This window comes from Cervus elaphus, chromosome 1 (assembly GCF_910594005.1).
Source record: "Cervus elaphus chromosome 1, mCerEla1.1, whole genome shotgun sequence".
NCBI classification, from domain to species: Eukaryota; Metazoa; Chordata; class Mammalia; order Artiodactyla; family Cervidae; genus Cervus; species Cervus elaphus.
Genome location: NC_057815.1, coordinates 62112671 through 62184759, shown reverse-complemented (window position 1 = coordinate 62184759; position 72089 = coordinate 62112671). Strand labels below are relative to the sequence as shown.

The following is a 72089-nucleotide window of genomic DNA, read 5'->3' as shown; positions in this document are numbered from 1 at the left end:
TAATAAACACACAGGCATTAATTTCAGTATATAATTAATAGATAAAACTAGAGTCGATTGTTTCATTATTTTTTATATTATGATCACCAACATGATTGTCTTTTTTTAAAAAGTAATTTATTTATTTTAATTGGAGGATAATTAATTTACAATATTGTGGTGGTTTGCCATACAATGACATGAATCAGCCATGGTACAAAATGAGTCCCTGCATCCTGAACCCCACTCCCACCTCCCTCCCCACCCCATCCCTCTAGGTTGTCCCAGTGCACTGGCTTTGAGCGCCCTGCTTCATGCATCAAACTTGCACTGGTCATCTATTTTACATATGGCAATATATGCACAACATTATTACCTTAACACTTGCCCATCGAAATATTCCTAACATAAACCCGATCCATTGATGAAGTTTTATAATGCTATAATGTTCATCATCATCCTCACTTGAATAAATAAATGAATAAAAGAACACAGGAATGTGTGTATGATTAAAACCATCTGAACATCCTTACAAGGAAATAAACAGAATACTTTAATAAACATTAATATGTCTAATATTTATTAAAATAGGCTTGTGTTCATTCTCACTCCCCTATATATATTGCTCACATGCAAGCACACAGATTAGATTCATGAAGATAAATTTTTTCTTCACGAAGTATCTTTAAGCCATGAGAATGGAAGCTTCCACTCTTCCTTTACCAAGAGGGGTTAGCTTAATTCCCATACCAGTACATATATCTTGAGTGTTTTGCAATATTCCCCTGGAATATATTTCACATTTTTAAAAATATTCAGTTCAATTGTACAAATATCAAGGGATTTAGTAGTTGAGGACTTTGAATGTATATATATTGTAGAGTCATGATTTTTCTTTTGACCAATATCCTAAACACCTGGACCAGATTGCATCAAGCTCACTGTTTTGCTATCCAGAAATTAAGGTATAAAGGAAATACAAAAGAGGGAGTCGCGGCAGGATACATTTTTATTCCATAGGCAGCAAAAATGTGGAGAGTTTTTGGATGTATACTAACTCATTCTTATATTTAAACAACTTTGTATTCCATTATATATACCCAGTTGAAGGCAGAAATGTTACAGAAGTTGGTTTTCATGGAAAAATAGTTATTTCTCCAATTCTCAGATTGCAATACAGCATAACTTTCCATATTTACTTTGAATACCTAGCTATTTTTCTAAGCAAATAGTTATCTTTAAATCTGTTGTACTAAATATCAAGAAAGAATCCCCTCCCCATGGGGTGAAGAAAGTGGAAATAGCAAGAGAATAACTCTTGACCATGGTATTGAGTTGCTTGAGCTGCTTGTATATTTTAGAAATTAATCTTTTGTCTATTTTTTCACTTGCTATTATTTTCTCCCATTCTAATGTGTTTTCTTGGCAGTTCTCCTTATACTTCAAAAACAATATTTAAAATACAGTTCAATGATTCTTAAAATCTTACAAAATTTGATTTATTTATTAACTTGTTCATCCACTTAAAAATATTGTTTAATATCAAATACATGCATGCCAGCTTGCTAGACAATGCAAATATAAACATAAATACATTGTGATCAAATTGCCAATATCCATTGTATCATTGAAAAAGTGAGAGTTCCAGAAAAACATCTATTTCTGCTTTATTGACTATGCCAAAGCCTTTGACTGTGTGAATCACAATAAACTGTGGAAAATTCTTAGAGTTGGGAATACCAAACCACCTGATCTGCCTCCTAAGAAATCTGTATGTAGGTCAAGAAGCAACAATTAGAACTGGACATGGAACAACAGACAGGTCCTGAATTGGGAAAGAAGTATGTCAAGACTGTATATTGTCACCTGCTTATTTAACTTATATGCAGAGTATATCATGTGAAATATCATACTAGATGAAGCACAGGCTGGAATCAAGATTGCCAGGAGAAATATGAGAAATATCAATAACCTCAGATATGCAGATGACACCACCCTTACGGCAGAGAGTGAAGAACTAAACAGCCTCTTGATGAAAGTGAAAGAGGAGAGTGAAAAAGTTATCTAAAAGCTCAACATTCAGAAAACTAAGATCATGGCATCTGGTCCTATCACTTCATGGCAAATAGATGGGGAAACAATGGAAACAGTGACAGACTTTATTTCTTGGGCTCCAAAATCAGTGCAGATGGTGACTGCAGCCATGAAAGTAAAAGACACTTCTTCCTTGGAAGAAAAACTATGCCCAACCTAGAGAGCATATTAAAAAGCAGAGACATTACTTTGCCAACAAAGGCCCATGTAGTCAAAGCTATGGTTTCTCCAGTAATCATGTATTGATGTGAGAGTTGGACTATAAAAAAAAAAAAAAGAATTGATGGTTTTGAATTGTGGTATTGGAGAAGACTCTTGAGAGTCCCTTGGACAGCAAGGAGATCCAACCAATCCATCCTAAAGGAAATCAGTCCTGAATATTCATTGGAAGGACTGATGCTGAAGCTGAAACTCCATTACTTTGGCCACCTGATGCGAAGAACTGGCTCATTTGAAAACACGCTGATGCTGGGAAAGATTGAAGGTGGGAGGAAAATGGCATGACAGAGGATAACATGGTTGGATGGCATCACCCACTCAATGGACATGAGTTTGAGTGGACCCCAGGACTTGGTGATGGACAGGGAAGCCTGGCATGCTGCAGTCCATGGGGTCACAAAGAGTTGGACATGACTGAGTGACTGAACTGAACGTTGTTTCCAAATATTAAGATTTAGGTTTAATTCTGGTGAAATCAAGATATTGATAATTTTTAATACCATGATTTTAAATAGAAAGAGATATTGATCCACAGATAGATATATTTCTTACCTAGAAAGCCTATCTTTTTTGCAACTACATCATATTGAGTTGGCCAAATGTTTGTTTGGGTTTGTCTATAATATCACATAATATTATATGATATGTCATAATATTAGTTAACATAATAATATCAGTAGGAAATAGCAAACAGCACCAGAATAAAGAATAAGAAAAAAAGGAAGGACGGAAGGAAGGGAAAAAGGAAGAAAAAACTGATCTAACAAAATCCCCACCATGACTCAGTTAAGACCGTTTCTCTTTTCCTCTGAAAATTCTTGGAATCGCCTCCAAAATTTTGCTTAGTTTTATTACCCCCTACTTCTTTATGACTCTAAGAATTTGTCATGGTGCAAGGAAAGTCTTTGAAGGGCACTCTTATTAAGTAGTTCATTCTATGTTATTTTGCTACTTTCAAACAAGTTACTTTTTGCAGGATCTAAACTGTCATCTTTCATTGTGAATACCTGAAGATAAAACAGGGAAGTAGGTAGAAAAATTAATATATGACAACTTTATATCTTGATTCCTCCACTATTTTAAACAATGCTAACAACCCTCTTATGATGACTGAAAATTTATTCTCGGGGAGAAAACATTAATATGTGCTATGAATGCAAATATATCAGGTGTGATGAAGTCTGAGGATGAGACATCAAAAAAAAAAAAAAAAGAGTCCTAAAAAACTAGGAATAAAACCAGCATGTGACCCAGCAATCCCATTCTTAGGCGTATACCCTGAGGAAACCAGAACTGAAAGAGACACATGTATCCCATCGTTCATTGCAGCACTATTTACAATAGCTAGAACATGGAAGCAACCTAGATGTCCATCAACAGATGAATGGATAAAAAAGTGGTGGTACATATACACAGTGGAATATTACTCAGTCATAAAAAGGAACACATTTGAGTCCATTCTAATGAGATGGATGAACCTAGAACCTATTATATAGAGTGAAGTGAGTCAGAAAGAGGAAGATAAATACCGTATTCTAACGCACATATACGGAATCTAGAAAAATGGTACTGAAGAATATTTACTGGGCAACAGTGGAGAAACAGACATAGAGAATAGACTTACGAACATGGGGAGAGGGGAGGTGAGGGTGAGATGTATGGAGAGAGTAACATGGAAATTTGCATTGCCATATGTAAAACAGATAGCCAACAGGAATTTGCCGTATGGCTCAGGAAACTCAAACAGGGGCTCTGTATCAACCTAGAGGGGTGGGATGGGGAGGGAGGTGGGAGGGAGGTTCACAAGGGAGGGGACATATGTATACCTATGGCTGATTCATGTTGAAGTTTGATGAAAAGCTCAAAATTCTGTAAAGCGATTATCCTTCAATAAAAAATAAATAAGTTTTTAAAAAATGAGAAGCTGAATCTAATACTCATATTTAGGTGTAAGACAGACAGTGTCCTTCTGTCTGTCCTACTCAATATCAGGAACACTGAAAGCCAGTTACATATTTCTCCAGGATGCAGATGGGTAGGTATTTTTCTGAAAAAAAGTGAAAGTTCCTGAGAGAAAATAATACCTATAAATACTGATGGCTAGGCATGTCAACAGTGAAGTAGAGGACCCTATGGAAGCACACAAAGTAAATTCTACCAATTAATGAGACTCACTCATCACCTGGAGTTTCAAATCAGCTTTCTGAAGTGTGAGTTAATCGCCAATTAATAGTCAAAACAGTATGACATTTGAGAAATAGTTCCAATATTAAAGATAAAGACAATGCAGACTATACAAATAAACTATTGACATTTAGAAGCTATTAAAATAATATATATGAACTAGAAAAGGACAATTTGTATAAATATATAACTTTTTTAATCTACCATTTTTTGTTATCAATATGATGAAATGTCATCACTTGGATTAAGATGAATATATGCAGCAGGGGTATTTCCACATTGTTGTGCTATAAATACCATAATTTCAAACCATAATATTTTCAAATATTTTATATCTTGAAATGAATTCTTAAGATTTAAATTATTGAAAGGAAAAATTAATAAAGACCAAATATTTAGGAAAAAGAGATCATAAAAATTTGTTTCAGTTTTTAGATTAAATGATTAAATTAATAAATTAATGTAGATACACACTAACTTGATTTAGTCATGTAATTTTCAAAATATTTATCTCATATAAATTTTTGAAGGTCTGCTACTTCATTCTTTATTTTATGACTATTTAGAATGCTCCAAGAATCAAAACTTGTCAAGTAGGAGAAAGTTATTAAAAAACAGAATCAATTGTGTTTAAGTGAGATCCCTAAATCCCATATCTCTTACTGTTTATCAATTTTGGACAAGTCATGAGCAATGAGCAATTTTTAACATCAGCTTCCTAACTAGAACATATGTATACTAAATTAATTCACACATTTCAATTAAAATTAAATAATTCACATGATTATTTCACAAAATCTCAAGTACTCTTGAAAAGTTATTTTCAATATCATATATTCTAATCTGCTACTTAAATATCTTCATGCATAAAAATCTCTACACTCATTGCATTCATTATGTCTCTGATAATCAAACACTTCCCTGGTGGCTCAGTGGTAAAGAATCTTCCTGCAAAGTAGGAAACGTGGGTTCAATCCCCAGGTCAGAAAGATTCCCTTGGAGAAGGAAATGGCAACCCACTACATCTCAGGGAAATCCCATGGGCTGAGTATGCCATGCTACAGTATGTGGGGTCTCAAAAGAGTTGGACTTGACTTAGCAACTAAAGAGCATAATCCAACACTTTAGCAAAACCAAATTCAAGAGTCCAAGCTACGATATCAGAGGACTTTCATCTTGTCCAGTTTCCATGACTTCCAGGCTGAAGATAACAACCAAGGCCCTGATTTTCTCTAAAGTTCTATTCCTCAACCATAGAAGTTGAAAGTAATATGAACTGCCTAATGGTTTAATGTTAGGGTTTTGATTAGCTGAATTAACATATAATGAACTGTCACAGTTCTGTTTCACTGGAAATATACAATAAATGTTAGTGCTGGGATGAGAATTAGCGTGAATAGTGTTAGTTGCTCAGTCGTGTCCAACTCTTTGCAACTCCATGGACTGTAGCCTGCCAAGCTCCTCTATCCATGGAATTCTCCAGTTAAGAATATTGGAGTGGGTGGCCGTTTCCTTCTCCAGGGGATCTTCTTGACCCAGGGGTCGAAGCCAGGTCTCCTGCACTGTAAGCAGATTCTTTACCAGAATTTTAAAATTACAGTAACTTCCTGCCATCACCACCTACAATATCACAGATCTGGGTAACTCCTATTCAAACATTGTCAGAGAAATTATTAAGATTGTAATGTTGAATATTTTTCCTCTTAGTGAAGATGTTCCAGGATCTCAGAGATTCCAACAGCTCAAAGATCCAGGTCTCTGAGTTCATTCTGTTGGGATTCCCAGGCATTCACAGCTGGCAGCACTGGCTCTCCCTGCCCCTGGCTCTGCTCTACCTCTTAGCTCTCAGCACCAACATCCTTACCCTGATCATCATCAATCAGGAGGCAACACTGCACCAGCCTATGTACCATTTCCTGGGCATCCTGGCTGTGGTTGACATGGGCCTGGCTACCACCATCATGCCCAAGATTCTGGTCATCTTGTGGCTCAGTGCTAACACCATCCGTCTCCCTGAGTGCTTTGTGCAGATGTATGTCATACATTGTTTTGTGGGCATGGAATCAGGCATCTTTGTCCTCATGGCTGTAGACAGACACATAGCCATTTGTTGACCACTACACTATTCATCCATAATTGCTGACTCTTTTGTGGTCAAAGCCACTGTGTTCAGGACACTCAGAGACATCCTTCTTACCATTCCAGCACCTGTGTTGGCTGCGCAGAGACACTATTGCTCGAAGAACCAACTTGAGCACTGTCTGCGCTCTAATCTTGGCCTCACTAGTCTATCCTGTGATGGCAGGACAATCAACAGTATCTACCAGCTATTTCTTGCCTGGACATTCATGGGCAATGACTTGAGTTTGATTTTTACATCCTATGTATGCTTTAATTCTTAATTCTGTGTTAAAGTTGAATTCAGCAGAAGCTGTATACAAGGCCTGCACTTGCCACCTCTTTCTAATCAGTTTCTTCTACATAACTATCATTATCATTTCCATTACCCACAGTGCAGCAATGACATTTCCCCTCATCCCAGTTTTACTCAATGTACTCAAAAGTGTTTTTCCTCCTGCCCTCAACCCCATGGGCTGTGCACTCAAAAACAAGGAGCTCAGACAGGGTTTATATAAGGTTCTTAAGCTGGATTTAAAAGGCAACTAATTTGGAAAGGATGCTCACCTTTGTAATTTTCTGCCACACACACACACATATATATTAGATCCTCCAAGGATTGCAGATGACAGAAGAACTAAGAAACACTGACGTTTCCAGTTAGTATAAGTAATTGGTTACAATTAATGAAGCTTCTGGGAGGGATTGGGGGCAGGAGGAGAAGGGGACGGCAGAGGATGAGATGGCTGGATGGCATCACCGACTTGATGGACATGAGTTTGGGTAAATTTCGGGAGTTGGTGATGGACAGCGAGGCCTGGCGTGCTGCGACTCAAGGAGTCACAGAGTCGGACACGGCTGAGCTACTGAGCTGAACTGAATGAAACTTGAGAAAAAAAAAAAAAAAGTAAAACCGATTATTTAACCATGTTTTTCAAAGAAAATCTTCATCAAGAATAATACAATGATGACTGCCTCAAGAAATCCAAGAGAAAGATAAGCTGAATAAACACTTCATTTTCTTACCTAGTTGTCCTGGTTAAACATTGGACAGCATTTAATCGCATTCGTTAGCATAGACATCTGCTATTTTCTTCTCTTTAATGGAAATGTTTATCCATGTACTTGTCATATAATTGCTGACAGGTTAACACTCACTCCTGCCTTTTGTGTATTGATTTTATGATGTGTATTATTATCTTTTTTTATAAAGACCAAGTTCTTGAATGTACATTTCTCTAAAGAAGACATGCAAAGGTCAACAAGCACATAAAGAGATCCCCAACATCCTTAGTCATTAGATGAACACAGATCAAAACCACAATAAAATACCCTATATATTCTTCAATAGCTATATATTTTTTAAAATGATATTAACAAGTTATGGCATCTTTGTGGATATGTTGGAGCCCTTGTATATTGATGGTGGGAATAGTCACACCATAAATGAGGAAAATAGCTTGACAACTAATCAAAAAGTTGAGCACAGTTCCAAACTTATTCAGAAATTCAATTCTTAGATGTATACTTAAAATATTCAAAACAGAAGTTAAAGCAAAAATAGGTACACTAATGTTCATAGCAACATTAACTGCCAAAACAATAAGAAGAACCCAAATATCCATCACCTGCTAAATTTATGAGCAAAACCACAAGACATCATTGTCATTCCTTACAAGGACAAAGTATGGGTACATGTTGTTGCATTGATGAAAGAATTCTGCTAAGTGAAAAAAAAAAAAGGCATGGGGAAAACGCTACAAGCTGTATAACTTCATTATATCAGTGTCCAGAATAGGTATATCTATTGAATCAGAAAGTAAATTAATTGTTTCCAGGGGCTGGGGGCACTGTTTAATTTGGAGCGACTGAGGAATAGTTATGGATTTTTTTTTTTTTGAATGGATTAATCCAAGTATTTTTTAATGGTTTCAGAGTTACATTGGCAGCTGATTCTCACAGAAGAGGTGATTAGCAGCTAAATCAATTTTAAATGAGGCATTTGTCATGATTCAGCCTACTCATAAACCTAAAAATTAGCAACAACAACAACAATAAAATCCCTAAAGGTCAAAACTACAAAACTAAGAGGACTAAGATCTGCTTTATTACACAGTGCTGAAGTTTGCACGGCGCTATCAATACAGTGCTGTGCATTTTTAAATCATATAAATGGGTAGTTTGATTGTAAGTAATTTTAACTTCTATAAGAAATAGTAAAATGAAAAACAGTACAAAATTTATTTTCAACATATATATTGCATTATTTCCTGTAAGTTAAAGGAATATATAAGTCCAAGAACAGAAAAATGTTAAATATATTATGTAAAAACAAGATGCACTTTTATTTAATTATAATACTGATGAATAATCCTATTTTAACTTTGCTTATTCTATAAAGTCAATTGAAAATAACATGTTTTAATATGATATTTTTCAAGCATTATTTTCAAAATCATATATAGAAAATATATACTAAAAATGTATCAGCACGTGCCCCGCCACTGTTCATAGCAACACTATTTACAATAGCCAAGACATGGAAGCAACACAAGCATCCATCAACAGATGAATGGATAAAGATGTGGTATGTTTGCATGCATGCGCCATCATTTCCGACTCCTTCTGATCCAATGGACTGTAGCCTGTCAGGCTCCTCTGTCCATGGAATTTTCCAGGCAAGAAAAGTGGAGTTGGTTGCATTTCCTCCTTCAGGGGATCTTCCCCACCCAGGGATCGAACTCACATCTCCTGCATTGGCACGGGGATTCTTTACATTATAGAATTTAAGGTTTTGATTTATCTAACTCTGAAATCTTTTTTTATTCTTTTAATTCACAAAAATTTAAACCCACTACTTTTATTGTCTAATTAAAGAATATAAAATTAGAATCAGTTGTGCTTTATTATTGTTTTTGACATTAACACCATCATCACTATTATCTCAAACTTGGGCATCTAAATTTTCCTAACTTAATATATAAGCAGAGTAAGTCTGAAATTTTGATGAAGTTCTAAAGTGTCATAATATTTATCATTATCCTCACTTGAAAGTAAGATAGATCTACAAAGGAACACGAATGAATGTACATGTGAGTGATTGAAACTTTCAAAAACATTGTAAATGTTTTCAACTTGTGCGCTTAGAGATGTGACACAAAAAGTAAAAAAATACATATTAAAATTTCTAATGCTCATTAAAGTTAAATTGTGATCATTTTCATTTCTTTATTTATATATCTCACACAAAAGCACACAGATATAGATACATGCAGATGAAAAAATGCTCTTACTTGTGTATCACTTTATAGTAAGAATGGAAAATTTCCACACTTTTCCGTCTCTAATTAAGATTAACTTAACTCCCATACCAGTACTTGCATCTTCAGTGTTTTGCACTTATCCTCTGGGATATATAGCACTCATCCTAATCTCTAAATATTCAATTTGATAGTACAAATATCAAGGGATTTAAAAGTTGAGGACAGTAATGTACAGATATTACAGATGGTGTTGTTTTTTTTTTTTTTTTAAACTGATGTCCTGAACCCCTGGACCCTATTGCATTCAGCTATTTTGCTATCCAGAAACTAAGGTATTAAAGGACATGTGAAAGTGGGATTAAGAGTAGGGTATCTGCTGTTGTTGGTTGTGCTAGGATAAAGCGGAGAGAGATTTTGAGTGTACATGAATTCATTATCGTATCCTCAGAAACCCTGGCTTGATTCCACCCCACATTTAAAGGCAGAAATGCTGTAAAAGACTAAATTTTCTTAATGGAAAATGTGTTTATCCATTTCTCAGACTGCAATTCAGTGTGAATTCCCATAATGATTATGTAGTAATTTTTCTAAAAGCAAATAGGATCCTTTGGTTCTTTCATGGTAGATGTCAGGTATGAATCAACCCCTATAACTGGAAGAAGTGGGGGAAATACAAGAAAATAGTTCTTTATGATCACAGTTGTTGTTTTCACTTACCTTCTCATTGTTCTCAGGATAAGAATCTAATATACTTGCTTCATTTCTAGAGGCATTTACCTGTGACTGCATTTCATCCATTTTAGATAAGAAAACCTACCTGGAAAAACAAACCATCATATTAGGAAAATAAATGAGGTATAAAATTGAGAACTGGCTAGTGAGGAAGAAGCATTTTTATGGTTTAGAAATGGGAATAGGCAACATGTAGTATGATAACTGTACTTATAAATAAGTAACCACGTTCTTGTGTTAATATAAGTCTCCCACAGAATAATATGAGCCCAGTTTCCACAAAACTTAAATGCTAATGTATTGAAATCATTTAAAATTCATTTTGGAAAAAGTGTAATGTAATTATGGTCAATACTACAATATTTAGTATAAGCTTGGATCATTAACTGAGAGTTTTGCAAATGAATTGCAAATAGAGCCTAAAGTTCTCTCTAATAAAATCAGTTTTAATAATAAGCACTAGAACTATCAAAAGGAAAGATGAAGGACAAAATTAGGATTTTTATCTCATATTTAGGAGCTGAATTCTTATGAATAGAGCACAAGTAATTTAAGAGATAGGGCTTGCCTGATTCCTCAGTAGTAAAGAATCTGCCTGCCAATGCAGGAGATTTGGATTCGATCCCTTGGTTGGGATCAAAATTTGTCATTTGGATATATTGGCTCAGTGTGCTATGCAGATCTTCCAGATGTCGACATACTTAATTTTTACAGTGATAATCTCACATCATATGGACTCTAGACAATCCCTTTGCACATTAGTAAGAAAATTAAACTGAAAAAAGGCAAAAAATGCCTTAATATTTCTATGAAAATTGTTGTGACTTCACACATCTTTTCCCAAATGGTCTTGAGGTTCTCGGGGCTCCATGGACAACACCTCAGTGCATGTTGCATTAGAAACTCCTGAGGTAGAAGGGGAGAAGCAAGGTAGATGACCAATTACCAGTGAACCAAGAAAAATGAATTATTGAATTGGGATTTGCAGTGGAGAGGTTATATTCAAGATGTTTTTTACAAAACTGGTAATTGTGAGCATTACTTATGTAGTTTCCATTGGCATTATAGATAAGTCATTTTATTTAACAAAGAAAAAGCCTCAATATCAGTAAAGGAAAAATATATATGCTGAAATAACATAGCTGTTTTGAGATGTATATTGCATGTATTGTTTTTAAAAGCTAAGCTATAGATTGCACATTTATTTCTTCAGTAAATTGGTCTGCATGCTTTTTACAATATGTTTATGAAGTATCATTTTTTTAAATCAGTGACTGCCATTTTGCCTGTATATTATCAGCATAATTCATAAACTGAATTTTAACTTCAATGACTGCCTAGCCTGGAAAATGTCCTGAAAAGCCATTTAATTTCTTATCCATAAGAACGATTACATGGAGAAGGAAATGGCAACCCACTCCAGTATGCTTACCTGGGAAATCCCATGGACAGAAGAGTCTGGCAGGCTATAGTCCATGGGGTTACAAGAGAGTTGGACATGACTTAACACTTGAATAACAATGGAAGATTATAATCACAGACAAGACACTTAATTCTCAAAAGGTTAAGAAAATATCCTACATGAATACATTAAGAGGAAAGTTGTGATCAATGACTTGGTTCAAACTAGTGATAGAGGAAAAAACATGAGGAGCCACTGGAATATAAATCCAGAATTATCTATAACTTTTCCCACTATAGTTGCAAAAAACATAGATAATAGAAAAGACATGATATCACACATGAGTTTCTTCTTTGTTGTTTTTCATTCATCTTTATTCTATCTCATTTCAATTGCCCTGAGTACTTGCACCTTTCTCACCCTGGAAGAGCTTTATGACATTGTCTCGAATCTGTTTTGTCTTTACCCCGTAAACAATGGGGTTGAGAGTTGGGGGAAGAAGAAGATAAAGATTAGCCACAATGATGTGAAGAGAAGAGGGAATAGTGTGTCCTCCAAAACGGTGGGTAAAGAAAGTGAAGACTGCTGGAACATAAGTGACAATAATGGCAGATATATGGGCAGTGCAGGTGCTGAAGGCTTTCTGCCGAGCATCTGCTGAGGAGAGACTGACCACTGCCCAAAGGATCATAGTGTACGATACAGATATACAGCAGATATCAAACACTCCAATCAGGAGGGCAACCATCAGACCATAGATGACATTGACCTTGATACTGGAACAGGATAACTTCACCACTGACATATGGTCACAATATGTATGGGAGATAATATTGCTTTGGCAGAAGGGCAAACGCTTAACCAAGAATGGAAAAGGAATCATCAGCAATGCACCCCTCAGGAAGGTGACAAGTCCAGCTTTGGCAATGAGAGAGTTAGTGAGTATGGTAGCATAGCGCAATGGGTAGCAAATGGCCACATAGCGGTCCAGAGCCATGAGCATGAGCACTCCAGACTCCACACCTGTGAACCCATGGACAAAGAACATCTGGACTAAACAAGCATTGAAGTTAATTTCCTTGAGATTGAACCAGAAGATGCAGAGTGCATTGGGTAGAGTAGTGGTACAGGTAAAGAGATCAACGAGGGAGAGCATTGCCAGAAAAAAATACATTGGATGATGTAAGGACTCCTCATGATGAATGAGATACACAAGGCCAAGGTTTCCCAGAAGGGAGATGATATACATTGTGCAGAATGGGAGGGAGATCCATACATGTACTCTTTCCAGACCAGGAATTCCATTAAGAATAAAATATTTGGGGGGTACACATGAATTGTTGGAAACCAGCATAACTAATTCAATAAAGAGACTCTATTTTTTCCATCCATAAGTTTGTACCCTAGGAGAAGAAACAAACAAAAGAAAAATAGAAATTTAGTTTAGATCACCCTTGAGAATGTAGACTTCAGTTTGACATAAAATTACATTTATAACAGTACCAACAAGTTTGAATAATAGTGATTATGAAAATGCACAGCTTATTGAATAAATAAAGATTAAAGAATATTTTTTAAAGTTTTGTAAATAACATAAATGTAATTTTAGAGCCACAATTGCAAAATTATAGTTTTAGCTTTGTCAGCAAATAAAAGAAGATACTGAGGTAGAGAAAGATTGAATAATGTTGTTGCTGCTGCTGCTAAGTCGCTTCAGTCATGTCCAGCTCTGTGCGACACCATAGATGGCAGCCCACCAGGCTCCCCCGTCCCTGGGATTCTCCAGACAAGAACACTGGAGTGAGTTGCCATTTCCTTCTTCAATGCATGAAAGTGAAAAGTGAAATTGAAGTTGCTCAGTCACATCCGATTCTCAGCGACCCCATGGACTGCAGCCTACCAGGCTCCTCCATCCATGTGATTGTCCAGCAAGAGTACTGGAGTGGGTTGCCATTGTCTTCTCCAGAATAATGTTGATTATCAAGCAAAACTAGATTCATAACCTAAGGTGTAACCAACATAATTTTCAGACAAGTAATGTATAAGCAATCTATGTCACAATTCTTGAGTATCCCTTCTAAATGCATCCTAGATATTTCCATCTTAAATTTCCACAGTTTAAGTTCTTCATGTCCAAGATTAAATCATTTCAGCCTTTATCCCTTGGCAAAATAAGCTCCATTACTGAGTTCTGATTTTTAGATAATGCTGTCATCATCTAACACATGATCTACCAACATCTTTGTGACCTCCTCAGGTGTGCCTCTAGCTTAACTTGGATATATATATTTCCTTATAACTCAAAGTATCTTAGTCCTTACTTTGTCCAGGTCATCTCAGCACATATATTATCTGTATTCTATCCTTAGACAGGGAAAAAGCTGTATTTTTATTCCAGAAATAATTTTAATATCAGTCCTTCCTTCCTATTACCACTCTTAGCTGTCTTTTGAAGACTACCAGCTACATCCACTCATTTATTTGCTTAGCCTTTTGTATTTTTCAAAGAAAATATGTTCTATAGCATACTTTTGAAGACATTTTAGTACTACTTGGTAATCTTCAAAGTCTCCTTATCCATTTGAATATAGAGCTCAAATTTCTTGACATATCATTAAATAAAGTAAACTTCAGTTTTTATCTTCTCTTTCCCATGTTATTTCTTTCCATTCCTTGAGCACCCAAGAGTATCCTCATTTGGATGATGTATTATATGATCACTGTATCCCATAACTTAGCATTTCATGCTTAAACTTTGTTGACCACTTGCAAATTTCAGCTACAGCATGTACCTCTAGCCTATGTTGACTTTGTTCAATTTACTTCCCTTATTTGAAAACCTATCCACCATATAGCTTTCTTGATATATATTCTTTGAATACTGAGACACTTCCTTCAAAAAGGACCAGGCATCCCAGAGTCCAGGGTAAGTTACTGTCATTAAATTCCCTGACCCAGGGACAGGGCCAGGATGCTTAATTTGTTTGCCTCATGAGAAACGCTTGTCTGGATGAAGCACAAGCTGGAATCAAGATTGCCGGCAGAAATATCAGTAACCTCAGATATGCAGATAACACCACCCTTATGGCAGAAAGTGAAGAAGAACTAAAGGGCCTCTTGATGAAAGTGAAAGAGGAGAGTGAAAAAGTTGGTTTAAAGCTCAACATTCAGAAAACTAAGATCATGGCATCCAGTCCCATCATTTCATGGCAAATAGATGGGGAAACAGTGGCAACAGTGGCAGACTTTATTTTGGGGAGCTCCAAAATCATTGCAGATGGTGACTGCAGTCATGAAATTAAAAGATGCTTGCTCCTTGGAAGGTAAGTTATGACCAACCTTGACAGCATATTAAAAAGCAGAGACATTACTTTGCTGACAAAGGTCCATCTGGTCAAGGCTATGGTTTTTCCAGTGGTCATGTATGGATGTGAGAGTTGGACTGTGAAGAAAGCTGAGTGCTAAAGAATTGATGCTTTTGAACTGTGGTGTTGGAGAAGACTCTTGAGAGTCCCTTGGACTGCAAGGCGATCCAACCAGTCCATCCAAAAGAGGATCAGTCCTGAGTGTTCATTGGAAGTACTGATGTTGAAGCTGAATCTCCAATACTTTGGCCACCTGATGCGAAGAACTGACTCATTTGGAAAGACCCTGATGCTGGGAAAGATTGAAGGCAGGAGGAGAAGGGGACGACAGAGGATGAGATGATTGGATGGCATCACCGACTCAATGGACATGAGTTTGGGTGAACTCTGCGAGTTGGTGATGGACAGGGAGGCCTGGGGTGTTGCAGTTCATGGGGTTGCAGAGTCGGACACGACTGAGCGACTGAACTGAACTGAAAGATAGTAGTGATTAATTCAAAGTAAAATCTAGGTTTTTCTATCTCAGACTTCACATCTGTTTCACTAAACCAAATCCTTTACAAAAGCTAACAAGCTGTGGATCAATGATTTATTTCCTCATTTATTTATTTTTGTGTTTGCTTACTGGCTTCTTTTCTCTGGAGGAATATGAGCCTCCGTGTTTCAAACTAGGGATCTCTACGTCTCCTGCTTCTTAAAATTTCTCCTTGCCCAGTTTCCCAGTCATCTTCTATGCAAAGAACAAGAAGATTGTGTGGGATGATTCATACTTTCTCTTTCACAGGTGAAAGTAATTTGGCTACAAATACTATTCAGACTTACCTGGAACCTCTCCCATTTCCTTATTTTTGCCTGTGATTCTGAGGAAGTATTAAGGGGACAGAATAGAGAAAAGTATTAGAAGTACAATGACTAAATCACAGGAAGAGAGATCCACCTCAAAGTGTATTTTTGATCTTGCACTGAGCTTTTTTTTGATGAAACAGGCAAGGCAGCACACAGCACTACAAAAAGCATATCACATTGTGTTGTGCTGTACAATACCACCTCACTTTCCCTCCTTGATGATAACACATTCCATTACCTGATCCAGAAGTCTAAGCCTGCAGGACCTGATGGAAAGTACAGGGACTAATGTTATTGCTGCTTCTTCTACTGTTCCCTCATCCCGCACTCGGCAGCCACTTGTTGAAAATAGTATGCAGCACCCATTGCTGCCTCTGGCTGTTTAAAATGGAAAACAGGCATATTTAGATTATTGTTTGACCTCAGTGCCCATCCCCTCAAAATCAGAATGAATCAGGTACTGCTTAGGACCTAAGAAGGCATGCTTTTCAGTTTGAAAAAAAAAAACCTTTATCTTTATGCTGTTTCTCTAGAGATGACCCAGGACAGCAATTTTTAGGAATTTAGATTCTGAGACACAGACTAAAATTCTGTCAGGCATATGAAGAATCCTTTCCATAATCCTTTGGAGAGGAATTTCAGGAAAAAACTGGATCCAGAAAAGAAAGTTCTAAGTTCTCTGAGATAGTTTCACTTTTTGTTATTGTTATTCTAAATGTTTTTCTTGAAATATCAAATTTACTTTTTTAGTGATACACAATGTTATCATTGACACTGAATATTTCAAGTGTATGGAATCTAAATTAAATACTTCCATTTGTTACTTTTTTTAGAAATTCCATTAAGCATCCACCAAGTGCTAGGCAATGTACCCTTCAGCATTTAGCATAAGGGTCTTCTCTGCCTCCTCTGGCTATTTTAGGTTTACCTTGTGCATAAACAGCCAATTTGCATACCAACTCAAGTATTTATCTATGTCTACAGAAACAAGAAGCAGCAGTGCTATTTACCTATTTAAATATATTCAATTATTTATTATTTAAATTCATCTTTGAATTTAATTAGATTCCTTTAGTGAGTGCAATGATAGCCACTCTATCTAACCCAGATTCGATATGTTTAAAATTTTCCAAAAGATACAGAATTTCGTGCTCTCTATACTAAATGCTGATGAAATACAGCCCCTTCTTTCTTTGATTCTTTACTTGAAAGCCACCCTTCTTTCTCTCTGCTACCCTCACATTTTCCCCCTTTTCTCAAGATGATGATAACCTGCAGACCTGCACCAGAAGTTCTTTTATGTTTATCATATACCTTTACTGACCTGTGTGCTGTTTTAATGCATGGGCCAAATCTACCACCTATTTTACCCGTGAGTGTGGATAGTACCTGGATTTTAAAAAAGAAGCAAACTGGAATCAGATTGGATGACTGCAAGTTGTATGACTGAACTGAAGAAAGGTGATGGGGAAACTTGAGCTAGTGACTTCAAGGGAAAGGTATGTACCTATTTATCTTTCCTGATATAAGTCATCTTAAAGTTATTAGTGCCTAATTCTCTGTCTCTGCCATTATGCCATAGTTTATAAATGTGAATTAAAAAATAAAAAGAATTCTCTCTACTCTAAAGGTTTTGAGAGAGTCTAGTCTTTCTCCTGCCCACAAAAGAGCACACATTCTTGTTAATACTATCTCTCCTTTAAAGATGGATTATGTTCTTCCTAAATTTTCCCTGACCGAGAAATAACCTACTCTGTAGGGCAAAGCCCTCTATGCCTGTGATGACACAGTAGAATGAAACAAGACAATGTTTTGTCATAAGTGCAAAATCCGAAAGGCATTACCTTACCCACACGGTAGATCCAGACTAAAAGAAATGTGAAAGGTGCTCATGCCAGAGAGAGGGCTCAGGAATGTACATGATGGTAGCACCCTGGTTTCACCTTATAGACCACAGATCTGAAGTGCTCAGTCTAGCAGACTTACCACGGGAAACAGGTTTAATCTCACATCCTTAGGACTCCCAAGTCTCAGTGTGAAACAGGGCTTAAATCCCCAAAGGCCACAGAACCTTAAGGGAGGACATGATACAAAGCTTCAGATATTTGGGGAAAATAAACCCCAACCAGCTGGTTCCAGAATGAGAAAAGTCCAGAAAGTAGTTCCTATGGTACAAATATCCAGCGTTTAGGATTACAAGTTGGAAATTCTTACCTAAGGCAATTAAAAATAAATCAAAATATGTATGTGTGTGATTTTATAATGTGCTTAGTTGTTTTTATTCTGAATTCTAAAATATTAGACTCAATTAAAAAAGAGAAAAATGCAGCAATAAAAACATTTTTAAATAGCACATACTACCAACAGTAAGAAAATGCATGCTATTAGGATTTGTGTCTCTTTATCTTCGTGTATATGTAATTTTAAAAAAAATCAGGATCACAAGTATTTTTCACTGATTGCTTCAATTTATATATACACACAACAGAATATTTTTTCTGCCATGAGAAACAAAGAAATATGGATGAATCTTGAAGACATTATGCTAGATGAGATTAGTTAGATACAGAAAGGTAATTACTGTTTGGTATCACTTACATGTAACATTGGAAAAAGCCAGATTCATGAAAACTGATAGTAGAATGGTGGTTACCAGAGTTTGGGGTATGGGGGATTTGGGTTAATGTTGTTCAAGAGTATGAACATGGAACAAATAGATAAATAAATCCTGGAGTTTTAGTAATACATGTCATGTATTTTCCACTTATACAATGCCTTAAGCCACTTATATCTCAGAAAAATAATTTTTTAAAGGACAAGTAAATTCTCAGTGACTTACACACTAATTTAAATAAGTTAACTCAAGTCACTTTCTTCAATTATTTATATGAGATTATCCCAGTCAGTTCAGTTCAGTCTCTCAGTCATGTCCAATTCTCCATGACCCCATGGATGATGCATCATGCCAGGCTTCCCTGTCCATCACCAACTTCCCAAGCTTGCTCAAATTCATGTGCATCGAGTTGGTAACGCCATCCAACCATCTTAACCTCTATTTTCCCCTTCTCCTCCTTCTCCTATCCCAGTCAAGAAAATGGAAATGAAGATGTGGTTATGAGTTAAGATAAAAGGTGTTCAAGATAAAAGTTTTGATTTTTGTTTCTTATAATTATCTTAATTATGTTGTTTGATATAATTTGTATAAAAGTACTTATATTTGCACTAAATTTAGCATATTTTTGAAAGAAAAAAGAAGTAAGCCATAGGCAGCATAGGAGGCAAGGAAGAAAATGTTTCACAGTTTAGGGAGATGGGTGAATACAATCAAGACATGTTGTTTTAAATAAGCATTTTATTAAAGCATAATAAGCGTGCAAAAAAGAGCATACACCATAAGTATACAGCTTCATGAAAATTCACCAAGTCCTTGTAATTACCATTTATGTCAAGAGCTAAAGCCTTGACAGCACCTCAGAATCATCCTCTTATATTCTATCCAGTCATTACCTATACCCTTGTTCTCTAAGTTAAATATCACCTTGATTTCTCACACCACAAATGAGTTTTGCCTGCTGGTGAACTTTATATAAATAAAATCATAAATATGTATGAGTTTGTTTCTTTCACTTGACAGTTTATTTGAACAGACCACAATTATTTATTCATTCAGCTGGATGTTAACGGACATAGCTTCTAGGTATCGAATACGCTGCACCTTACACATTTTACAAGTTTTCTGGTGAACATACGTATGCATTTCTGGGTACACAGCTGACAAACTTAGTAAAGAAAACATCAGATAGGGACTTGGAAAATAAGAATAAACTCCAAATGGTGTTGGAAGGAGAATGCTGAGGTAAATAAAAGCACAGGCATTAATGAATGCAACTTATGTTTGCCAAGAACTTAAATTTTTTAAATGTTTAGTTCCAATTCTTGTGATCCAACACTGTAACTCAAAGTTTTGTCGATTGTCATTCAGGAGCAAAATGTCAGTCTATGAAAATTAGATAAATTGAACTTTGAAGTCTCCTGTGAATAAAAGAGGCTTTGGAGAACATGAAATTTTAGAAGAAAGGGTCTTTGCTTACATGCACATAGTGGTGGCCTTTTAAGAGAAGTTTAAATATAAAAATCACAGCAAATATTTCCTATGACCAGATATTTGCTTTCATTTGGAGGACTCCCCATTGGCTAAAAAATGTAGTCCTCATTGACCTCGGGCTGACTAAGAGAACTTCTCAGAAGACTCTAATTAAATGTTATGCAAAGGATTGTCCTTTCCTTGAAGCAAGAACCTAGTGATACATGTTCGTATCTGCTTGGTTTTTATCCCATACACAATAGGATTCATTGTAGGAGGCATGAGTAGATAGAGATTAGCCATAATAATATGTATGTGTGGAGGAATGGAGCGTCCCCCAAAACGATGTGTAAAGAAGGTGAAGAAGGCTGGGACATAGGTAATGACGATGGCAAAGATGTGTGCAGTGCAGGTGCTGAAGGCCTTCTGCCGAGCCTCTGCTGAGGACAGGCTGACCACTGCCCGGAGGATCATGGTGTAGGAGACTGTGATGCACAGGATGTCAAAGCCCCCAATCAAGACGGCAACCATCAAACCATAGACGGCATTGACCTTAACATTGCCACAGGATATCTTGGCCACAGACATGTGGTCACAGTAGGTATGTGGTATGACATTGCCCCTGCAGTACGGCAAGCGTTTGGTGAGGAAAGTGAAGGGGATAACAAGCATTACACCTCTAAGAAAAGTGAGGAGCCCAGCCTTGGCAATGACTGAACTAGTGAGAATAGTAGCATAGCGCAAGGGGTAGCAGATGGCCACAAAGCGGTCCAGGGCCATGAGCATGAGCACCCCAGACTCCATCCCTGTGAAGGTGTGCACAAAGAACATCTGGGCCAGGCAGGCCTTAAAATCAATCTCCTTGAGATTGAACCACAATATGCAGAGAGTGTTGGGAAGCGTGCTGGTGCACATGAGAACATCTGTGAAGGAAAGAAGGGCTAGGAAGATGTACATTGGTCTGTGTAAGGCTTCTTCAGAGTAGATGAGATACATAAGGCCAAAGTTGCCTGTGATTGCAATGCTATACATGGTACGCAGAGGGAAGGAGACCCACAAATGCACTTCTTCCAATCCAGGGATGCCATTTAGGATGAATGAGACTGGAGTTAGGCTAGTGCCATTCAGAAATGACATACTGGCTGTTGGAAGTTCGATACACCGGTTATAAAATTGCTCTGTAGGCAGAAAAAGTAAGATCAGAGATGAGCTGACAAGTAAGATTTTCTTTATCATAGTTGATAATTTGTCTTTCTTGTAGATCAATCACATGTACATTCTCTTATGTTCAATACGTGATGTTACACTCTCATTATGTGATGTTACACTCTGATCCTTCCTCAGTGATCAGTGCAAAGAAATAAGGAAAACAATAGAATGGAAAAGACTAGAGATCTCTTTAAGAAAATTAGAGACACCAAGGGACTAGTTCATGCAAAGATGGGCACAATAAAGGGCAGAAATTGTATGGACCTAACAGAAGCAGAAGATATTAAGAACAGGTGGCAAGAATACACAGAAGAACTATAAACAAAAAAGATCGTCATGACCCGGATAACCACGATGGTGTGATCACTCACCTAAGAGTCAGACATCCTGGAATGTGAAGTCAAGTGGGCCTTAGGAAGCATCACTATGAATAAAGCTAATGGAGGTGAAGGAAAATTCCAGCTGAGCTATTTCAAAGCCTAAAAGATGATGCTGTGAAAGTGCTGCACTCGATGTGCCCAGCAAATTTGAAATACTCAGCAGTGACCACAGGAATGGAAAAGGTCAGTTTTCATTCCAATCCCAAAGAAAGACAATGCCAAAGAATGCTCAAACTACCACACAATTGCACTCATCTCACACGCTAGTAAAGTAATGTTCAAAATTCTCCAAGCCAGGCTTCAACAGTACGTGAACCGTTAACTTCCAGATGTTCTAGCTGGATTTAGAAAAGACAGAGGCACCAGAGATGCTTTTGACAATGCCAGAGCCTTTGACTGTGTGGATCACAACAAACTATGGAAAATTCTTAAAGAGAGGGGAATACCAGACCACCTGACCTGCCTCCTGACCTCCTCTGTATGCAGGTCAAGAAGCAACAGTTAGAACTGGACATGGAACAACAGACTGTTTCCAAATCAGGAAAGGAGTACGTCAAGGCTGTATATTATCACCCTGCTTGTTTAACTTATATGCAGAGTACATCATGCAAAATGCCAGGCTGGATGAAGTACACACTGAATCAAGATTTTTGGGAGAAATATCAATAACCTCAGATATGCAGATGACACCACCCTCATGGCAGAAGATGAAGAATTGAAGAGTCTCTTGATGAAAGTGAAAGAGGAGAGTGAAAAAGTTGGCTTAAAACTCAATATTCAGAACACTAAGATCATGGCATCCTGACTGATGCTGAAGCTGAAACTCCAATACTTTGCCACGTGATGCAAAGAACTGACTCACTGTAAAAGACCCTGATGTTGGGAAAGATTGAAGGTGGGAGGAGGAGGGAATGACAGAGGATGAAATGGTTGGATGGTATCACTGACTTGATGGACATGAGTTTGAGTAAGCTCTGGGAGTTGGTAATGGACAGGGAGGCCTAGCATGCTGCAGTCCATGGGATTGGAAAGATTTGGACACGGCTTAGCAACTGAACTGAACTGAACTGGATACTCTCACTGGGTCATGCCTTAAGCATTAGACATTGACCAGATGAACTGATTGAATCTAGTTGATGTGATGGATCTGGATGTGTCTTTTTAAAAAGATCATATAGTTCATTCTCTAGGCTGAAGTTGACCTCTAACTAAACAACAGGATGATCAAGGATTGATTAAATATTTTCTATGTTACAATTGGTCATCATCTTAATCAAAGATGCCTATTCCATTCTGAAATTTTATCATTCATCAATGGCTCCTGTGGGCTCCATTTTCAAAGTCAACCAGTCTAATCAAGGGGGGCATACTGACAATGCTACTAACCTAGTTTAACTCAAATCCCCTGCTTTGTGTTCTCAGGAAATCTAAATGCAGAAAACTATAAATCATCCCCTGTGCCAAAAGCTTTCTTTAAGCAAAATTATAGAATGATCTTAAAGGTAAAAAATAATAAAAAATCCTCTTTCTAACCATCAAAGGGCCACCCATTAATTTCTTGAGTCAATATCAAAAGAAATAGATAGTGAAGAATCATTGGAAGCACAATAACTTATGGGAAATTAATATTATTTTTCTAGGATTATAATCTTTTCTAATGGACTACATAGCCTAATCTGATAAGAACTGAGGATCCATCACTGTAAACTAACACAATTGACATTTCCTTTAGACAATAGTTGGAGAAGGGATTGACTACCCACTCCAGTACTCTTGCCTGGAGAATCCCCATTGACAGAAGAGCCTGGTTGGCTGCAGCCCACAGGGTTGCGAAGAGTCAGACATGACTGAGTGACTTTCACTTTCGCTTTACAACATAGTACTGTATTTCCTATCCTGATCACTACCCCAGAGAATTATAGAATCAATATCTCTCAGTCTATGCTAGCTCCAAAATTAAATTTTCATAGTATAAAGGAGATTCTCAATACATTTTTCAAGCCATAGGGAAAAAAAGCTGTGGGAAAAATAAGGACTGACAAAATGGTTCTGAGTAGTAAGAAGGAAAATATTTGTTGTGATAGTGTAGTGTGAAGAAATAACAACACAGTCATGACCATAGAATGTACGCAAATTAAATGCACAAGTCTGAAGAAGCAGGTTAAGTTGGGCTGGAGTGTGCTGACTTAGGGGGAAAATGTACAAGTAGTTTGATAAGGGAGGAAGTCCAAAAGAGAGGACTATTGGAGAAAAAATAATTATCTCTTTGAATAACAATTATCAATACTCAGATTTATAGTATTTCCTGTGTATATAAGAGGTAACTCACCTGCCACTTCAGCGACATCTCTGTTGAAAATTTAAGGTTGGGAAAAATTGGTTCTCCTTTCCTCATATGTGTCTTTTACAAAAATTTTATATCTTTAGTTTTTAAGAGACAAAGTCTGAGTAGATGAAATCTAGGGCCTCTTCGAATTGAGAAACAATTCAAATATCATAAGTGTGATGTGAACTCGAGGCAATTCTCTAAACTGAAAAATAGATGAGAGACAGAGAACATATGAAATAAGGCCATCATTTCTCTTTTCCTTTTCCACACAATTGTGTAAATTATTTTTTTTTCACAGAAATGCTGTTTTTAGTTTTCACAGCCAGTGGGATGTATCACTTCTCTAGAAGACTCCTCACAAGGATTATTCAGTATGAACCACAAGATTTAAGTATAAAAGCATATTTTATCCAACATGAAAATGGAGCATACAAGCCAGTATGCAGAAGCAGACTTACGATATGGTCCATCATGCCCTTTTGAAACTTAAGAGAATAATCCTATTTGACAACGCTCTCCTTTTTTCTTTCCTCTCATTATCATAATCAGTACCCACACCTTTAAAAAGCAAAATGCACCCTCAATTCAGAAATCTGCTTACCCTGAAAGCTGCTGGAATTCTTCAAGAAATTGAAAATATATCTACAAATGAAGTCATATTCATGTCTACATGATGGACTGGGCTTGCAGGAGAAATCTAAGACCTGTATCAAGACCATGAGGAGGTAGATGGAGAAGGGAATATTTCTATTTTCTATTTGGTGCATGTGGTATATGTATATGATATTACCTGAAGTTGAAGAGCTGGAAAAACTTGTTACTATCTCGTTCTACTATCGTCTCAGAGGAATAGTTATTTTCCATGTACGTGTATTTAAGTTATCTATAAAAAAAGCTTAGAAATCAGATATAGCTGGGTCCTAAGGACCCTGGCTCAGCAATTGGGAATTGCTTTAGGAATTATTTTGTCTCAAATCATAGTCTAGGACTCCTGGTATAATTTTTTTTATAAGTAAAACAGAGAATATGTAGCTCTGAGACCTTTTAAACTTTTAGAATTAAATCCTTGGGGGGGACTGACCTGTTCTCCACATTTTTCAAATCTTAGCACAAAGTCATGCACAAAATCATACTGAAAAAATATTTTTGAAGAATAACTAAATAATGTTGGTATATAAGCAACTTAGTTTTATATGTGATTTTGTATATGTTAGTGTCCCTAATTAAGGTGTTTATTAAATAGTTTTGTATAGATTATTTTGGATTATCTAGATACATACCATCTCACTGTATATGAAGAATATTTTGCTTCTCCCTTTGTTTTTTTGTTTGTTTGGTTGGTTTCTGTTGCTCAGTTGTGTCTGACTCAGTGACCCGATGAACTGTGGCATGCCAGGCTCCTCTGTCTATACGTACTATACTATACTATACTATACTATACTATACATACTAGTTTGGACCTCTTAATCCCTATCCCTATCTTGCCCTTTCCCCCCACCACCTCTTTTGTCATGAGAGCCAATAGTTTGTTCTCTATATCTGTGAGTCTGTTTCTGTTATGCTGTATTTATTCTTTTGTTTTATTTCTTAGATTCCACATAAAAGTGATAACATACATGTTTCATCTTTCTTTGTCTGAGTTATTAAGTACAATATCCTCCAGATCCATCCATGTTATAGCAAAAAGCAAAAAAGCAAAGTCTCATTTTTGATGGCTGAGTATTAACCTATACACCTCACACTTTATTTATGCATTTATCTGTTGATAGACACTTGGATATTCCACATATTTAATGCATTTAATTATATATGCACACACATGTATACAAAATAAACTCTTTCAGAGAAACAATTTGCAACACTTCCAAAGTTGTTTAATGAAGCCACAGAGCCTCAATATTAAAACCTTAACAACTTATTATAAGGAAGACAATTTAGAGACTAGTGTACCTTATGAATGCAGATGTAAAAATCTCAAATGAGATACTAATATTAAAAATTGAACCTTGCAATACATGAAAAGGAAAATTATATATAGCACATTGGAGTTTATCCCAGAAATAAGAGACTTAATTAGTGTTTGAACATTAATCAATGTTGTTCTTGATATTACAGAGTAAAGTAAAAACCCATTATCTTTAGATTAATTATATCATTTAAAATTTGAAACATGATTTTGAGATATATACTATTATTATAATGATATAGAGATTAAATAGGTTTGATACCAATAGGAGTTTATAGGTGATAATGAACAACATAATTCATAGAGCCATTAAATGAAATAGAAGGATTTAAGTTCAGGAGGGCTTCCCCAGTGACTCAGAGGTAAAGAATCCACCTGTGATAAAGAAGACACAGGAGACCCAGGTTTGATCCCTGGGTCGGGAAGATCCCCTGGAAGAGGACATGGAAACACACTTCAGTATTCTTGCCTGGAGAATCCGTTGGACAGAAGATCCTGGCAGGTACAATCCATAGAGTCTCAAGGAGTCGGACACAACTGAAGCAACAAAGCATGCGCATCAGTCACCAAAGACTTATTCACACTGCATTGCACTGAATTTTACACATCAGCTTTCTGCCTGCTACTGTGGCATAACTATTTTGATCCTTACTCTTATTCCTACAAAAATCACCTTATATGTCCTTTATATCAGGGAACCTTTTCCTAACAGGATCTGAGGAGAACCTTTTGAAAATTTTTCATGTTTGTTAAGTGGTAGTTTTGACTAAGCTTAACTCAGAGAGGCTTTCGCAAAGGAAGGAACAGAATATTAACATAAATTTTTGACCTTTTCATATTCATTTAATCTCATTTACTTAATATTACATATTTTCAGTTATATGATGAGAAAAACCAAAGAATTTTCTAATTTCCTCTTATCAGTTCGACCTCTTGTCCGTTTCTTCACTTGTATGTGCTGAGCATGTCATGCTAGGACCACGTCGCTTCAGTCATGTCCAGCTCGGTGCAACCCCATGGACTGTAGACTGTAGCCTGCCGGGCTCTTCTGGCCATGGGACTCTCCAGGCAAGAATACTGGAGTGCGTTGCCATGCCCTCTATCAGGGGATCTTCCCAACCCAGGAATTGAACTTCCATCACTTAAGTTTCCTGCATTGGCAGGTGGGTTCTTTACCAGTAGCACCCCTGGGAAGCCCACTTCACTTTCATATTCACTCATAAACATAGAAGAATTATCTTTACTAGACATCTTGGCACACACTATTATACCCTGTCAACTGTTGTACAAACTATAAACCACATGCAGAAAAACAGGCTTCATTTAAACTTTCATGCCTATACATTATTTATTTCATAAGCATATAATATGTTAAAATACATGCATAATATTTATAAGTACACATACTTGCTTAATATCATTTTAACCAGAACAAGCAAAACAGACTTTAAGCAGATATGTTTTCATTCAAGATTTTCTTCCTTGAAGAATTACTTTGCAGAGCTTAGGAACTAGGGAGTATACATGCCATCTGATAGATTATTATTTATTTTATTTAAATATTACTTTACCTAATGCAATCAATACTGTAACTCAGCATATATCAACGGAAGGTTTGCTTCTAGACTTTTCATGTATCATAGCTATCTTTTCTGGAATGAAGCCATGCTTCACGAAATCTCTTATAATTGAAAACTTTCACTCTGGCCAGGAGATCTGTGGTGAGAGTTGTTTCTTTTTTTTTTTTAACGTGTTGTAAAAAGTGAATTTTTTCACTGCCAACCAAAAATCTCAATTTATGTGTGTCTGCCTCTTGTCGCTTCCTGTTCTAGAAGAAAGGTATACTGTTGTGCCAGATTACTTCCCGTTTTCACCCTCCATTAGCCTGCACTTACTTCTACAAACCCCAGGTATGATATTAAATTGTGGTCATGATGTACTCTGCTACATGTACCCAGAAATTCCTTCACTGTTGGGAGAATTTCAGTCTTCTATGATTACTTAGATTTGATCAAGATCTGCTAAATGATATTGAAATGTTAAAGAATGTTGTAGAGAGGTAGAGATGAGCAGGAATGAAAAGAATGCATTTAAAGAGTCTGGGATAAGAAGGGGGTGATAGAGGATAAGATGGTTGGATGGCATGACTGACTCATTGGACATCAGTTTGAGCAAGCTCTAGGAGATGGTGAAGGACAGGGAAGCCTGGAGTGGTGCATGCAGTCCATGGGGTCTCAAAGAGTTGGACATGACTTGACAACTGAACAAGACTGTAGTGTTTCAAATGAACATACAACCTTAGTACATAAAATAAATTTTAACAAGTCTTTAATCCCATAAAATTCTGAAATTGTTCACTCAATATTTTTGAGAAAGCTTTGAACCCCATAAGTGCTATGTAGATAAAGCTATAACCAAAGTTCTGAAGCTGGAATTAAATCACTCTAGGAAGTCAGATATATTAATAAATCCAGATTTATACTTCATTGAATATCAGGTACTGTCCATACACCCCACCAGAGAAAAGTTGTTAAAATTTAAAGGTAGTTATTGAGATTTTCCCCTCTGCTCAAATATTTTCTAAATGTAGATCTAGTTTCAACAAAGCTAAATTTACCTCCTTTCTCATTAGAAACCTGTGGGAACATTTCTCTGGGAACCTACAAACAAATTTGTTCCTTTTGCTTGGAAAATCCCCAGGGAAGTGTTTTATAGAGGCTTTCTAAACTAATGCAGCACAATATTACTGAGCAATTTTTAAATAGAGATTTAGAAACATGTGGCAAACCACCCAAACTCAGAGTGAGATTGGGTGACTCAAGAAAAAATACATAAGAAGCACAGATATTGCTAAATAGGGGGGATTTGAATCAGAGGGTAGGCAAATAAGGAAGACTAAATTCTCTCTTTATATTTGAAGCCAAAGGGATTTGCAAATAATCATGAAGATAAAGCAAAATGTGGGGAGAATTAAAAATAATTTAGGTACTAGAGGAAAAAGACTGTATGATAATAATATAACAAGGACCAAAGAGATAATATTACATGTAAGCACATTTCTGTACAATAATAGGAAAACTTGTCTGTGCTCCATAAGTGTAAGAGTGTTACTGAGAAAGTGGGAAGTCTTTGCCAAAAAAATTAATTAGTGCAAGAGTTGGAAGGAATTCCAGTGACCATCTATCCCAACTTCCTGACAATCACATTCATGAACTGTCTAATTCTCCTTTTGATTGACTACATCTGATGACAGTTATCCTGTTATCTATCTAAAATTTATATCAACATGAATGACCAATATTACCAAACTCAAGTCTAATTTCTTATAACTTTTCCCATTCAACATATGTATGCCTTTCTGTGTGTGCTCAGCTATGTCCGACTCTTAGGCTCCTCTGTCCATGGAATTTTCCAGGCAAGAATACTGGAGTGAATTGCCATTTCCGACTCCAGAGGCTCTTCCAACCCAGGGATCAAACCCGGGTCTCTTGCATCTCCTGCAGGCGGATTCTTTACCACTGCACTTCCTGCAAAACCCATGTATGCCCCTAGGGTGTGTAAGTATAATACACAAGGCATGTATTAGCAAGGGTCTGGGGGTTGCAACTTTAAACTGTGAAGTAAGGAAAAGCTTTAGATTGGCATTGACGGTAACCAGAGATCTGGAATCATGAAGGGTATATGCTGATATTGCCTGAGAAAGAACTTAGCACGCAATGAAAATGAAAACTGGAAACGCCCCAGGTTGTGCACATTTGTTGAACTTGAGAAACCTCCAGTAAGTAAGTATGGATGGATTGAAGGAATATAAGTAATGAGAGATATATTCAGAGATTTAAAGGGGTCCTAATTGTGTAGGATTTTGTAAATAAAATAAGGATGTTGGCTTTTGATCTGAAATGTAAAGATACTGAAGGTTTAAGGGATAACCAGAGATGACTTTACTTACATGCATTTTACAAAACAAAATAATGGTAATGATACTAATAATAATTGTAGTGGTACAATATATTTTGCTGATAATGTTCCAGGTTGTGGTAAAAATCTCCATGGTTTTACTCTTCTGAACAGTAAAAAATTTATAGTTGAGAAAATTGCTTTTAAAAGTTTTCAGTTTTAACTTGCTCCTATTTTCTGGAAAGCTTTGCTTTTATCTTTTTTAATGTATTGATATAATTTATTCAACATAATTTAAAAATTTTTCCACTGATTAAAGATAAAGATTAAAACAAGACACATACTTACATGGAAACCCCTAGACAAAATCTCAAAGAGAGAGCAAGAGAAAAAGAGAATGGTAGCAATCAAAATTAGAACTTTTAACATCTATTATATGGGGGAGATTAAAATATAATAGAACATATATATAATAATCCTTAATGAAAGAAAATATATAATAGATAGCTGATTTAGTGAATGAATCAATTTTATAATCTAATACAAACTTAAGCAAGAGCTTTTAAAAATATAGCAAAAATATTTTTGCAAAAAAATTTTGAAAGATCCTGAAGTCATGATTTTAATCAAAAGCTTTCAAGCTGTATCCATGTCTCAGAACACAGAAGAGAGGTGGAAAGCTAAGTAAATTGATTAATAAATATTTTACCCTATTAAACATCATTCTTCATATTTATTAAGGGCTAAAAATAATAAATACAAAAATTTAAGTATGATTATTTATACATATATATTTCTTCTTTACCTACTCAGAGATTTAAGAGAATCAATAGACTCCACAAGAACTATTAATAATTATAGATTAAAATATCACTGATTAAATGTCAAAAGAAAATCTTTCACATTTATCAAGAAGAAACAATTAGACCTTTAATGGAAAATGCATATGGTTGTGCATTGTACATTGCAATTTATTATGTAATTTTAAGCCTGCCAAATTTTAGTCCCTGATTATTCTAACTTGGAATATCCAGACTTGTAGATAATGTTCACTTCATAATATATGTGTGCAATGAGTAAATTCTCACACAATTTAAATGACTATAATCCAGCGGACATACCTTGAAGGACTTTTTGGAAGAAGGGAAATTATACGAGAAGTTGATAGAACCGGTGTTATTAAAGCAGGGTCCATTATCTGGAAACTAATCAATGGGACAGAAGCAAGTACTAGTGAATGGTCTGGCAATATGACTGGGAACATAGAGAAAGAGCTTACAGTATGAAAGTAAGAAAGACCAGGTCTTTGCTATGCTTGCACTATGCATTCTTTTGATTCAGTAACAGACTCAAGACCCCTCAGCAAGATCAAACAACACAGTCTGGGTGTAAAAAGCTAATTTTCACCAAAATGTATTATTTATGTTGTGAAAAATATTCATTTGTCTTTTGTCTCTAACTGAAAACAATCTACTACTGTCTCTTGTACAGGACATATTCATTAGAAGCAAAAGTAACATGCCTTGCCATTGACCATCATGCACAGAGTCAACAGCTCCAGCCGACACCTAAATACTTCATCCTCAACGAGATTCCTGGGCTAGAAGTTGCACACATTTGGATCTCCTTGCCATTCTGCTTCATGTACATTATTGCTGTCGTGGGGAACTGTGAGCTCATGTACATTATCAGCCATAAGGAAGCTCTGCATCTGCCCATGTTCTACTTCCTAGCCTTACTGCCCCTTATAGATATTAGTGGGTGCACTTCATTTGTTCCCAATATGTTGTATATCTTTCGGCTCAGCCTCAAAGAGATTGACTTTAATGCCTGACTTGTGCAGATGTTTTTCATCCACATGCTGACAGGCATGGATTCTGGCGTGCTCATGCTTATGACTCTGGATCACTCTGTGGCCATTTGCTACCCTCTACACTATTCTACCATCCTCACCAACACCACAATTAGCAAGGTTGGCCTTGTCACCTTGACTTGAAGTGTGTTGATGGTGATACTATTCACTTTCCTTATCAAGCATCTTCCCTATTGTAGGGGCAAACCTTGTTCAACACACCTTTGTGACCAGGTCTCTGGCCAAATTATCCTGTGGCAATATCAAGATTAATGCCATCTATGATCTCAAAACTGCCGTATTGAATGGAGGGTCTGATATCATCTGTATTTCCCTCTTACACCATGACTCTCCATGTTGTAGTAAATCTGTCCTCTCCAGACACTCGTCACAAAGCCTTCAGCACCTGGACATCACACATTTGTGCTATTGTCATCACCTATGTCCCAGCCTTCTTCAATTTCTTTACTCACCATTTTGGGGGACGCAACATACCTCACCATGTCCACATTTTAATAGCAAGTCTCGACCTATTGCTGCCTCCCACCTTGAATCCAATTGAAAGGGTGATCAAATTGCTTTTTAGAGAGAAAGACATTTTGAGTGTGAGATAAGTCTATGATATAGAATTCTGTATTTAGTACAAAAATCAATAAAAGTAAGTAAAAGAAGAGAATAAATGTAAAATTCATCAGCCATGAGATCAGAAAAATTACCTGTCAGTATTCTGCTCAAAGATTTATGATAAAATCACAAAATTTCTACTCTGAGACCTAAATTTTATAGAAAAAATTAACAGGAAATAATTATATTCTCACAGACTTTAACTTTATTTAGACTTTCTGGAATGGACACAGAATGAATCATATAAAGAAAGAGAGAAATTAGTGACATTGATTAAGAGTATATTCTTCTATGTGTGTGTTTGTGTGTGCTCAGTCATGTCCAGCTCTGTGATCCCATGGACTGCAGCCTGCCAGTCTCCTTCATCCATGGAATTTTCCAGGCAAGAGTACTTGAGTGGGTTGCCATTCCCTCCTTCAGGGGATCTTCCTGAATCAAGAATTGAACCCAAGATGCTTGAGTCTTCTACATTGGCAGAAGGACTCTTGCATTGGTTGGCAGATTCTTTACCACTGGGCCACCTGGGGAGCCCCATATTCTTCTATAGTCTGTTAATATGAAGAACAAATTTTAATATCATATTGGGGGTTTAGTAACTAAGTTGTGTCCGACTCTTGTGACCCCATAGACTAGCCTTCCAGGCTCCTCTGTCCATGGGATTCTCTAGGCAAGAATGCTGGAGTGGGTTGCCATTTCCTTCTACAAGGGATCTTCCTGACCCTGGAATTGAACTCAGGTCTCTGCATTTCAGGCAGATTCTTTGCAGACTGAGCTACGAGGGAAGCCCAATATCATATTATACATAGTCAAATGATTATGAAATATGTTTACAACTTGACATATTTTTGCAAGATGATTTTCCTGCTTGGAAGAAAAACCTGAATTTTAAAAATATATTATCAATACAAAAGTGCTTCTCTGTAATGCTACTTGTAAGCTAATAATCAGTAAAGTTGTTCTCTCTTGAAATTGTGTTTTTGGACTTGGAAAATTTTACTCATAAAGTATTCTCTTTTAAACCATACCAAAACAGCACTTTTCCCTACTGTCAGTTTTAAACACATATATTTTATCATGTATTATAATGATGTTTGAAACATTTATTTCAAAACTACAGCATAATTTTCCAGGCAAGAATACTGGAGTGAGGTGCCATTTTGTGCTCATGGGGAACTTTCTGACCCAGGGATCAAACCCACATCTCCTGTGTCTCCTGCATTGGCAGGTGGATTCTTTACCATTAGCACCCTGTGGAAAGTCCCTCTCATTTGATAGTTGAGGAATATGAGAAATATAAACAGCCAGCTGGGTGAATATTGGAATACTTAAATTTAAATACCATAATGTAAATAGGCGTATGCTGTGGGAAGAGTGTGTGAGAGGCGACAGCCACAATAAAGGCAGAGCAGAACACAAAAACCTGGAAAAATAAAACTTAGTGAATGAAAACTTTGACGCACTCAAGTAACAATCTCCAATTAACTTTATATCATCTTCCCCATTTCAAAATCAAAAATGAGTTTCACAGAAAGAAATGAAGAACAACATAATTGGGAAAACTAAGACTCACCACTGAATTAAAGCCAGGAGGCCAGAGTCATTGACAAATTCTTAGACAATTATGAAGCAGATAGTGATGGAAGAAAATTCTACTCAGTGTTCATGGGAGGGGGTAGTTAGAGATGGAGGGGGAAGAAAGGGAGAGGAGAGGTGAGGACAAGATAAAAAGGTGGATGGAATTTCAAATCACATCTCCTGTCTGGAGAGGATAGGAGTTGTGAGGCAGACCTCAGTGGGCTTGGTGCAAATGGTCCAATCTTTCCACATCAACTTCACACAATTTGATTAGATCTAGAACCAAGGTATTGGGTACAAGCAGCTCCCAGTCATATTTCAATTTAGTTAAATCACATTTCCTGTTCATCTATGGAATATTATTACCAAGGGAAAGTTAGGGGAATGAAATTGCAAGATGATACCAAGTGTAGTGAAAGTTACCTTGCTCCTACAGAATCTTGAGAACATTTTAACCAATCACACGTAACTTGTCACATGTGTAGATGTAGAGATAAAGAAAATAGAACACTCTCCAGTGTACTCAACATTATATTGAACAAAACAATTCAGAAGGAGGTACAAAAATGCATGATCTATGCAAAAAAGCAACTTCAACATATGTATATTATCATATGTGAAATAGATGGCCAGTCCAAGTTCATGCATGAAATAGGGCACGCAAAGCTGGTGCATGGGACAATCCAGAGGGCTGGGATGGGGAGGGAGGTGGAAGGGGGGTTTGGGATGGGGGACACATGTATACCTTTGGCTGATTCATGTCAATGTATGGCAAAAACCACCACAATACTGTAAAGTAATTAACCTCCAATTAAATTAATTAATTAAAAAATGCAAAGAAGAAAAAAGAAAGCAACTTCAAGGCCTGGTTGTCTCACCTTGCATGAGGATCCAAGCTAGAGGAGAATGACCAGGAAAGGGCTGGCAAATAGATTCTACAGTTCTGTCTAAAGATAAGGGGAATTTCCATTTCTGCTATTTACTGGTGATGATGGATATTTTCACAACCTGGATAGAGGCATTTCCCCATTGGAGTGAAATAGTAAAGGCTCTGCTCAAAGAAACAATAATCAGATTTGGGTAAATTTCCCTGGTTCAATCCAGAATGATAACAGGAGTAAGCCTTTGTTGCCAATGTGATATCAGAATTATCTAAATAACTGGAAATAAAGTGTACTTTACGTGAATCATAGAGGCATCAATCAGCTGGAAAGACAGAGATGATGAACCATACTTTGAAGAAGACCATAGCAAAAATCTGTCCAGAGACTAATTTAGCTTAATATAAAGTGCTGCTAGTTGCACTACTCGGAGAAGGCACTGGCAACCCACTCCAGTACTCTTGTCTGGAGAATACCATGGACGGAGGAGCCTGGTGGGCTGTCGTCTATGGGGTCGCACAGAATTGGACACGACTGAAGCGACTTAGCAGCAGCAGCAGCAGTTGCACTACTCAGAATTAGAGTGGCTCCTAGAAACAAGTTCCAACTGAATTCTTAAGAAATTTCGTATAAGAAACCCTTTTCCTATTCTGAGCATTTAAGGGTTCAACCATCTGATCAGAGGGTAGGGAACTAGACACTGTGAGGTACATACAAACCTGGAGGTGGTTCTGAATGCACTTCATACATTTGCTAATAAGGAAAGCTCCCTGAATGTCCCTCTTCACTGCATTATACTAGGGACTGGATGCTCCTAAAACCTCGAAAGGGGCACATGTGGAGAATCATTTCCAGACCTGATGGGTGGAACCTTATTAGATTGTGCTAAAAACTCATTTTTCTGTCATATTAGCAGGAATTAAGCTGTGGGTCCACCACACTTAAGTAAAGTCAGCTTCTGACCTGACTGCAGCTCCACAGCCTTCAACAAGTACTGGAAAAATGGCCATCACACTGGCTCAAAATTGATAGTCTTGTGAACCTGGACTAGGACTCAGATTGAAAAATTTTAAAGTATCTTAAATAAGTAATATATTGATTGTGGCTTTTCATAGTAACATCTGTGATTGACTGGAGCATTTTTCTGACCTATCAGTGTTCCCTTGCTTGACTATGGGCCTATCTAATTTTCTTAGAAATGTTTGGTACCTAGCTAGATCTGTTAGTAATAGATAACTTTGAAAGTTGCTATTAAAATGACAATGGTTTTTTCTCTCCTTTTTCTGTCTTAACCCACCTGGTCTGCCATTTCCTAGAAGGAAAATATTGATATCTTAAATCAAACTGTCACAAAGTGTACACAGAGGGGAAAGTTGAAGTGATTGTTGGATTACCATAGAATTCCCCAGACCTTCCATAGGCAGTATCTCCCTTCAGTGGTCCCAATAGTCAGTTTTGATGCAGTGTTAGAATTTAAGACTTCTTATAATCTTCTTCCATGAAAATTCTCTTTCCAGGTTTAATTAACCAGGGAACTTCAGAATGTCTGGCCCCCTGTCTCAACTTATCTGAAATAATCTCCACTGAAGAAAAGGTGATTACTGGTCCCTTGCAATCCCTTGCATTTCACATGAAAAATTGTGTCACCTACCCCTAATGCACAATTGATCCACGTACAAAAAGTAGAAATGATGACAGGTTATGCCAGAAAGTCAAACAGATTGGATATCATGTAATGGAATATGGAAAATTTGGCTTCATAAGGCAATCTCTGTACTATCTAAAAATGAAGGCATTAATGACACCACAATTGTAAGGATAACTTGAGGGCCCCGGCCAGTTATATTTTTGTCTGTAGTATAGGAAGTGACTCATTGACACAAGGGTAGTTATACTACTGCCTGGAGAGCTGGCAACATGAAGAGTCCTGCTGATACTGAATATTTTCTCTCTCTTTTTTTTTTTTTTTTTGGTGCACAGCTCAGAAAGCCTTACATCTCTTCCTAGAAATAGCATACACCTTAAGAAGATGTTGGTAGGATGGTAGGACAAAATATTCTTGGTATCCTCATCACAATTGCTAGAGTGCATGTCAATATATCGATAGATATGATAAGCAATCTGTCTACCACAATTGGACAGATTGCCCAAAAAGCATTATGCCCCAACATGTGTTTCTAGATTCTTTGGCTCGGGCGGTCCTTGATAACAGAATTTCCTTGGATTTCATTTTGACCAAACACAGAGGGGTATGTGTACTTGCCACAGGCTGTACATATACAAATACCTCAGGAGAAGTTGAAAGTCTAATGAATAGATTATTTCAAAAGGCCACTTGGTTACAAGATGAATGAAAAGAGGACCCACTCCAAGATTTATCTTCCTGGTTGCTGTCTGGGATGGGAGGATTTTCTCAGGAATTCTACAAAGATGGGTCTTGATCATCATCTTCATTGTAATGCATCTGTTAATTTTCAAATGATTGTCTAGGTGCCTTGACAAAGAAGTCAAAAAGGAGTAATGTCTTCATAATGGAAAATGTTGATGCCAAGTCTAGGACTTGAGAATTCTTTGAAATGAAAGTCAATGATTATCGTTCCTCTACTCCTGAAAAATTGACTTTGACCCCATTCATCAGAAAGTAGCCAGAGCCGTCACCACATCTGTTCCCCTCAGGATGGAGGCGCATCAAAGAAAAGAGGAATTGAAACTGGGCAGGACCCCAAGGGATCTTCTCAGTGACAAGACCCCTCTGTGTTCCCCTGCTTCTTGTTTCTAGAAAAAGCTTTAGTCTCCTAGTCCTTCTCCAACTTCCAAAGAGAAAGCACAAGGAATTAACATTAGAGAAGTAAGGGAATGTAGAGGCAAAGTACAAAGTAAAGGCAGTCAGACAAGAAAAGTAATAATAGCTTAAACAATGTCAGCCGTAAAGTGTTAAAACTCCCAGTTCCCTTTGAAAGATACAGGTAAAGTTCTCCTGTGCATTCCTCAGTTGCTTTGCAAAAACCAGAGTCCTACCAATGGAGACTGCTCACCACAATCACACAGACACCAGACTGGTTGTAGTCAGAAGACGATGTTGATTCCTGAAACTTCACCTTGATATATCCTCACCGACCAATCAGAGAATTGTGCAAAACTGATCACAAGTCTTACGATTCTATTCTTCTCACTGTCTTTGAAAACACTTCCCTAAAAGACAAGGAGAGGTTTGGATCTTTTGAGCATGCATTCATGTGTATATGCTAAGTTGTCCCAGTAGTATCCGACTCTGTAACCCTGTGGACTACAACCCGCCAGGCTCTTATGTACAAGAGACTCTCCAGGCAAAAATACTAGAATAGATTGCCATTCCCTCCTCCAGGGGATCTTCCAGACCCAGGGATTGAATCTGTGTCTCTTACACCTCCAACATTGACAGGCGGGTTTTTCCTCTTTTCCTTGCTTGGTGACCTGCAATAAATCCTATACTTTCCCTCACCACAAGTCATTGTCAGTAGATTGATTTGCTGTGCATCTGGCAAGTGGATTCCAGACCAGTTTAGTGACAATACTTCCTTTGAAAATGGTTGCAAACTATGACAGAAAATGTGTTCTTATTTTAGTACTGAAAGTGCCCAGCAAGTGATAAAATCAAAGCCAACACCTCTACTGAGATGGATAAGGAGAAGCATGAATAATCCAAAATATTAGAAAAACAACTGACCAAAAAACACTTGAAAAGAAAGTTCATAGTCACTACTAATAAAGTTAATTTTAAGTCAAGCTAAAATATCAAAGACAGAGTGTTCTCACAAATTCAGCTGGGGAAAAGAGAGCAAACATATAAAACTTAGTACTTTAGAGGGATAGCATACTAATTGTGTATGGGAGTGAAAGTCCCATATGAAGATGATTTTTTATGAAGATGATTTTTTCCAACTTTTATCAACATAATTGAACTGTCTATGCCTTTTTATTCCACAAATTTCAAAATCTATTTCTAATAATTCTAAGAGGGGGAAAATCAACAATACAAACAGATTAGGATATCCATAAAATAATTCTCTTTGATAGCAAAAATTAGAAACAATTTAAATATTCAAGAGTAATAAAATGTTTAATTTTGCTTCAATTATTGGGTGGAAAATTTAGGTCTAAAATTTCAGTTGCAAGGCATATAGAATGACATGAGAAATGCACATTATATTAAATAGGGGGAAAAGTGCAAAACTTCATGCAGTCTGAAGTTGATGTGAAGGAGAATATTATACATAGTAATTCCAAAATTATTGGACAAATAGAGAAAGCATTTTTAAGTGGCTATTACTTCATTACGATTACAAGTGATTTTCCAAGTTTCTATAGATTCTTTTTAGATTTTTCTACATTAAAAATATATTTATTTTGCAATAAGAGAAGAAAATTTTAAATGACATTTGTCTCCACCAGTCTTGGTGGTCATATGCCTCACTTGAGAATAAAGCATTAAACTTTAACATGTTTTTGCTTTTGTTGTTCCTTTTTCTATTCAAAAGTATCTAAATGTCTCACTAGTACCATAAACCCAAAGTTCATTCTCTTTCAGATTCTTCTGAGACATCTAATTGTGGAGAGTCAATCACCTGGGGTATCTTGCTGAAGATTCTCCAGGGAAACTAAAATTCCTATGTAAGAAGATGCCAGCCCAGGTTTTGAAAAACTAAGGATTCTCAGCCATGAAGAAGAACTTGTTTGTGCCTAACACTGAGGTAAGTTTGGGTAATTTTAAAAAATAGCCATTTGAAAAAGATAGAGATATTACTGGATAATAATACAATGGCTAAGAATATGGGCACGATTACCAAAAGACAATATTAGCATGAAGTAATGTATTTCTCTTTCCCTTTCACTTCTTAAGAGACAACGGTTTTTTGTCTTTATGGTTGGCTAGACTTAACCTCATTTCCACTTTATTCATTTCCTTGTGGTGTATACATAAAAGATGGTGGACACTGGAGATTTTTATCTTTAGTGTTTCTAATCCAGGTCCATGAAATGATAATTTCTCCAGGTGGTGACATTTCAAGAGAGGTTTTGGAGAGGCTTTTTTATAAGAGATGGTTCACACAAGATTAAGTCAGATTAGGAAGCAGAGACCATGAGCCTCTGAAACTTGTATTCCTTTGTATTTCTTCTTTTCGTTGTGGTTTCTCTGTAGCCTGGTCAGTAGAAGTGGACACAATGGCAATTTTTTGAATATTTAGGTGAAAAGAATCTGTACCTTGTAGCTTCACTGCCATGTAATACATGCCATCACACTACAAGTATCTACTTAAGTCTGCTGAATGATGGGTGTGTTTGACGCTGACTTAGCAACATGAGAACTCAGGTTTATGCCACAGCTTAAGCATCATTTTCTTTTTTCAAATAAAAGAACAATTTTAACCATTTGGAACCTTCATTTTTTCTCAAATATCCCTGAATATATACATTTCTTCAAATATCTTTCAGTCATTTCTACTGCCCTAAAAGAAATAGCAATTGAAAGATATGGTATTGTCTGTTGTACTGATTACCTGTTGAGTTATAATGAAATACTGTTTAAATTATAGCAGTATAGGCAATCAATAATCTTCAGAAATCCAAGGGTTTCTTGAGTGTTAGTTTGTATTAAAAATAAAGAATTTATTTTAGGTACAGAGAAGCCAAAGGAAAAGAATTCTGTATCTGAATGAATTCAAAAATTTCTTAAAAATTTTACCAAAATACCATAAAACTTATTAATGATTTAGAAATGTAAATAGTGTTTTTTTTTCCTTCTCAAGAACACCTGAATTTTCACAACATGGAAAAGCATGATATTGACATCAGAGTTTGAATGCCAATCATATTAAATCCTTACTAATTCAAAAATTGTATTGAGTTTCTACAGTATATTATTATTAGCAAGATATCCAGAACAATTTTGCATAGATAACTTGCCTTCCTAATAATCTTCAAGGCAACAACTGTAAGAGATAGAGACAGTAAGGATAGTAGAAAGTATCTTTTCTAACTTTCTAAGCAGAAAGTTTGCTGCTGGACATTAAGCAAAGTAAGACTCTACTGTTTATTTTTAGATAACATAGTTCAAGGATTCTTTTGCTAGAGCTGGGGAAATAAGAAACCATCCTGATTATCCTAACAAGATGAGCATTCATGGCTTTCATTGGTATCATTGCACAAACCATTCTCATATTTGGTCTCTAAACCCACCTCTCTCTCCTGTACAGAGAGCAATTGCTGACAAAGAATATAAAATGCCCCCCACATGTCAAGCATCATGTCTGGAGCCAATATCTCCAGCCTGACACCAGAATTCTTTATTTTGAATGGTGTTCCTGGGCTGGAAGCTGCACACATCTGGATCTCCCTGCCATTCTGCTTCATGTACGTCATTGCTGTTGTGGGCAACTGTGGACTCATCTACCTCATCGGCCATGAGGAGGCCCTGCATCGCCCCATGTACTACTTTCTGGCCCTGCTCTCCTTCACAGACGTCACCCTGTGCACCACCACGGTACCCAACATGCTGTGCATATTCTGGTTCAACCTTAAGGAGATTGACTTCAATGGCTGCCTGGCTCAGATGTTTTTTGTCCACATGTTGACTGGGATGGAGTCTGGGGTGCTCATGCTCATGGCGCTGGACCGCTATGTGGCCATCTGCTACCCCTTACGCTATGCCACCATCCTCACCAGTGCTGTCATTGCCAGGGCTGGTCTTGCCACTTTCCTGAGGGGTGTGATGCTCATCTTTCCATTCACTTTCCTTACCAAGCGCCTGCCCTATTGTCGAGGCAACTTCATCCCCCACACGTACTGTGACCACAAGTCTGTGGCCAAGGTGTCCTGTGGCAAAGTCAAGGTCAATGCCATCTATGGTCTCTTGGCAGCCCTCCTGATTGGGGGCTTTGATATGTTCTGTATTGCAGTGTCTTACACTCTGATCTTGCGAGCAGTGGTGAGTCTGTCTTCCGCAGATGCTCGTCACAAAGCCTTCAGCACCTGTACGTCTCACGTATGTGCTATTGTCATTACATATGTTCCAGCCTTATTCACCATTTTTACTCACCGCTTTGGGGAAAAAAACATTCCTCCTCATGTCCATATCATAATTGCTAATCTCTATTTGATGTTGCCTCCTACCCTGAACCCAATTGTATATGGAGTCAAGACCAAGCAGATCCGGGAAGGAGTCATCAAGTTACTTTTTAAGGAGAAAGATATCTTTGCTATGAAATAGATTAAAGCATTAATATTTAAAAGCAAGGAAAGACAAATGATATTTTAGATGAGATTCTTGAGTGGAAATTTTAAACCAATTGATCTCATTATTTCATTGAATATCTGCTATAATATTAACTGACCTTTTTGTAAAACTCATCAATGATTAAAATTAAATAAATCAATATGCCTCTGAATTTGAGGACTTTTTCCTAAAAGGACTTCCACAGTAATTTTAAAACTGTTTTAAATAATGTGTCGCATAGAGTCCTAATGATTTGTATGCTGAACTAACCTCTAACAGGGTGTACACCATAGAAGAATAAAAGATCTCCTGATCCTGTGTTGGAGATTCATCTGTTCTTAGGGGAAATCCATAGAAAAAGAAATCTGAGTCTGTTTCATAAGGCCTTTCACTTATTCTAATGACTTAATTTACTTCACTATTCCTCTTACCACATCATTTTGTATTACTGGGTTTAGTTTTTTAAACTATCCCATGTCTACATAAGCTGTATTGAATTTCCCCTCTTAAGGAGAATAATATTCAAATATTTGAATCAATGTGATCTAAATGAAAACTATGAAGGTAAGCAAGGAAATAGAGTCAGAGAAATTTAGAACAAATAATTTCCTAAGGATAACTCTGGAAGATTTTTGGAGCAGACATGGACTTAGTCTTATTTCAAAGACTAATTGTGAAGTGGTAGTAGGAAATAGATGAAATTCACCAGCAAAATCTATAATCATTTGGGTTTGGCTGACTTTATAGTTTTATTTTCTTTAAGTTCAGCTACCACAAAGCTAAAAAATCAAGATTTTTTTACTCCAAGGTGAGGCTGATCACTCAAAGCAAGCTTGCATAATGGCTAAGTATTCACGAACACTGATTGCCCTTGGTTCTTGTAACAGGCCTTGTTACCAACTGCAAAATTTGGAAAGCTAGGAAACTGCACTTGGATCATTGCTGGGCACTTAAGCATGAAAATACATTGTATACTGATTTCCATTACCTATATCTGTCTGTACACTGAGGAAATGCAGTTCTAGATGAAAGTTTTCTGAGTTTTATGAATTTTAATGTCAATCCAAACCATGTATCGTGAAAGGTAGTTGTGAAATGCACATTTTAAATGTACATTTATTATTATTGAAGTGTATCATTGAAAGTAAATAGAAAAGTATGCTATATGTCTGCTAAAAATTTTGAACCCTGTGATATGTAACATAGAGATTTCTGAAGATATATTACACCAAAAATGCTAGTATACTTGCTGCTAGATCATCCTGAGTTGATATTTTGATGATTTCCAGCCAGGATATAGTGTAAATGTAAACAAGAACATAATTTCCCCTGACACTCTAAATATATATAAAAATACTAGATTAAATATATTTCTGAAATTATAGAGAGGAAAAACTAAAAGCAAAAAAAAATTTAGAAATAAAAAGGGAAATCACAAAAGCAGAGAAAGAGATGAAAATTCAGTACCTATACAAGACTTTTACTCCAATAACTTCAGTATTGATAATCTATTGCTCATGTGTAAAAGTTATATAAGCATTAATCCTAGAATCTTAAATCATCATACTGTTCTGGGGAACTAAAATCTATGCTCATTAGCCCAAAGATAGAGAAAAAAATATTATAACTGTCATAATTTTTGGAAACACTAATGCAACACATATTGTTATAAATGGATCAAAAAGACAAAGATTACTGCAGTAAAGACATTTTCTGGCAGTAATCTTTCTCTCTACATTCAATTATTTTCTCTATACAGTGGAGTAATCAGTGTATATCCTGACATTTTACGCAACTCTCTTAATTCCCCATACCACACAGATAATTCACCACACCACACTACCTTCAACAGACTGGGGAAAGCTGCAAGTACAGAAGACAATTAAACAACAAGAAAGTATTAAAATGTAGCAAGAAATATACATTAATAATTTAGTCCATAAGTCTTTACTAATAATTACTATACAGGCGGATATTGATAGGATAAATCTTGATTTAAGAAGCTCCTCGAATTTATACATTGTACACTAATAGCCATGGCAGAAGAACAATTCCTCAAGAAGAGAAAAGCTGATCAAACTTTGCTAAAAACTGACAGTGGTATAAGAAACTATATACTGTTCTTCCATCCATGTCTAAGTACAACAAGGATAAGAATGAAAGAAACATACATATGAATGTTACATGTTTGCTTAAAAACACTCAAAATAGACAAATCTAGCTCTGGTTAGAGATGAATAAAAAGGGAAAACAATACCAACACAGACAATCATTATATTGAGCCTACAATAATATCCTGATAAAGGAGAGACAAGATATAGCATGTAGGACAATGAAAAGATTATTGTAGGTATATAAAATGTTTACTGGAGAAGGAAATGGCAACCGACTCCAGTATTCTTGCCTGGAGAATCCCATGGACAAAGCAGCCTGGTGGGCTACAGTCCATGGGGTCACACAGAGTCGGACACGACTGAGCAACTAACACACACACACTTAGATGAAAAGGACTACAGTTTTCAAAAATGGGAATAATTTTATATAATCTATGAAAAAGGAAGGAAAAAAACCATAGGACAGAGATACAATGGATGGCCAGATTGGACAGAGAGATAATAAAATAATGGGATAGTAACAAAAATGATAAATGAGAATAAGAAAGTTTAATTAGGAAAGAAAAAATTGCAAAATTAAAATCAATGCATTAAAATTAGTGATTATTAGAAATTAGTAATTAGAAAACATGATAAGTTGTTTTAGGAGACAGTAGATAAATTTAATGAGGTGATAATGCTGAGAGAAGATAAAGGACAGAGAATGAAGAATAAAATAAATATTCCTTGGGATAATGAAGCAGTGATCAGAATTACTGAACACAAACAATATTCAAAACCATAAAGAAAATAATGGATCTAAAGTTAATATGGGTGCACACATGAAAGTTCAAAGACTATGTCACATACAAAAAAAAAGGACTTCAAGAGATTATAATAGACAGTTCAAAAATATTAGCACTACAGTAATGATTATAAACAAAATTCAGTTCGGATTCAGGCAGGGAATGGGCTACATGTAAAGAAAACAAAAGAGAAAATAGATATGGTAAAAGAGAAACAAGAGAAGAGGAATAAAGAGAGAGAGAAGGAAAAGGAAATAAATGGGAGGAGACAGAATGAAAAAGAAATGTAGATATATTTTTGCAATTATTATTATTATTATGCAATTATTATGTACTATCTTGCAACTCCAAGTTTCTAAAGAGAGTGAGATCAGTTCTCAGCTTTAAAAATTTCTGTGATTGTATTTAAAATTATCCATGTTGTTTTGTGAAGCATTATTTGGATCATTTTCATTCCTAAGTATTATTGTGACTTGTGAATATACAGCAATTATTTATTGTACTCTTGAAGACTTTTTTGGCAAAGTCCTGTGAATGATACTCCTGTGAACATTCTCATATATGTCTTTTGTATACATCTTTTGCAGCAAATATTTGTGTATTTCTTTGGTTTACAACCGAAGAGTGGGATTTCTGGATCATATGGTATTTTTAGCTTAGTTTTTGGTATATAGCACCAACTATATTCCAAGGTGGTTGCACTAGTTTAAACTCTCATCAGCAGTATGAGAATTCTAGTCACTTTCTATTCTTCCCTGCACTTGATATTGTCAGAACTGTGGTATTTCATTAGCAGACACATCATTTTACTGACAAAGTTTCATATAGTTAAAGCGATGGTTCTTCCAAGAGTCATGTACAAAGGTGAGAGTTGGACCATAAAGAAGGCTGAGAGCTGAAGAATTGATCCTTTCTGACCGTGATGCTGGAGAAGACTCTTGAGAGTCCCTTGGACAGCAAAGAGATCAAACCAGTCAATCCTAAAGGAAATCAAACCTGAATAGTCATTGGAAGGACTGATGGTGAAGCTGAAGCTCCGATACTTTGGTCACCTGATGCAAAGAGCTGATTCACTGGAAAAGACCCTGATGCTGGGAAAGATTGAGGACAGGAGAAGCAGGTGACAGCAGATGAGATGGCTGGATGGCATCATCAACTGAATGGGCATGAGTTTGAGCAAACTCCAGGAGATAGTGAAGGACAGGGAAGCCTGGCCTGCTTCAGTTCATGGAGTCACAAAGACATGGACACACCTGGCTGAGCATCAACAATAGGATCTTAATTTGCATTTTCCTGGTGATGATGAGAATGGAATACACTTTCCTAAATTCTTGGTTATTGAATACTTTTTTCCGAGGAGGCAGGTAGAAGCTAAAACTTTTGTCCATTTCACTTTAGAATATTGTTTTCATATGATGTATAGGATTCCTTTATGTATTTTGGAAACCTTCTCTCAGTTACATATGTTGCCATATATTTTCTTCTAACCAGTGACTTCTACTTTTAATGACTTAAAAATATTATTATTATTGTTTATTCAATATTTTTGAGAAAACTTTGAGCCCCATACATACTGTGTACATAAAGCTATGGCAAAAATTATAAGGCTGGAATTGAAGCACTCTGGGAATTCATATATAATTATAGTTTATACATCAGTGAATACTAGACACAGTTCACATGTCCTACCAAAGAAAAAATGTTAAAATTAGATGGTAATTATTGAGGTTCCCCCCCCCGCCCCATTTTCAAATATTTTCTAAAGGTAGACTTAGTTTCAACAAAGCTAAAATTACCTCCTCTCTCATTAGAGACCTAAAGAGCATCTACCTGTGAAGCTCTAAAAAAATGTTTTCCCTTTGCTTGGAAAATCTCCAGAGAAGCTACTAACCAATGCAGAACAGTCATTATGAGCAAGATCGGTCATGAATAAGGATTCTAAAACACTTGGCATCAGGCTGAGTTTGAGTGATTCAGAAGAAAAACCAAGTGATACACAGACATTACTAAACAGGAGGGATTTGAATCATAGGGTGGTTGAATAAGGAAGACTAAATTATCTTACTTTTGGTCTTCTGAAACCAATGGGATTTGCCAACTGCCATGAAGAGAAAATAGAAATGGGGGGAAAATTAAATGTAGGCTAGGCATGAGAGAAAGAAGATTGTGTGATGTTGATATGACAAGGACCAAAGATAGTATTACAAACAAGCATATTTCTGTACAATAATAGAAAAATTTCTCTGCTCTCCAAAGGCAGGGGAATCTTCCTTAGGAAATGGTAAGACTTTCACCAAAGTATATCTTATATAGCACAGGGAATTCTAGTCATCATCTTGCAATAAAGTTTAATGCTGTATAACCTGTAAATATACTGAATCACTCTGCTATACACCTGAAACCAATATAGAGGTTTAAGAGATGGCTAGGCATGGCTTTCAGAGAAGGCAATGGCACCCCACTCCAGTACTCTTGCCTGGAAAATCCCATGGATGGAGGAGCCTGGTAGGCTGCAGTCCATGGGGTCGCAAAGAGTCAGGCACGACTGAGCGACTTCACTTTCACTTTTCACTTTCATGCACTGGAGAAAGAAATGGCAACCCACTCCAGTGTTCTTACCTGGGGAATCCCAGGGACTGCGGAGTCTGGTGAACTGCCGTCTATGGGGTCACACAGAGTCGGACACGACTGAAGCGCCTTAGCAGCAGCAGCAGCAGGCATGGCTTTCCTTCTATTCTTTTATAGAGCCAAATAATGGTAGTAATACTAAACATAATTGTGATGGTCTTATATATTTTGTTGAAAATGTCCCAGCCTGTGGTCAAAATATCCATGGTTTTTCTTAGTGCTAAAAGAATTTACAGTTGAGAAAATTCAGTTCTAATCCTTTTTTCTTTCTAGAAAAATTTGTTTTTATCCTGTTTTATATATTGATATTATTTATATATCATTACTTAAAAAATTTTCCACCAGTTAAAATAATGGTTAAAAAAAAGCACTTCTAGACCACTCTAGGCTAAATCTCATGGAGAAAGAGAGTGATCGAGAGAGAGCACAATCAAGATCAGAATTTTGGAAAAGTATGTGATATGGGGAAGATTACAATATAACAGAAAATATATAAAATATTTTAAATGATAAAAATATACAGTATAAAATACAATATAATCAAGGTGGTTATCAAAAGAGACTAAAGAAGAGGGTTTAAAAATATAAATGAAGAATTTTCTCAAAAAAGAAGGCTCCTGAAGTCTTTTGATATTAATCAAAAAATCTTTATCTGTGTCCCAGAGTACAGAAGAAAACTGGAACTCTAACTTTCCCAAGTTATGCATTTGAACTGTGGTGTTGGAGAAGACTCTTGAGAGTCCCTTGGACTGCAAGGAGATCAAACCAGTCCATCTTAAAGGAAATCAGTCCTGAATATTCACTGGAAGGACTGATGCTGAAGCTGAAACTCCAATACTTTAGCCACCTGATGTGAAGAATTGATTCATTGGAAAAGACCTGGATGCTGGGAAAGTCTTTCTTTTGGGAAAGACTGAAGGCAGGAAGAGAAGGGGATGGCAGAGGATAAGATGGTTGGATGGCATCACCAACACAATGGACATGAGTTTGAGCAAGCTCCAGGAGTTGGTGAAGAATAGGGAAGCCTGGCATGTTGCAGTCCATGGGGTTGCAATGAGTCAGACACGACCGAGTGACTGAACTGAACTGAACTTTTTCAAAACACAACTTTATTAATAAATATTATGTCCTACCCAATATAATGTTTCATAGCTATTTTGGGGCTAAAACTAACACACAAAAAAGACATGATCATATGATTACTTATACATATATATTCCCTGCTTACCTACACATAGATTCAAGAGAATAAATAGAAAACATGAGAGTTAATTAGAGTTTAACAAGGCCATTAGTTAAATATAAACTAAAATCTTTTATCAACAAGAAACAATTAGAGATATAATAGAAATGTCTATGGCTGTGCTTTTTAAGCTGTAGATCTTTGTAACTTTTTGGCCAGTCAAATATTTTGTCCGTGATTATTCTGACTTCGAATATCAAGAATTATAGAGAGATCATGCTCAGCTTGGAAAACATGTGCAATAATTAGGTGCTTTCAAAATTCGACTATGATCCAGTGGACACAACAGAAAAGACTTCTTGGAAGAAGGGAAATTATATGACTTAAGAGAATCAGTTTTGTTAAAACTGAGTCCATCATTTGGAAATTGGTAGATGAGACAAAAGCAAGGACTAGTGAATGGCCTAGGAATATGAATAGATGCTTATAGAAAGAGTTAAGAGTATAAAGCCAAGCAAGACTAGGTCTTTGTTACTATATTTGCACTGTTTGAATTCTTTTTATTTGGTAGCAAACTCAAGACTCTTCAGTAGGATCAAATAGCACAGTCAGGGTACAAAAAGATGATTTTTCCTCTAAACATACTTTATATTGTTCAAATACTTATCCATCTTTTGACTCTGACTGAAAAACTACTATCTTCTTTTATTGGACATATTTATTGGTATCAAAAGTAGCATACTTTGCAGTTGAACATCGTGCATGGAGTCATAAGCTCCAGCCTGAAACCAAGATACTTCATCTTCAATGGGATTCCTGGACTGGAACCTGCACACATCTGGATCTCAATGCCATTCTGACTCATGTACATCATTGCTGTCATAGGGAACTGTGAGCTTATCTATCTTATCTGCCATGAGGAGGCCCTTCATTGGCCCATGTATTACTTCCTAGCCTTCCTGTCTCTTACAGATGCTAGTAGGTGCACTTCATTAGTCCCCAATACATTGTGTATCTTTTGGCTCCGTCTCAGAGATTGACTTCAATGCCTGACTTGTGCAGATGTTTTTCATCCACATGCTGACAGACATGGAGTCTGGCTTGCTCATGCTTATGGCTCTGTGTCGCTATGTGACCATTTGCTACCCTCTATGTTATTCTTCCCTGGTAGGTCAGATAGTAAAGAATTTGCCAGCAATGTGGGAGACCCGGGTTCAATCTCTGGGTCAGGAAGATCCCCTGGAAAAGGAACTGGCAACCCACTCCAGTATTCTTGCCTGGAAAATCCCATGGACAGAGGAGCCTGGCAGGCTACAGCCCATGTGGTTGCAAAGAGTCAGACATGACTGAGCGACTAACACACACACATGATATTATTCCATCCTCACCAACACCATAATTACCAAAGTTGACCTAGTCACCTTGACTCGAAATGTGTTGCTTATACCATTCACTTTCCTGATCAAGTGTCTTCCCTACTACAAAGGTGACCTCATTCAACACACTTGTTGTTGAATGCTCACAAACTTGTTGTGAGCATATGTCTCTGGCCACACTATCCTGTGGCAACATCAAGAATAATGCCATCTATGGTCTCATAGTTGCCATGGTGATTGGAGAGTTTGATATTTTCTGCATTTTTATGTCTTACACCATACTTATCCGTGTTGTAGGAAATCTATCTTCTGCAGATGCTCGTCACAAAGACTTCAGCACCTGTATATCACACATATGTGCTGTTGTCATCACCTATGTCCCAGCCTTCATCACTTTGGGGAACACAGCATACTTCACCATATCCACATTTTAATAGCCAAGCTCTAGTTGCTGCTGCCTCCCACCTTGAATCCAATTGTCTATTGAGTGAAGACCAAGCAGATCTGTGAAGAAGTGATCAAACTGTTTTTTAGAGAGAAAGACATTTTGAATGTAAGATAAATCTAATACATAAAATCTGGATTTAGCATAATTATAAAGAAATATATAGAAAGGAAGAGAAAAAAACATAAAACTCAATAACCATGAGGTCAAGAGAAAATGCCTGTCAATATTCTTTTATAAGATTTATGAAACAATCACAAAATTTGTAATCTGAGGACTCTAATTTGATAGAAAAAATAAAATTGACGAGAAACTATTGTATTCCTAGGGAGTTTAACTTTAGCTAGACCTTGTGGAATGGATGCACACAATGAAATAGCAGAATATACAACTTGTAGTAAATGCTTGATGATGAATGCACTTTGATCCAAACACCATGAGGGAGTATATAGTAAAGAATAAAGAAGGGCTGGTAGCCTGGAGAAACTCCGGAGGTTTGAGGAAGGCACCTAAGTGAACTGTCATGTGTGTTACAGGGAAGCAAGAAACACTTTCCTGAATGTGCTGATTTCCAAGGGTCTTTGTCAACCTTTTTGTTCAATATTTATGTGGCACTTGCATAACTTTAGAGGAATAAAAAAGCTTGACTGTTAATTTATTTCTGACATTTTTGTTCCTAGGAAATTATCTGGATGCCTTTGACTGTGTCAGTGTAAATACAAAAGAAGTGGGAGTAGATACAAATACTAGAGCTGCTCATAATCTGGAATGTACTCCTTTGAGTTTATTTCAGACAGGTTCTTAAAAGGTACACAGGATAATATTTGATGGCTATGTGAGGAGAGGATTTATAAGTAGAGGAAAACAGACTTGAAGAATATCTATGTACTCAGCCAATCAAAGATGTCTGAGCTAACTACTTTCCTTAATTTTAACATTGAAAGAGCAACAATTAATCATCAGGGACAATGAAGAGAAGAGCACCTTATTTAGACATCTGGAAATATGAATAATAAAAGAAATGAAAGAGGAATAATAAATGTGGTATTAAGAAACAATGATATTGAATGAAAAGTGAAGAAAATAAGGGCATAATTCAAGAGAAAACTGAAGAAATAGAATGGGATCAGGAAATGGTTACAAACAGGGGAAGAGTTAGAGATGTTAGATTAAGATTATGCTCATCATTGCTAATAAGGATAATGTATTTTAATATAATGTTATAGGGACAGGGAAGCCTAGCATGCTACAGTCTATGATGGCATGAAGAGTCGGACACAATTTGGTGACTGAAAAACAGCAAGTGTATGATAAAATAATTGTGAGCTACATTGAAAATTCCATGTACTTTTGCAAGATTAATTTTGATGCTTGGAAGAAAAACCTGAATTTTTTTAAAACTTTAAAATGAATTTTTTAAAACTTTAAAATGAATTTTTAAAAAAAATAAAATAATTTAAGTGTTTGCATGTAATAAAAATTGTAAACTGATAATCAGAAAAATTTCTCTCTTCTGGACTTCTGTTTTGGGATTTGGTAAATTTTACCCATCATATATTCTCACTTAAATCATATCCACACACTAGGAAACAGATCAAGAAATTTACCTAAACTGCCGTTTTAAAATGTATATATATTATTGAATTTTTACTTCAAAATTATGACATAGCTGTTATTATCCTCATTTTATATATAAGGAATATATATATAGTACAGCTAGACTGTTTAAATCTCAGAATATTAAAATTAAAGTTTAAATACAGTAGTGTTAATAAGCTTACATTGTGGGGAGAGTGTATAGGAGGCAACAATAGCAAAAAGTTAAGCAAGAACATAACTTTTAAACTCTGAAAAAATAAAATGCAATAAATAAAATATATCTGAGGCACTGAGTAAGAATTACCAATTAATTTTATGCTATCTTCCACATTATTAACGCAAAATAGGTTTCACAGAAAATAAATAAAACAACAGTATAATTCTGAATTATGACTTACAACTAAATTAGAGCCAGCAGGCTGGAATCATTGAGGAATTTTTAAATAATTATAAAATAAATGGTGATGAAAGAATATTCTACTCAGTATTTATGAGGAGGAAGAGCGAGAGAAAAGCATAGAAAGAAGAAAATGAGAGAGAAGGAAAGAAGTAAAGACATGGGAAAAAAGGTGGATGGCATTTCAAATTCCATCTCGTGACCTAGTAACAAAGTTGTGAGGCTAGGCTCAGGGGGCTTTGTGAAAAAGACCCAGTCTTCCCACATTCAACCTCACATAGTTTGATTAGATCTAGAACCAATGTATTAGGTACAGAGAACTCATATTTCAGTTTAATTAAATCATAATTCCTTTAAAATATGATATATTAATATTTCCAAAGGAAAATAATTATAAAGAAATTACAAGGGGATGCCAAGGTAGTGAAAGTTATCTTGCTTTTGCAGAATCTCCAGAATCATTTGGCCACTTCTATACGGACACATGTGCAGATGTACAGACATAAAGAAAATAGAACAACAAAACAGTACAACTAGGACAATACAAAGTTAAGTGAGCATTCCACATGACCTTTTCACAAGACTCTGCCAACAGTATGGTTTTATGTTTTAATGAGCTGGAAAAGTTAAGCCAAAATTATAACTAGAATCTTTTTTCACTCTTCCCTTTAGTTCTGTCTCTCAGGATCCATGAATAACAAACTTCTCTTTGAAATGAAAAACACCATACACCTACCTTGTCTTTCAAATTAACTTTAAACTATTTCCAAAGCAATTTTATAGAATGCTAAAAATTGAACAAGATTGCATAGAGATGGCTTAATTATTTTGCAGGATAATCAGAGATTTTAACTTTACCATTTCTATATTTGAGTTCAGAAGTCAAAGGAATCTCAGTCAACGGAAAAGAAGTTTGATATTAGTCTGGTATTTCCCCCAGTTCCTTTGGAACAATAAATATCTATAGAAATACTAGACAATTGTGCTTATCTATTTACCTTTGGATATTTTATGTTAAATGATCAAAGGCACAGATTTTTTTATACAATCAATACTATCTTCATGTACCCAAACACACCCTAAGCCCCCAGATAACAATAGCACACAAAGAGTTTGTAGGCTGCTGTGTATGAGGTTTTGTGCAAATGGTGCTGAATGTCCTGTGGAGAAAGAGTTGTGTGTATCAAGTGGAGCATTTTGCTAAGCACAGTTCTTGAGAGTAAAATAGTGCACGCTAGAATAGTGATAAGCACTTTGGTTGCACTTAAATCTGGAATTTTGAGGCCATAAAAGAGGAAAATCAAGCAAAAAGGAAAGAAAGAGAAATAAAAGTATTACAGAAGAAAAGGAAAAGGAGAAAAGAGAAAAAGAAAATTTAAGGGAGTTTATCACAATCTGAATATTGTACAAGACATGGTACAACAGGAAAGAACAAATAGTAATGTTTGCAAGCAAAGGAGAAATAAAAAGGAGACTTGGGATGGAGAACAATTATTCTCCTCAATTATTACTTAAAGTATAGGGGCCTCATTTAGATTAAAATTCTTAACTTTTTGTTCTAACTCATTCATCTGAATAAGAAGTTTCAGTTGGGCATCTGATATTAGTGAGTTATAACTTAAGCCCTGTTCCTTCTTACTAGTCAACCTCTCTCTGATTAAACCATACATTCTGATCTGTCCACGTTGGTGTGGTTAGTGGCCAGCTGCTCCTACTGAGATTTTCATTTGTCTATGCTGCCTGAGTGAGCAAACTCACCTAAATCGGGGGCAAAATATAAACAAGCCCTTTTGACTGAAGATCTAAAGCTTTATTTTCCCTGATGTATGCCATAAAATTGTTGATATTTTGATGCTAACTTCCTTGCCTCTGATAGAACTTGCTGAACTGGGGCGAAAAAAACAGAGGTGTTATTGAGTTTACTGTTGTATATGGTGTTAGAGAATGTTCTTTTATTCTCTTACATGTAAACTATAAAGAAAGCTGAGCACAGAAGAATTGATGCTTTTGAACTGTGGTGGTGGAGAAGACTCTTGAGAGTCCCTTGGACTACAAAGAGATGCAACCAGTCCATCCTAAAGGAGATCAGTCCTGGGTGTTCATTGGAAGGACTGATGTAGAAGCTGAAACTCCAATATTTTGGCCACCTGATGCAAAGAGCTGACTCATTTGAAAAGACTCTGATGCTGGGAAAGACTGAAGGCAGGAGGAGAAGGGGACAACAGAGGATGAGAGGTTAGATGGCATCACCGACTCAATGGACATGAGTTTGGGTGAACTTGGCGAGTTGGTGATGGACAGGGAGGCCTGGCGCGGCGGTTCATGGGGTTACAAAGAGTCGCACATGACTGAGCGACTGAACTGAACTGAACTGACATATAAACTGTTCATTTATTAAGATACTGTCTTTCTCCATTGCAAGTTTTTGCCTCCTCTGTTGTGGATTAATTGACTATAATTGCATGGGTTTATTTCCGGGCTCTCTATTCTGTTTTGATGACAATAGTTTTGTAGTATAGCCTGAAGTTTCAGTGCCTGCAGTCTCCAGCTCTGTTCTTTCTCAAGATTGCGGTGGCTATTCAAAGTCTTTTGTGTTCCCACACAGATCTAAAAATGATTTGTTCTAGTTCTCTGAAAAAACACCGTTGATAATTTGAGAGGGATTGTATTGAATTTGTAGGTTGTCTTGGATAGTTTTGTCATTTAACAATATTGATTTTTCCAACTCAAGAGCAAAGTATATCTTTCCATTTCTCTGAATCATCTACAATTTTCTGTATCAGTATTTTATAGTTCTCAATATATAAGTATTTCAGTTTTTCTGCAAGATAGCCATACAATTTTAAACTTTTCCCAATATTGTGATAGAGTTACAGTATCAGGGGAGTTTTGTGATACACTTTCAATGGTTAATTGAGAGAATTTCAACATTTGTTCTGAGTTTAACAGGAATCTTTACACATTCACCATTGAGAATGACAAAAATCATTTCGATTTGCTTTTCAATCATTCCAGAATTAGTCTTCTTCATAATAAAATAGTACAGGGGAAACTCAGGTAATAAAATGTAAAATAAATGCAAAACTCTTTTGACACAATATATATACATATATATAATATGGTCAGATGTGTGGGTTTGTGTATTTATTAGCTTATCTAATAAACTCAGGACAAACCACAAAGTAGGCACAAAATATTTCTATTATTCATATATGACATATTTTATTTTCTGTATCTGTCACTTTCAATTTCTGCCTCTCTCTCTCTAAATATAAAATATAAAATAAATATTATATATATATTTCCACAAAAATATATTATGAACATATATGCAATAGAGGTTATATGCATTGAATATGCTTCAGTATATTTTTGAAATTTTGTGATTATATAGTTAGATCATTATTTTATAAAGCAAAATAAGTGAAAAGCAAATAGTTCTTATAATTATCAGAATTATTGGTCAGAAACCACACCCGGGGTAAGGTATTTAACTTTAATCCTCTTATCAACATCTCTCCTGCTGATAATTATGAATATAAAAGTTGATAAATATAGAAATAATTTCAAAAGTCCCAAAGGAATTTTATTCTAAGCAGAGTCCCCTGATAGGTCAATGTGGAAATCCAATCAGCTGTAAACACCCAAGTATGTGGAATCCTTAAAGGACACAGAAATTCTATGTAGAGGTGGAAACTAGTTGTTGAACTCTTTGACACTCAGAAGTCTCAGTCATGCCCATGAATCTGGTCTTTGCCCACACTAAGGTGAGTTTCAGAGATTCCCAAAGACTTACACTTTCCCCAAATATAAAGTTTTTCATACAAGAAATGCAATTTCTTTGAGATGTTGTTGATTGGAAACTCAGTATTTCTTTTTGACTCTAAGCAGAATAGATGACTTTATCTCTGGGAACTAAGGAAAGAAACAGCATTCCCCTAATTGTGAAATATATTTAAAACCACCTCATGGTTCACTGATGATGGAGAACTCCAGACAACAGTGGACTTGAAAGGACGGAAAACAAAAGTTTTTGCCTTAATTAATAGATATATATATACTCAAAACTGCTTCCAAGAGAATAGATTTTGTGGAAAGTAATTGATGAGCAGACTTGAATCTTATAAGGGAGTGAGAGGAATTCCTGAGTGGCTTCCCTGTAGATATCTTCTCACTGTTTTCAGTCGCTATGTGGTGCCTGATTCTTTTTGAAATCCCATGGATGTAGTCTGCCAGGCTCCTCTGTCCATGGTATTCTCCAGGCAAGAATACTGGAGTGGATTGCCATTTCTGTCTGCAGAGGATCTTCCCAACCCAGGGATAGAACCCTTGTCTCCTGCCTTGGCAGGTGGATTCTTTACCACTGAGCCACCAGGGAAGCAGAAATCTCATGCAACTCCCCTACCAGGTTTTGTAAAGTGTTTATGTGAAAAAATCTAGGAATAGGAATCTGGCTATTTCACAGATAGGTTCTCTTGCTACAGATAGGTCCTTTACATAAAGACTGACTTTCTATAACTTTACACATTTATTCTGTCTCTTCTCTAAGACAGTAATAAGAGCAAGCTTTTTCTTTCTTCCTCTGTCATCATAAAGTAAACTAGTTATGTGCAGTTAATGCAGTTCTTCAGTTTAGGCAACAGATATAGAATGATTAAACACACAGCTTCAAGGTCAAACAAACCTGGCTTTACCAATTTCTAAATTTTTGTTGACACACTTCTCATCAAACTACCATGAACTTGCATTTCCTTAAGTATAAAATAAGCATGGTAACATATACCCTTGGCATTAATACAAATTTGAAGGTAGAAGTCAACCTCCATTGGAATATTGGCTCCATGAACGGAGATGGTTTTTTCTATTTCAATCAACAATATATCTCTAGAAAAATCTCTGTTAAATATATACATTTTAGCATATAACCAGAGAATTGTTTTTATTATTATAATATTTAATGTACATTAATGACTTATTAGACCCCACTTGGAGGACTAACTTCCATTTAACCATTATAGCACCTCTAATTATGTACTTTTATCACCTCTCCCCTTCTTTAAAAGTCACGAAAATTTTAAAAAGGAAGATATGAGACTTGCTCAAGTCCATCATGGAGTCTGAGTGTCTATGTCTCTACAAATAAGCATACAATAAAACTTTGTTCTCATATTTTCAGATATCCATCTAATTTTCCTTTTACAAATATATTTTAAGTTTTAAAAATAGCTCATATTATAACAAAATCATCTAGCAGGGAGGATATAAGAGAAATCTTATTGAAGGTAGCGGGAAAAGAACTGGCTACTGAGTTGATCTGTTCATCTGTTTATGATTTAATAAGTGTGGATAGATTGTTTACTTATATGGTGTTGATGTTTGGGAGCCTGAGAATTTGCCATAATCAGTTTTAATTTACAAGCTAGACAAGCAGAGCCAAAAGTTTTTCCTCCTCTGATATCTTAATATCTTGGTCTTTTCTTTTCAGTCTTGTGGCTTTAGTGCCCTGGAACTATCTTAGAAGGAGGCAGACATCAGAGGTGGAATCTCATATACGCCAATTCTCTTTGCAGAAGTTCCAATTGCTACATGCTTACCTGCTACCTGGAATCAGCAAGAACTTGCAGGGATTGAACTGGATGAGATGTCCCTATATTTCAGAGTTGAGACATTTATAATTTTTTTTCTAAGATATGAGAATATATTTTAATCTTGGAGTTCCTAGTAACTAACACTTGCTATCTAAAATTCACCTCTCAATCATCTCAATATAATTGAGGTTTTTCAAAATCTCATATTCCTCTCCTGTTCTAAAGTGCACTATGGCACTTGAATTACAGCAGAGCTGAGTAGCTCCATTTAAATTTACTATATTAGTCAGGGCAAGTTCGATTACATAGGATGTTTATCCTGAGATAAGGGGCACTCTTACCTCATCTTACCTCACCTGAGGTAAGGTGAGGGGGCACTGGTGATAAAGAACCTGTCTGCCAGTGTAGGAGACATAAGAGATGCAGGTTGGATGCCTGGGTCAGAAAGATCCACTGGAGGAGGGCATGGCAGCCCACTCTAGTACTCTTGCCTGGAGAATCCCAGGGGTAGAGGAGCCTAGTAAGCTGCAGTCCATAGATTACACAGAGTCAGACATGACTGAAGCAACTTAGCACGCATGCAAGAAATGATAATAATAGTGATAACAGCAGCATATTACTGCTAATATTTTTTGAGTATTCACTATGTGTTATACACAGTTTTAGCACAACATTTAGATTATCTTATTGAGCAATATTGACAACTTTCTGAGCTTGGCACAGTTATTATTTTCATTTTATACTGAGAAAACAGACATAAAATGGCTAAACTCATCAATAAACTCATCAATATTATATCCTAGGTAAGAACCAGAGATGGAATATGAATTTAGATAAGGTGACTCCAAGGAACTTAATTAATACTTATCATTTGAAAAGTCATTTTGGTTATTGTTGTTTTACATTTTGTTTTCAAGCCCTCTGCTCACCTCTGAGTTATTTTCTTCTCCAGGAAAGGACCACTTTTAAAGAATGTAATATGCCCTCTTCCTGTCAGCCATTATGTTTGGAGCCAACAGCTCCAGTCTAACCCCGAAATTCTTTATCTTGAATGGTGTTCCTGGGCTGGAAGCTGCACACATCTGGATCTCCCTGCCATTCTGCTTCATGTACGTCATGGCTGTTGTGGGCAACTGTGGACTCATCTACCTCATCGGCCATGAGGAGGCCCTGCATCGCCCCATGTACTACTTTCTGGCCCTGCTCTCCTTCACGGACGTCACCCTGGGCACCACCACGGTACCCAACATGCTGTGCATATTCTGGTTCAACCTTAAGGAGATTGACTTCAATGGCTGCCTGGCTCAGATGTTTTTTGTCCACATGTTGACTGGGATGGAGTCTGGGGTGCTCATGCTCATGGCGCTGGACCGCTATGTGGCCATCTGCTACCCCTTACGCTATGCCACCATCCTCACCAGTGCTGTCATTGCCAGGGCTGGTCTTGCCACTTTCCTGAGGGGTGTGATGCTCATCTTTCCATTCACTTTCCTTACCAAGCGCCTGCCCTATTGTCGAGGCAACTTCATCCCCCACACGTACTGTGACCACATGTCTGTGGCCAAGGTGTCCTGTGGCAATTTCAAGGTCAATGCTATTTATGGTCTGATGGTTGCTCTCCTCATTGGTGTGTTTGACATGTGCTGTATTGCAGTGTCTTACACTATGATCTTGCGAGCAGTGGTGAGCCTGTCATCCACAGATGCTCGTCACAAAGCCTTCAGCACCTGTACATCACATATCTGTGCTATTGTGATCACCTATGTCCCAGCTTTTTTCACTTTTTTCACCCACCGTTTTGGAGGACACAGTATCCCTCACCACATACACATCATTGTGGCCAACCTTTATCTGCTACTGCCTCCTACAATGAACCCAATTGTTTATGGTATCAAGACCAAACAGATTCGTGAGGGTGTAATCAAATTTTTGCTTGGAGAGAAGGTTGCTTTTACCCAAGACACATAAATCTTAAAACAGATACATTGCTTGGGATGGGTGATGTGGGGGGCGGGGGGGGAGATGGTAAAATAGAATGAAGAAGAAATTTGTAAAAGATGTGAATAAATTTGTAAAAGAAGCAAGAAATCTGTAAAAGCTGTGAAATGTTTGTAAAAAAAGAAAAAATAGTATTAAAAGCTAAGTCCTCCAGTAGATAGATTCTTTGAAACCTTTTCAAGTATAATTTATGAAATTGTTTTCCTGTGTAGAAAAAAATTTTTTTATTCTACCAAAAAAGAAAATGCAGAATAAAGAAGTCACATACTCATTTCTTATAGGTTTTATATTTTATGTAAGGGTTAATAGACTCATGACGTGTGAAGAGACAGGTAAGAAAATGACAAACACAGGCTTAATATCAACGAAAGCATTGTGTGTAAGAACAAGAAGCTGTGGTGATGTACAGCAAGCACATCCTCTCCATAACGGAGATTCTACTCAAATCAAGCACATTATTTCTATGGGGTTATGTGGGCCAAGTATTAAATACTTTCCAGTATTTTTTAAGCAAGCTAAATTCAGATATTTTGTGAAATCTCCCAATTTTAATTATCAACAAAATTTTTTTAAATATTTTTCATTTTATATATATCTAAGTATTCTATTTTTTTCATTTTATCAGTTTGGGACTCTCTGTTTAAAATACACCTAAAAATACAACTGTGATATTATCATTCAAGAAAGCAAAGGCACTTGTTAAATTTCTAGTATATGTTATAATTCATTCACTCATTCTTTTTTTTTTCCCCAGATACTTATTAAGGTCATATTGTGGGTCATACCTTGGGTTTAATGAAAGAAACGCAGAATTGAGTATGATGTAATCTCTGGCCTCAAGGTGCTTGGAAGCTAGATTTTAGCCAGGGATCATGAGAGGAAATATATGTGAAAGAGAAGACAAGATAAAAAGTGGATTCAATATGGAGAGAGCAAAAAATCAGTGCAGAAGAGTTGGGGACCACATTAATTTTGGATTTGGAGAGTTCCAAAGCATAAATTTTGTGTCTTAATTTCTTATTACAAGTTTTGACAGACTTTAATCTCTCTAAATTTCAGCTTCCATGCTTTTTATCAAATGATGGTAGTCACTTAATGCCAGAGAAAATTTTATGTAGAATTTTTCTTTTCCTGTCATAAAAATAATTTTATTTCATTAATTCCCCCTTTTGATTATTAATCTCTTGATGGAAAGAATTTGTTGATCAATTATCTCATCCATTGATGCCAGCATGGTTGCTTTCCTGTCTTGAATCAATCATGTCCCTCAATGCCAGGCCTTTTAGTCTAGTTATTTCTTTACTCTTATATAGGCTGTATTGATTGGATGTCTGGAAGGACTGACAGTCAATTCCAAGTTGTCCAGCAAGACTTATGCCAATTTTACTTTGCAAGTACATTGTTCATGCTCATTAATTTATAAACAACTACAGATGTGACCAGTAGTTCAACTTTTTTAGATATTATTATCTCACACAAGTAACCCAAATTGCCAGTAAGAGTAACAATGTCATTAATAAAGATTTAAGCCAGATTTTCCTCAACAAGTCTATTTTCCTAATATTTTGTCTAAACTGAGAAAAGGATCATTCAGAGTAGAAATTTGACTCTTCTTACTTATCATAAGATGGGTTATATTAGAAGACTCATCAGATTTAAAGACACAACATTCAGTACACATTATAGCATAAATCTCACCCTTGGGAAGTTGAGGGACAAGTGACTCTGTAGGACCACTTTTTTCATCATGGAGATTTCAAATTTACCAAGTTAATGGCTTGATTACTATCATTCAAAGCTTGCTAAGTAAATTTTGTTAAAGCCTCTATGTGATTAATGACATCCTTCATTCCAAGTGAAGAAGCAAACATTGCAGCCCAATGACCTTACCACTAGAAAACTGATTGGACCCAGTGTGCTACATTAAAAGTAGATTGGTAGGGTCACTTTCAAGGCTACCCATAGGCAAACCTGAGTGAGTGAGTGAAAGTCGCTCAGTCATATCCGACTCCTTGTGACCCCATGGACTAGTCCTTGGAATTCTCCATGCCAGAATACTGGAGTGGGTACCCTTTCCCTTCTCCAGGAGATCGTCCCAACCCAGGGATTGAACCCAGGTCTCCTGCATTGCAGACAGGTTCTTTACCAGCTGAGCCACAAGGGCAGCCCAAGAATATTGGAGTGGGTAGCCTATCCCTTCTCCAGTGAAGAAGGGAATCAAACCAGGGTCTCCTGCATTGCAGGCAGATTTTTACCAACTGAGCCACCAGGGAAGCCCAATAAAGCAAACCTGAGCCCAAAGGAAACCAATTGTGCATCTTCCTACCAACCTGGGGTGAGCCAAAACCATAAGTTTGTTCCATAAATCCAATGGGTCCTGTTAAAAGCTACCCAGTATTTTCCTGGTCATCTCAATCAGTTCCAAAACAACTACTGATTCTCAAAGGTAATGATATATCCATTGTTCATCAGGCACTCAGCTCAATTTCCTAGTGTTATTAGGCTGTTTACCTTTAAAATGATTTAACTATTCCCAACATGAGGGGCCTTTAAATTTAAATGACCATAGCTTGTTGTTAGCCATGTAAATTCATCCCATAATTGAGGAAGTGGCCCTTCTAATAACAGGAAAGTTATGTTCTTTGACTGTAATTTAGCCTGTTGCTCTAATGGAGTCTGTGTAACTTTAAAGAAAGCTCACATTTATGGCCATGGCCAGAGCAAGTATGATTATTCAACAACACAAAATGGTCTTATCTAGTAATATCAATAGTGATCAGAACAGAACTATAACTTCCTTCTATTAAAATAAACTTCCTAAAGGGCCATCCAACTAGAGCAATGATGAGGACAAATCAACCTAGGTAACCTAGGAATACTAGAAATTGGCCACTAAACTAAAGTTGAACTGGTTTTTGATACTTGCATATGACTGATCCCAAGAGAGAAATACATTTATTTATAAGCAAAAGTGTGAACAATCATCAGGGTAATCATATACAGACCTGGTCCAGCATTTTGGGTCTGCTGTCTACTTCAGATGTTCTCTTCTTCTCATCCAGGAATTGCAGTCCATTCAGGAGAGGAGTCCTGATATGATTCCTTTCAATGGGGCTGTAAAAAGTCTTTTATCTGATATCTTTTCCAATATGCATAATCTCTGGGTTTCAGGTCATGGGGCATCTACTCTTCATCTAAACGTAGATTACTGTGGTGAACTGGTAAGGCTGCTGGGAAACCCTGTAAGCAAGATACCAGGTAGTTTTTCCAAGAGTTTCCACAGTTCCGTAATTTACTTTAGTTTTTTAAAGCAGTTTGATCATATCTGATTTTATGGGTATTCACAAATATAATATTCCAATCAATGTATGGTAATATAACCAATGTTTCCAGTTATGTCTGTTATAAGGAGCAACCCTTATTAAACTTATGCAAGTAACTATATTGCTAAAAATAAAAATGCTCACTAAGAGTTTCCAAATTCTGGCTGAATTAGATAGATAGAAAAAGTAAATATTTCAATTCTACTTATAAAAGTACAATTTACTAAAGTTCTGTAAGTCATAATTAGTTTAAGGGGAAAGATTTCCTAATATACAGAAAGCAAAAATTAAGTCAGTAATACTTTAGGCAAAAGACAAAAAACTTATTACCTTCTTCATTAGTTCACACAATCCTATGTAATTCATCCTTGATCTTAATCTTTTGGCAACAGTTTTTTTTATGAAGTCATCAGAGTTTCCATTAGAATTCTTTAATTTCTTACCCAATTCAGTGTTATGATCTGAAATTTATCAGAAATGTGTCATTGTCTAGAAGTCCTTTGTATGAATCTTCTTGAAAATGAAACATTTTTGCAAAAACATGGGAGACAACAATAATTGTCAATAAATGACAAAGATTTAGCAGGTCATGGTGAAAGATCTGATTACAATGTAAGTGAGAAAGAAATTTGGTTATTTTTGTAACATATAATACTTTAAGATAATAACTAGAATTATGAAAGATAATATGCTAGGACATACACAAATTTTAGAAATTTAATATGATATAATTTTTAGAACATTTAGATTATGACATTTGCTCATATAATATAACCTAATGAAGTTTAGCACCACTCATTTAACAGTGTTTCCATTCAATTTAACATGCCATGTAACCCTAATTAATTTAATATATCTTTACATTTTTGAGAACCCCTCCAAAGCATTCCAAAGTTAATTAAATATCAAAAGAAATTTAATTAAAATCTGACCTTTGAAAAGTTTGTAAGTATGCAAAATAATCTTCAAGAGATTTTAAAACACTTGGTCAGGAAGGATCATAGGCTATTGTGAAACAGCACTTATTCACTTAATCAAAATGACAATAAAAATTTTAAAGGCAAATGCAGAAAGTTACAACAGAATACTTAAAGGTAAAGAAACATAATCTAAAGCATATCAGCATTCCAAGAAAACTTTGTTCTCTTAACAGAGACAGAAAATCAAATTCTGATTTTGCTCCAAATTATTCTTAATAACAAAAGTCATTTACTCAATTAAATTCAACCTAATTTTAGCCAGTCCTTGCGCTTAATCGTTCAGTCGTGTTCGACTCTTTGCAACCCCACGGACTATAGCCAGCCAGGTTCCTCTGTCCTTGGGGATTCTCCAGGCAGGAATACTGGAGTGGGTTGCCAAGCCAGTCCTTATCATACACTAAATTTCTTTCTCAGGGTTCTTTTTCCAAAAATTTTACAAAACTTCCTGTACTCATATTAATTTTCCCTTATTTTTTTTCACATTGAGAAACAACCAAATTTGGGATAAAATTACTTTTTCTTCCCTTAAAATACATTTCCACTTCTTGTACCTTTCTACTGAAAATACACATCCTACTTTATTTGCATACTGAAATATTTTTATTATTATATATTTTATTATATATATCTATATATATTTCAATCTTTAACCTTAAAACCTTAAACTTTAGCAAAAACCAAGAAACAAGTAACTGTGAAATGTTTGTCATATCAGTATTTCCCAAATGACAAATTTATGAATATATTCTGTAACCTCAAGAAACATTCATTTTCTCATAGTATAACTTTTTCCTCAATGTAGTACAAGATGTGTGTCCAACCAACTTAAACATCTTTAGTTTTTCTCTAATAAGAAGACAAAGGTAGGTAAACTTAAGACTTGTTTAGTGATTAATATTTCAGTGCTTTATCTTGTTTGGAAATGATAAATGTTATTCAATGAATTAACTTTATTTAACTTTGAAAAACTCTAAAGTTGCAAGTTACCAAAATTCTGGAGAAACTATTTTTAGATAGACAAACCTAAAACATAATTATTCTTAAAAGGTTTACCTAAAAATTCATATTTCATTTGCATTTAATTTACTTAGAAGTTTCATTAGACCAAGTTATTTTTCTTGCTGATAAACTTTTATAATAGAAATAATAAGATCTGACTTACAGTAAGTCTAGGTATGATAAAATTATTATACTTAATATTGATGACTATCAATATTATATATTGATATATACAGATAGATCTGTGTTAATCAAACCAACAAACTTGAACTAACTCTAATACCAGTTTTCATATAATATTGAATCTTTCTCTGATCACATGAACCTGAAATTCATTTGTGTTCGTTTTTTTTTTTTTTTGAACATTTGTGTGGGAATTAAAACTAAATTTTCTTTAAGCCAACACAACAGAGCTCATTTACAAATTTTCCATAACAACTGAACCAATTTATATCTCCACACACAATGTACAAGGGTTCCCTTTTCTTCATATGCTCACTAATATCTGGTTTTCGTGTCTTTTTGATGATAGTCATTCTGATAGTTTAGAGTGATATCTCATTGTGATTTTGATTTGCATTTCCCTAATGATTCACAATGCTGAGCATTGTTTCATGTATCTGTTGGCCATCTTCATTTCCTCTTTGAAAAAATGTCTATTCAGGTCTTCTGACCTTTTTTAAATGCTTTTTGTGGAAAGGGGATGTTGGGTTGTATGACATGTTTCTATGTTTTGTATGTTAATCCCTTATAGGTCATATGAAATATTTTCCCATTCAGTAGATTGTCTTTTAATTTTGTCAATGGTTTCCTTTACTTTGCAAAAGCTTTTAAGTCCAGTTAGGTCCCTTTTTTTTTTTTTTTTTTTTGGTAATGCTTTTATTTCTTTTGCTTTAGGAGACAGATCAAAGAAAATATTGCTACAATTTATGTCAAAGAGTGTTCTGCCTATGTTTTCCTCTAGGAGTTTCATTATTTCTGGTCTTATATTTAGATCTTTAATGAATTTTGAGTTTATTTTTGTATATGATGTTAGAGAATGTTCTAATTTAATTCTTTTACATGTAGCTATCCAATTTTCTCATCATCACTTATTGAAGAGAATCTGTTGCATTTCTATATACTAATAACAAACCATAAGAAAGAGAAATTAAGGAAACAGTCTCATTTACCATCACATCAAAAGGATAAAGCACCTAGGAATAAACCTATGTGAGGAGATAAAAGACCTATACTTGGAAAACTATAAGACATGAACGAAAGAAATTGAAAACAATACAAAGAGATGAAAAGATGTACCATACTCTTGGATTGAAAGAATCAATATCGTTAAAATAATCATACCACTCAAGGCAAGCCACAGATTCAAGGCAATCCCTATCGAAATACCAAAGGCATTTTTCAAAGAACTAGAACAAATAACTTTAAAATTTGTGTGGAAACACAAAAGACTCTAAATAGCCAAAACAATCTTGAGAAAGAAGAACAGAACTGGAGGAATCATGCTTCTTGACTTCAAGCTATACCACAAAGCTATAGTAACCAAAACACTATCATACTGGCACAAAAACAGAAATATAAATCAATGGAACAGAATTTCAGTTCAGTTCAGTTCAGTTGGTCAGTCGTGTCCGACTCTTTGCGACCCCATGAATCACAGCTCGCCAGGCCTCCCTGTATATCACCAACTCCCGGAGTTTACTCAAACTCATGCCTATCGAGTCGGTGATGCCATCCAGCCATCTCATCTTCTGTCGTCCCCTTCTCCTCCCGCCACCAATCCCTCCCAGCATCAGGGTCTTTTCCAATGAGTCAACTGTTTGCATGAGGTGGCCAAAGTATTGGAGTTTCAGCTTCATCATCAGTCCTTCCAATGAACACCCAGGACTGATCTCCTTTAGGATGGACTTGTTGGATCTCCTTGCAGTCCAAGGGACTCTCAAGAGTCTTCTCCAACACCACAGTTCAAAAGGAACAGAATTTAGAACCCAGTAATAGACCTACACACTTATGATCAATTAATCTATAACAAAGAGGGAAAGATATCCAGTGGAGAAAAGACTTTCTCTATCCTATTTTTAATCTCAAGATAGCATATAAGCCTCAATTGGTTAACTGCCTTTGAGTTTCATATTTTTGTGAGGCTCCTATACATACAAAATTTGTTTCCCTCCTGTTCACCTGTCTTATATCAGTTTAATTGCTAGACCAGTCAAAGAATCTATTAGGGAAGAAGGAAAAAGTTTTCCATTCCTACAGTTCATTTGTTTGTCCACTCCACAAATAGATGTTGTGTACCTACGAGATACTACATACTGTTACAAGCCAGCAAGATATTTTAGTGAACAAAACAGAGTCCTACCCATGAGAACTGCTTACTGCACACTTATTAGCCTTCCATATGATGAGATTTTCGAGATCAATGAGTTTTCATTTTTCTCTTTAATAGAAAAGAATTCCCTTGAATTTAGGTGAATTTTCATTCTAAATTATTCATTGCCTAATTTTTGCATTAGCAAAGACTAGGCACAACTTAGACAACTATTAAATAAAGACTCTTTGAAATAAAATTTATAAATCAAAAAATTAAAATTATAAAGCATAAAATGTGAGTAGGGTTTCCCTGGTGGCTCAGACAGTAAAGAATCTGCCTGTGATGCAAGAGACCCAGGTTCAGTCACTGGGTCAAGAAGATCTCCTGGAGAAGAGAATGGCTGCCCACTCCCGTATTCTTGCCTGGAGAATTCAGTGGACAGAGGATCCTGGCAGGCTACTGTCCATAGGGTCACAAATAGCTAGACATGACTAAACCACTATAACATGCAAATGTGAATAAAGAAATGAGCATTGATTGTTTCTGAAAGCACAGAATAAATACTAATATTAGATTAACATCTGAGGAAAGGAAATAAAAAATTGGGATTCCAAAATTAAAGGAAATTTTTTCCACATAGTTTTCCAAACCAAGAGTTGGCAACATTTTCTATAAATGGCAATATAGTACTTAATTTAGGTTTTGCAAGCAAGATGCAAGAATATTAAGCAGTCATTTATAAAAATAGAAAACAAATGTCTACAATTTTTACTGAAAAAATTCAAAACACAGTAAAAATTATTTAGTACATTTTGTTGGTAATTCAGATCTGCTAGTGAGGAAAGAGAGTCCTGTTTTTGTGGTAACATTGCAGTTACATAGGACTCAAGATTACTGTTTCCACTCATCAAAATTGATTGTAAGTGGTCATCTGTTAATGCTGATTTATGAGATTTGAAAAGTTCTTTTACAAAGACTGCTGCTGCTGCTGCTGCTAAGTCGCTTCAGTTGTGTCCGACTCCGTGTGACCCTATAGACGGCAGCCCACCAGGCTCCTCCATCCCTGGGATTCTCCAGGCAAGAATACTAGAGTGGGCTGCCATTTCCTTCTCCAGAATGTTACAAAGACAGATACCATCAAATACTTATATAAGTTCCTTAGCCTGCAATTTTAATGGGGCATATTTATCACTTGGAAAGGCATTTGCAGAATCCAGTTAGATTTGAATGTTGATATTTGTCTTTTAGCATTTCATTATATTAGAAATCAATCACTTTCAATGAAGACTAGATGTTAATTTTCTTTAACTTCTTTCATTTTCAGAAAGCCCTATTCAATTCCCAGAAATCAATTTTCCTGTCCCCTATGTATCTTGTAATTATTTTTTTAAGTACTGCTATTTTTAAAATCCATCTAATCCTCATTCCACTTCTGCTTCTAGATAGAGGATAGTGATGAGTTTGGAGTTCTGTAATGGAAAAGATAATATATGAGGGACAGGAAATTGTCTATTGTCAGCATTCTGTATACTTCAACTCATTTATTAAGAATGCATATTTTTCACAATGAATAATTATAACCATATTTTTAAAGCGGTAAGGTTGTTCACTTCTCCCCAGTAATTTCACTCACAATCCATTGTAAACATGAGTGAGTATGTTAATTCTGCCATACAATGATTAATGTACATGCATTTCCTAAACTTTATCCTATGTGCATTTATTTTCTTCAGGATCACAAAATTGTGATTTACCTGGGACAAGACTTGGGAATTTTAGTTTCTAATTATAATTCTCTTTTCTCCTGCTTAGATATATCTAGTCAGCTCTCTACATATTAGGCTAAATTTACATAGCGATACTAATATTCATGTATTATGCCTTTTACACCAAGTCACAGTTCTGAAATCTAGAACTCATTGACCTGCATTAAGTTTGAGATGACGTATTCTTCAAGGATTCCATGCAGTCATATAACTTAAATGTCTATATGGTAAATGGTGTCATGAGAGGGGAGTTGGAGTCCCTGGAGTTATAAACTCGGAGTCTAAAATACTGAATGCTATTCATCTTACATATTTGCCTCTGAAGTACTAGAATAGCGACATTGACCCTGAAGAGTGTAAAAACAGATGTATGTGGTGATTATATAACAGGCAGAGAATTAGAGTTCTGTTTGGAAAGAAAAGCTGGAAACTGGTAAGTAATTTCTTGGTAAGAATGAGAAAATGATGGCAAAGGCTGTGGTGACATAGCAGAGCCCTAGAAGAGGAAATTGAGTTTCATTAACTTTTCCATGTATTATTCCAAAAAATAATCCCTTGCTCTACTTCTGTTTTGACTTTTATGCTGTTTGTGACTGAAAGAAGAAATAGAACATATTTGAGGTTGTAACAGGTAAATAGGATGATCAATATTCTTGATACTTTATCCAAGATTCTAGGAATCAGGGTACCCTGAGAGGCTAAAATGAGTATGACTAACCAAGGTTATAGAATAGGAAGAACATTGGTGAGTAATTTGTGGATAGCATATACAGCGTTGTCATTAGATTCCTAGGCCGTTGTCCTTTCTTTATGCTTCTGGTACATATATAGTTATGCCAGATCTACTAAAGCAGATTTACCAATTGGAGTCTCTTTCTTTAATATATACCTTGTTACACCACTGTGGGAGAAAAAAAAAATATATAGATATAAACAGAGAAGTACTTGAGACTGAAAATGGGAGTGGATGTTGAGATTTTCAATTAAGTCAAAGGTATTTAGTGAGCAACATGGTTTGCCTCACTCAGTAATAAGTTTTGGAGCCAGATCTAAAGGACTCAAATAGGGTTCTTTAACAATATTAGAAGCCTGACATGAAGCTGGAGAGTGAGATGCTACCAAACTGAATTTGGATCTGCTTGCCTGACATGCAGCAAAGTCAATCTACTGAGGTGTGATGAAGAAAAGTACAGTGTTTATTGCAGGGGTGCCAAGCAAGGAAAAATGAGCAGCTCATTGTCAAAATTCCCTGATGTCTTTTAAGCAAGCATTTTTAAAGACAGTGTTAGGAAAGCGGCTCATGCAACGTGTGATCAGTCCATAGACTATTTTCTGATTAGGTGAGGTAGTAGGATGGTGGTGGTGTTTCAGGACTTATCATCAATCTTTTGACTCCAGCCCAGGGTCTACATGTTTGAGGTCAGCAGTTTCCACCTGATTGGGGGTGGGGGAAGAGGACAGGGCAGGGGACTGGCTTTTGTTAAAAAAAAAAAAAAAAAACTGAAGAATTTGTGTTAGGCATTGGTATCTGCTTTCCTCTAGGAAAATTATGTTCTTATGATGCAATCCTATAGTTTGACGTATCTCCTAAGTTATTATTACCTCCTTCCTTGTTTGACTGCACCTTCTTCGTTCTCATTTTTACCCCTTTTTGAATGATTAACTGCTTGAGCCTGTTCTTTGGAACTTGGGGAGATCTAGGAGTCTAAAGTTTTATTCCACAAACAAGAGGTGGACACAAAAGAGCTTGTGCCTGGGACATCCCATAGGGTCCTGCTTGGTTTCGATTCCTATGCTTTTATACACCTCAATCTTGAGGGGAATGAGTGGTGGGGGACAAAAAAGGGAATAAAGATTTGGATAGAGAGGTTAATTATAAAATCAGCAGGGGAACTTAGTTCTTAGGGGACTTAGTTTCAAAGATAAAGAGACGAACAGCAACTGAAAGAGTAATGTGGATTCTGATGTGGTGCCAGTGTATTTGTGCTGAAGGTTTAGTATCACTTTTTAGCCACATGAAGACATTAGTGCGTTCCCTTATTAATGAGTCCATTTTCATTATCTACTGCTGATCAACCTGTCTAGATTATGAAGAGGGAAATAGCCAAGAATATAATTGACAATGTTTTGAAATCTTCTATCTCAGAACCTGAAGAACAGCTGATACTCGTGCTGGTAAGCAGATCTCCTTACCCACATCCACAGTTGGAAAGTAGGAAAATTCTTACAACTCACTTCACAATTTCCTGGTAAAGAATTTGTTAACCATCTTAATGCTCACTAGTTGACACATTATATTGGTCAAAATTATACTAATGATTAGGTAGTAACATAGAATTTGAG

The 72089-nt window shown here is 36.2% G+C and overlaps 4 protein-coding genes and 3 pseudogenes across 4 annotated transcripts; 5 read left to right on the top strand and 2 right to left on the bottom strand.

The window, feature by feature from the left end:
- Positions 1–6185: 6185 nt before the first annotated feature.
- Positions 6186–7143, top strand: LOC122701980 (annotated as a pseudogene).
- A 5236-nt stretch (positions 7144–12379) lies between these two features.
- Positions 12380–13345, bottom strand: LOC122696625 (olfactory receptor 52N5). Its single transcript, XM_043906899.1, has one exon. The coding sequence runs from the start codon at positions 13343–13345 to the stop codon at positions 12380–12382; it is 966 nt and encodes a 321-aa protein (XP_043762834.1).
- Positions 13346–20457: 7112 nt separating this feature from the next.
- On the bottom strand, positions 20458–21423 carry LOC122696580 (olfactory receptor 52N1). The gene has a single exon (XM_043906792.1). It carries the CDS (start codon positions 21421–21423, stop codon positions 20458–20460), a length of 966 nt encoding a protein of 321 aa, XP_043762727.1.
- A 10182-nt stretch (positions 21424–31605) lies between these two features.
- Positions 31606–32533, top strand: LOC122701978 (annotated as a pseudogene).
- An 8749-nt stretch (positions 32534–41282) lies between these two features.
- LOC122696530 (olfactory receptor 52N2-like) lies at positions 41283–42245 on the top strand. Its single transcript, XM_043906662.1, has one exon. The coding sequence runs from the start codon at positions 41283–41285 to the stop codon at positions 42243–42245; it is 963 nt and encodes a 320-aa protein (XP_043762597.1).
- A 564-nt stretch (positions 42246–42809) lies between these two features.
- On the top strand, positions 42810–50899 carry LOC122701972 (annotated as a pseudogene).
- An 8453-nt stretch (positions 50900–59352) lies between these two features.
- On the top strand, positions 59353–60358 carry LOC122696469 (olfactory receptor 52N2). The gene has a single exon (XM_043906543.1). It carries the CDS (start codon positions 59369–59371, stop codon positions 60332–60334), a length of 966 nt encoding a protein of 321 aa, XP_043762478.1. The 5' UTR covers positions 59353–59368; the 3' UTR covers positions 60335–60358.
- The last annotated feature ends 11731 nt before the right edge of the window (positions 60359–72089 follow it).

Excerpts from the sequence above, each read along its gene's own strand:
- LOC122696469 (XM_043906543.1), top strand. The coding sequence starts at position 59,369 with ATGTTTGGAGCCAACAGCTCCAGTCTAACCCCGAAATTCTTTATCTTG.
- LOC122696530 (XM_043906662.1), top strand. The coding sequence starts at position 41,283 with ATGTCTGGAGCCAATATCTCCAGCCTGACACCAGAATTCTTTATTTTG.
- LOC122696625 (XM_043906899.1), bottom strand. The coding sequence starts at position 13,345 with ATGCTGGTTTCCAACAATTCATGTGTACCCCCCAAATATTTTATTCTT.
- LOC122696580 (XM_043906792.1), bottom strand. The coding sequence starts at position 21,423 with ATGTCATTTCTGAATGGCACTAGCCTAACTCCAGTCTCATTCATCCTA.